The sequence below is a fragment of the Quercus lobata genome, chromosome 7 (assembly GCF_001633185.2).
Source record: "Quercus lobata isolate SW786 chromosome 7, ValleyOak3.0 Primary Assembly, whole genome shotgun sequence".
NCBI lineage: Eukaryota > Viridiplantae > Streptophyta > Magnoliopsida > Fagales > Fagaceae > Quercus > Quercus lobata.
The window spans coordinates 42,271,497-42,343,585 of record NC_044910.1 but is presented as its reverse complement, the minus strand read 5'-3'; the positions used below and the strand labels follow the sequence as shown (position 1 = coordinate 42,343,585).

At 35.5% G+C, this 72,089-nt stretch overlaps 4 protein-coding genes across 4 annotated transcripts; all 4 read left to right on the top strand.

Annotated features, from left to right (window-relative positions):
• The first annotated feature begins 39,149 nt into the window (after positions 1–39,149).
• LOC115953454 (zinc finger protein ZAT5-like) lies at positions 39,150–40,599 on the top strand. Its single transcript, XM_031071099.1, has one exon. It carries the CDS (start codon positions 39,550–39,552, stop codon positions 40,429–40,431), a length of 882 nt encoding a protein of 293 aa, XP_030926959.1. The 5' UTR covers positions 39,150–39,549; the 3' UTR covers positions 40,432–40,599.
• Positions 40,600–40,687: 88 nt separating this feature from the next.
• Positions 40,688–56,099, top strand: LOC115953293 (ras-related protein RABE1c-like). The gene is made up of 9 exons (XM_031070895.1): positions 40,688–40,706; positions 53,488–53,606; positions 53,707–53,779; positions 53,894–53,994; positions 54,860–54,925; positions 55,094–55,191; positions 55,269–55,331; positions 55,541–55,633; positions 55,717–56,099. The coding sequence occupies exons 2-9, from the start codon at positions 53,543–53,545 to the stop codon at positions 55,798–55,800; spliced, it is 642 nt and encodes a 213-aa protein (XP_030926755.1). The 5' UTR covers positions 40,688–40,706; positions 53,488–53,542; the 3' UTR covers positions 55,801–56,099.
• LOC115953294 (poly [ADP-ribose] polymerase tankyrase) lies at positions 48,639–52,059 on the top strand. The gene is made up of 6 exons (XM_031070896.1): positions 48,639–48,939; positions 50,698–50,789; positions 50,887–50,965; positions 51,084–51,178; positions 51,405–51,500; positions 51,576–52,059. Exons 1-6 carry the CDS (start codon positions 48,765–48,767, stop codon positions 51,654–51,656), a joined length of 618 nt encoding a protein of 205 aa, XP_030926756.1. The 5' UTR covers positions 48,639–48,764; the 3' UTR covers positions 51,657–52,059.
• A 6,291-nt stretch (positions 56,100–62,390) lies between the features above and the next one.
• Positions 62,391–68,533, top strand: LOC115951196 (ras-related protein RABC2a). The gene is made up of 6 exons (XM_031068385.1): positions 62,391–62,816; positions 63,483–63,551; positions 64,300–64,365; positions 66,245–66,366; positions 67,525–67,653; positions 68,257–68,533. The coding sequence occupies exons 1-6, from the start codon at positions 62,678–62,680 to the stop codon at positions 68,365–68,367; spliced, it is 636 nt and encodes a 211-aa protein (XP_030924245.1). The 5' UTR covers positions 62,391–62,677; the 3' UTR covers positions 68,368–68,533.
• Positions 68,534–72,089: the final 3,556 nt, after the last annotated feature.

Sequence of the window (72,089 nt, the reverse complement as noted above, 5' to 3'; positions counted from 1 at the left end):
TGATTGAGATTTAGGCAGTGAAACGGTCATGGTTAGGGTGAGGGTAAAGGAACCAAACTCTCTTCAGAAGCCTTGCGTATCTCCGAGATTCAGAATGACCCAGTCAGGGCAAGGGAGACAAAAGCTAAAGATATTTCTCCCCCTCAATTGGACAAGAAAGAGGTCTCTCTTCCTTCAGCCAAAATCCGAAGCAGGCGTAGGTCGCATCAGATTTTTGGTGCGACAGAATTTGGGCTTTCATCTGGCGCCGTGTGTCACGCATGTGAGGGTTTGGGTTTCCCATCTCCGGTACCATTCATACTTGCTCGATTGCTACTAAAGCAAGTATGGAGATTTTGGCGTCCATACTTGCTTGATTGCTGCTGGAGCAAGATCGTGGATCGGGCGCCTCTGCTTCTTCTTCTCTTCCACAGCCGGTGCCATCCGTACTTGCTCGATTGCTACTAGATCAAGATTGGGGATTTATCGTTCCCGTGTACCCCCCCCTTTTTCTTTTTATAGTTAGCTTCTAATACAGGCTTGTCTAAGCCTTTTTATGTACATTGTACTCTTTGTTTATCTAATAAAAAGACAATTTCATTTCATTTTGCGTATCCTTTCTTTTTTGCAATAACTGTTTTATGAATGGATGTGCTGGTGTCTTTTCTTTCGAATAGTACTTAGAACTGATGCTAGCGATGGTAAAGAGTTGTCACTCTAAACTTATCAAAACTGACACGCACAACAACACCGACTTTAAGTAAGTTAGCTATATTAGACTAGTCGGGAGAAACGACCACATGTCCGGTACTGTGAATAGGGTGACCGCCCGAGGACGCGTAACCTAAAGTAAGCTGTCCGAGGAGATCACCAGGTACTGGGGTTCTTTTCCACGTTTTCGGTATTTATTAGCTTTAACTTGCTTTAGGCGTCTAGTCTGAGGACCGAGGTATGATCGAACTTAGCTTGAACGCTTAGAAAGGTACCTTCGCGTGTCCATTTCCACAAAGCCTGAAATCTGAGGATCACGCGAGACCTTCGTTCCGTCTAGGACTTAGGTTTTTCCTGGGGTAGCTAGTTTCCCCATAGGTTTGAGTCCGAGGATCATGCAAGACCTTGGTTCTGTCCAGCACTTAGGCTTTTGGAGTGACTAGTTTCGCCATAGGTTTAAGTCCAAGGACCATGCAAGACCTTAGTTCTGTCTAGCACTTAGGCTTTGGAGTGACTAGTTTCCCCATAGGTTTGAGTCCGACTAGCACTTAGGCATTGGAGTGACTAGTTTCCCCATAGGTTTGAGTCCGAGGACCATGCAAGAGCTTAGTTCTGTCTAACACTTAGGCTTTTGGAGTGACTAGTTTCCCTATATGTTTGAGTCCGAAGACCATGCAAGACCTTGGTTCTGTCTAGCACTTAGTCTTTTGGAGTGACTAGTTTTCCCATAGGTTTGAGTCCGAGGACCATACAAGACCTTGGTTTTGTCTAGCACCTATACTTTTGGAGTGACTAGTTTCCTTATAGGTTTGAGTCCAAGGACCATGCAAGATCTTGGTTCTGTCTAGCACTTAGGCTTTGGAGTGACTAGTTTCCCCACAGGTTTGAGTCCAAGGACCATGCAAGACCTTGGTTCTGTCTAGCACTTAGGCTTTTGGAGTGACTAGTTTCCCCATAGGTTTGAGTCCGAGGACCATGCAAGACCTTGGTTCTGTCTAGCACTTAGGCTTTTGGAGTGACTAGTTTCCCCATAGGTTTGAGTCCGAGGACCATGCAAGATCTTGGTTCGGTCTAGTACTTAGGTTTTTGGTTTGACCCTTAGCTTCTTTCTCCGAAGGGGATTCAGCGGACTGGACTACTAGGCCTGCGAGAATTAGCCCCTTGTCAAGTGCACGGGGCACACATCTGACGTCAGAAGCCCCTAGGACCACGTTTCGCTTAGCAACCCTTCCCGCGTAATCAACGCTTCGGAGTGTGGACCTGAGTAGAAGCTGAGTTACGACAATGACGGTGTGTTTTAGAAAATAATGGGGAGGCTTTTGTGTAGCTTGTACCACTACTACAATGGTCTTTTTGAGGGACTCTTACTGGTAGGAGCTTGATCCCACCGTGATTAGCCGTTGCACTTGCTAACGCACAAGCTCTCCCCATAAACAGCGCCAATTGTAGGGTCACGTTTTTCAAGCCAGGCCCAAGATGCTTGGGACCTTAGACCAGTGAGCCCGGTACAATGAATTTGTAGAGAGTGGGCCAAAGAGCTAGGCTTTAGTGTATGGACAATGGTAATCACGGTGTTCTTCATGGATTGAGTTTACCAGAGGGGATTGCTCCTTAGCCCGATCCGAGGAGCTTTTTTTGGTACCTCTGGTGTGATGGGGGGTCTCAACTCCACCCTTTTTGTCTCTCTTTACTCTCTTTTTATAGTAGTTTTCTTCCTCCTGAATGGGGTCTGTAGGGTAGGTACTTATCCCATCAGCCATTCCCTCCAGTTGTTGGAAGTGGTTGTAAGGACAGAGAAGTATGGTCGTGTCAGGCACAAGGCAATGAATGCAATAATGGCAGTTTTTCCCTTAGACACTTCCGTTTTCTCCGTTGATTCTCCCCATGGCCGAGGAGAGGCTTTTCCTTGAACTGGGCCCTTGGCCCAATGTAGACATCGACATGGACCTACTGGTCTTTTACCCCCCACAATAATTGAAACGGTTTTTTTTTTTTAGAAACACACACACACATATATAGGGGAAGGGGGATCAGATAAAAGAATACACTCATACGCCAACACCAAAATTACATGCGGCAGTTAGTGTCGCAGAGCAAGTGATAAACCCTTTCTCAATATCACACCTTACCGATGTAGGATAATTCGACAACACTGAGTATCTTTTTTTATTTGAGAAACACACACACACATATATATAGGGGAAGAGAGATGAGATAAGGGAATACACTTACACGCCAATACCAAAACTGCATGCGGCAGTTAGTGTCGCGGAACAAGTAATAAACTCTTTCTCAATATTACACCTTACCAATGTGGAAAGAGATACCAATGTGGGAAGAGATGAAACATATCATCGTTTAACCCAAACCCAGATTTTAATATTTTGAGAAGAGGCACGTAAGTGTGTGGAAGTGGACCACATGACATGAAGCTACCAGACTGGCGTCGTGATTGGTCGGAAAGACATAATAATGATTAATGAGTACCAAGAAAAAGAGAAATGGTAAGTGCATAAATTTTGACATAACTTTATTCCATAGATCGCCGTATGATAAGGTGTAATCGGTAAATATGTGTCCTGGCCCGCTATCACAGCCTTATCAATTATAATTTGTCATGTGGTGGTAAGTTATGGCACAAAACTATGTCAAAATTGATGTTCCAACACTTCTCCAAGAAAAAACAACCAGGGAGTAGTTGACAGCTATACCCAAACCCATTATAGCCCATTACTGTTTGCCCAATCTTTGTCCAGTTTTAGTAGTGGTAAGTGGTAAGTGGGCCATCAGGTTACGGGTGGGACCGAATTCGACTTTTTCACCGGATCATTCATTTATTTATCATCAAGATTTGGACTCATCCAGATTCCAGACCATGCAGATAAGGAAGAAGGAAGTCGGGATCCGGCTTCTCAAAAAAACGAAGTCGGGATCCATAGTTCTATTTTGGATAAGTATTAATTAAGTAAACACAACATTTTCGCAGACTGAGCAGTTGTTGATTTGATAGATTGTGTATAATTAAGGGGAGTATATTAACGAATGTGAAAAAAAAGATACAACTGCGAAGAAGGAATCGACTCGATCTTTTTTTTGGGAATCGACTCGATCTCAATGAATTAGAAGTAGAAAAAAAAAAAAAAAGCAAAAATTAATAAATAAATATCCCTATAATTTATACTGTTATGTGACTTCCAAAACAAAAATTAATTGATTGTAATAAAAGCCCAACAAAAATAGTTTTTTTTTTTAATGTTTAAAAAGTATTTTTTGTGAGTGAATATATTAATATAATAATAAACATTGTTAATGATGAATCATGATTGTGAAAATAATATTATCAGTTATCACTTCAAAATAATATTAAAAAATTGCGATTTTTTTATCATATCTCTAACATTATTTTTATTTTTAGTACTATAATTTGAGTTAAATAATAATAACAATTTGAAAGTAAAAAATATAATAAATTTGAAAGCAAATTAATATAAAAATAAAGCTAACATCTATTATGTTTTAACATAATATAAATAAAGAAATACAAAACAATTATTTCTTAATAATACATTTCAACTATTTTTTTTTTGTGAAAATGGAATTTAATTTATTAAAAAAAGAAAAAGAAAAAGGAATTTAATTAACAAAAGAGTTATGGACAACAAAGCGTAGGAACATAGGTTCAAATTACAATACAAATATTCTAGGTACGAATGTTGGAGATGGATCTCATCAAAAGTCTTTAGCAGCAATCAGCAATCATAAAACAAAGCACTTTTCATAAGTTTGAGTTTGCTGCGAATTTGCCATCATGGTCATGAATCTAACATTGTGCTTGGCCCGAATTTTCCAACATTGAACCGTCTCTGTTTTGTTTGCATGTTTGAGTCTATATATTCTCCTTCGGAGTAAAGAGACCAATATATATATTGTAAGGACGCGATTCGGGGCGGACCGTAACAGTGTCGGGTTCGCACGTGAAAAGGCCCCTAACAATATCATTTGTAGAGCGTGGGTTTGGAAGGCTAGGCCTTGGTTGATAGGCGGTGGGTTTTTCACGGTGTTCGTATGAACTTAAGCTTTCCTACACCCCTGGAGTCTTTCTCCTGGAGGTGGGCTGGGAGGCTCTGGTTTCTGGCCATTTTTCCCAACCCCCTTTTAGGTTACTTCTTTTTCCTTTTATATTCGCCTGCGTTCATTGTCCTTCGTCCACGTATAGGGTCAATCTTTCCAAAATTGATACTTGTCCCATCAGCCTATCCCCCAAAGTCGTTGGGGATGGTTGTAAAAGCCAAAGAATGCGGCTCTGTCAGGTTCAGAGCATTAAATGGCAATAACAGCAGCTTTCCCTGGATATTTTAGATCTTTGTCCTGGTTTCGGTCCTATACCGTTTCTGCCCTCCTTTCAGGGGGGGAACTTTGGGTCTGCCGAGGACTGAGCCGTCCTCGGCGATGTCCATAGGCTATTTGGTCGAGTTTGTGCCATAGCCCTCCTCGGCTTGGGCCTTCGGATTTTCCCCAGGTAGATGGGCCCGGCCCGTAAATCGTTTGGGCCCCACAATAGCCCCTCAAAACCCGGCTGTCCAACCTCTTGGTTGGAAAGGGGGGTTTTGGTGATGCCAAACCTCTCCTGTGGCCCAATCTATTCGGCCTATTAAACATGCTGGCGGTTCCTCATATGCCCAAGAGATTCACCGGTCTACGAGATAGTTTTTAATTTCGCGCTTGAGGCGTTCTTATCGCTTGGGGTATCCAAAACGCGCTTTGAATAATCACTATTTACGAGACTACTTTAATTCGACGGTTTATTTTGATGGGATGGAGAAGCGGAACCGGCGTGTTTGGGTTTGCTGATTCCTTTGGAGATCTGAACCTATTAAATGCCCCCCGCTCCGCCCTCTATATAAGTAGGACAGGAGGAGGTGATTGTTTTTACCGAAAATCCCTTTTCATCCTCCTGCGACTCTGGAATACTTAGCCTCCCTTAAGATTCGGTTTACTCGCCGGTTTATACACTTAATCGTAAAATACTTTACCATAACAACAAGGGATGCAAAAGTCCCACCCCTCCCAAAAACGCCACGTTCCGATAAAGCTTATCATGGCTCGATCGGGACAAGGATGGCGAAGACTCAAAATCAACCTCATCCTTCTTTCAGTCAAAATCCGAAGCAGGGACTCGTCACGTCAAACTTTCGACGTGACTGAGTCGAGAACACCCAAGATCGTTACCATCCGGCTCCTCACGAGCGTACCTAATATGGCACCGGCGTGTTAGGAGTCAGGGCGGAGGCAGGGGCTAAGTGCTTCTGCTTCTCCCTCTTTTGCTCCTTGGTGCCCTTCCCCTCCCTCTTCTTATTGTCTTCCCAGCACCAGTTCCGCCCTGGTGCTGTTTCTTTTCTATCTTTTGTTCCTCTCTTTGTCTCTTCATCTCTCTCTCTTCTTCTCCTCCTTCTTTACTCATGTCCTCCATCTTCTTTATTCATCCCCCTCATCTTCGTCATTGATTTCTTCCTTACTATTTCCTTCTTCTTCATTCATTTTCTTTTTTAAAGTGAGTCCCTCTCTCAGTATGAGCAGCAATGAGGCAGAGATTGGAGAAACTTTGAAGACGAGTTTAAAAGACGCTTGACAGTTTACTTTTCTGTACTACAGATGTAATGGTTGCTTAGGCAGTTTACATTTTGTATAGGCTCGTTTGAGCCCCTTTTTGTATGTTGTAATGATTTTTTTATATTAATAAAAATTGTTGTCTACCTTATTTCGCATGTTATGTCTCTATGTTTTCATAAATTTGCAAGCGCTGCTCGGCACAATAATATAGCATCTAAATCAATGACGACTAAGACCAAAATATTTGATAATAAAATGATGTCGCCATAGATTTAATAGAAGTGCTTGGCACAATAAGGTCGACCCGTAAAAAATAGTACTCACCCGGAACTAGCCGAGGAGAGAACCGAAGGCTTGATGCCGTGTGAGAAATAGCCGTCCGAGGACATATCCCCTACCAAATGAATAGCCCTCTTATACGACTAAATGCTGGGGCGTTCCACCCCTTTCCTTACACCTTTATTGGCCTTAACATTTTATGGTGTTTAAGCCGTGGATGAAGTGACCTGACATTTTTACCAAGTAACCTTTCTTATGAGAGTCAAACCTTTTCTTATCCAAGTATTTGGTTTTCCCATAGGCTTGAGTCCGAGGACCATGCAAGGCCTTGGTTCTGTCCAATAACTTGTAATTTTTATAATTTTTCGTGCTTGGCCTCCCCATAGGCTTGAGTCCGAGGACCATACAAGGCCTTGGTTCTACCCAAAAACTTGTAATTTTTATAATTTTTCGTGCTTGGCTTCCCCATAGGCTTGAGTCCGAGGACCATACAAGGCCTTGGTTCTGCCCAAAAACTTGTAATTTTTATAATTTTTCGTACTTGGTTTCCCCATAGGCTTGAGTCCGAGGACCATACAAGGCCTCGGTTCTGTCCCTGGGCCCATATGCCGAACTGGCCTGGGCCGCGAATTTACTGGGCCCACAAATTAAGAGGGGTTTCCATAACTTTTGATCACGCGGTACCTTTTGGCGTCCCAGTGTTCGAGGTGCACCTTCTCAAGACTCCTTTAACCTCAGGGTTGCAGACGACGTTGGAAGTCGAGCCAGAGACGTTTTGTCTGTAGCGTTCCTTGGGACGCTGCGCGAATTAAATGCCACCACCTTATCTTTTAACATAAACAGGAGAGAAAGTTGCTCCTTTTCACACACAAATCCTTCAGATTCCTCCCTTAGTTCATCATGCTTGAGGCAGAGATTGGGAAAAAGGAGCTCCCTCCGCCACAAAGGCGTCATGTCCCCCCGAGACTCAGAGTAGGGAGGTACGGGCCAAGGAGGTGCAAGTTCAAGGGAGCATTCCATTTCGTCATAGGGGAGGGGGTCATCTTCCCTCTTGTAGTCAAAATCCGAAGCAGGTTCTGGTCATGCCAGTTTTTCGGTATGTCCAAAGAAGGAATTTCCACCATCAGCACTGTCTACCTTGTGGCAGGCAAATTTTTGTGGGGGCTTCCCAACTTCCGGCTCCCTGCGCCTTTTCTGTAGACGGTGTTAGCCTGAGGTCAGGTTCTTTTGCTGCCTGAGTTATGGGTATGCAGAAGTGTCGAGGAATAGTTTCCTTAGACAATAACTTGGCGCAGTAGCCAACCTCTCCTCTGAGCTGTCCCCACGGCCTTCTCTCCACTCGCTTGTATTTTCCTTTACTTATGTAGTCAGCTTTAGTGTAAGCTTGTTTCAGCTTTTCATTGTACACTGTACTGTTCCTTTGTCTTAATAAAATATGTGTCTGTTTCTCCCTACATATCTTTCTTCTCCGTAACAACTACTTTATGCATGAATATTAAATGCAAGCTTGCCCTTAAGGATATTCCAGGCAGAAAAAATGCTTTAACACGGGTTCCTACTAATTTAAACTCATAAATATTATCAAGTATAACAATGGTAACTTTCAATAAATTAAATTCATGGAACTAACCGGGATAAGCGTTGAGTACTACGCGATGCATGCTAGACCAATGTCCGAGAACGATAATCTCTAAATAATTCGTCTGAAAGGGTAGCTAAGTAGCGAGGGACTTTGGTTGTGCTTTTGGGGTAATATGTTGCGCCGTATCGCATCAACCCCTTTGATACTGGGGATCCGAGGGTAGACCGAGGAATCCGCGCAATCAAGGTATTAACCCGTCTGCTAACGCGGAGTTCTCTTTGGAGGGATTTCGAGGTTTACGGGCCATAGTTTTTTCTTTAAATAGTTGGTTCCTCATCCAAGTAGTTGGTTTCCCCACAGGCTTGAGTCCGAGGACTTTGCAATGCCTTGGTTCTGTCCAAAACCTAGTTTTCATTACATCCAGGTAGTTGGTTTCCCCTGAGGCTTGGGTCCGAGGACCATGCAATGCCTTGGTTCTGTCCAAAACCTAGTTTCCCCATCCAGGTAGTTGGTTTCCCCTGAGGCTTGGTCCGAGACCATTGCATGCCTTGCTGTCCAACAAACCCTTTTCCACATCTAGGAGTTGTTTCCCCAGATGGCTTGGGTCCGAGGACCATGCAATGCCTTGGTTCTGTCCAAAAACCCAGTTTTCCACATCCAGGTAGTTGGTTTCCCAGAGGCTTGGGTCCGAGGACCATGCAATGCCTTGGTTCTGTCCAAACCCGCTTTGTTTCCACATCTAGGGTAGTTGGTTCCCCAGAAGGCTTGGGTCCGAGGCCATGCAATGCCTTGGTTCTGTCCAAAACCTAGTTTTCCTCATCCAGGTAGTTGGTTTCCCCAGAGGCTCTGAGTCCGAGGACTATGCAATGCTTGGTTCTGTCCAAAACCTAGTTTTCCACATCCAGGTAGTTGGTTTCCCCAAAGGCTTGAGTCCGAGGACATGCAATGCCTTGGTTCTGTCCAAAACCTAGTTTTCCACATCCAGGTAGTTGGTTTCCCCAGAGGCTTGAGTCCGAGGACTATGCAATGCCTTGGTTCTGTCCAAAACCTAGTTTTCCACATCCAGGTAGTTGGTTTCCCCAGAGGCTTGAGTCCGAGGACTATGCAATGCCTTGGTTCTGTCCAAAACCTAGTTTTCCACATCCAGATAGTTGGTTTCCCCAGAGGCTTGAGTCCGAGGCCCTGATGGTAGTTGGTTTCCCCTGAGGCTTGGGTCCGAGGACCATGCAATGCCTTGGTTCTGTCCAAAACCTAGTTTTCATTACATCCAGGTAGTTGGTTTCCCTTGAGGCTTGGGTCCGAGGACCATGCAATGCCTTGGTTCTGTCCAAAACCTAGTTTTCTCCTTGTGTGGGATCTTGGCTTCAGGGGAGTTAGCTCCTCGGCCAAGCCCCTAGAGTTTATCCATACGGTTAACGTTACAAGGTACCTAGTTTACTCTTTACAGGGGACCTTGGCTTTAAGGGAGTTGGCTCCCCAACCAAGCCCCTAATCAAGAAACATAGTTCCTAACAGAACTTTATGCTAGAACTCTATAACCGACGGTTAGATATAACGAAGAAACTCTATCGATCCACTTCCCATACCAACACACAAGCCTTTCCCACAGACGGCGCCAATTGTAAGGACGCGATTCGGGGCGGACCGTAACAGTGTCGGGTTCGCACGTGAAAAGGCCCCTAACAATATCATTTGTAGAGCGTGGGTTTGGAAGGCTAGGCCTTGGTTGATAGGCGGTGGGTTTTTCACGGTGTTCGTATGAACTTAAGCTTTCCTACACCCCTGGAGTCTTTCTCCTGGAGGTGGGCTGGGAGGCTCTGGTTTCTGGCCATTTTTCCCAACCCCCTTTTAGGTTACTTCTTTTTCCTTTTATATTCGCCTGCGTTCATTGTCCTTCGTCCACGTATAGGGTCAATCTTTCCAAAATTGATACTTGTCCCATCAGCCTATCCCCCAAAGTCGTTGGGGATGGTTGTAAAAGCCAAAGAATGCGGCTCTGCCAGGTTCAGAGCATTAAATGGCAATAACAGCAGCTTTCCCTGGATATTTTAGATCTTTTGTCCTGGTTTCGGTCCTATACCGTTTCTGCCCTCCTTTCAGAGGGGGAACTTTGGGTTTGCCGAGGACTGAGCCGTCCTCGGCGATGTCCATAGGCTATTTGGTCGAGTTTGGGCCATAGCCCTCCTCGGCTTGGGCCTTCGAATTTTCCCCAGGTAGATGGGCCCGGCCCGTAAATCGTTTGGGCCCCACATATATAAATGATTAATTGATTATGGGCTAAAAGCTCATAGCAAATTCCCTTTTGATCTACAAATCAAAGAGTCTATCAGATATCATATTATATTTTGTTGTGAAATCGATAATGTTTATAACTTGAAATACTCAATTTATAGCTGTGATAGAAAGTGGAAGAGAGAGTATAAGTACAAGAACTCTATAAATTAATAAATTGTTGGACTCTTGATTTTATCATTAACGGCCAGCGTTCAATTTGGCGGGCTTAGTTTCGATTTTTTGGAGGTCATGTATAAATTTTTGGGCAAACTTCTAAATCTTAAACATTATTATATATAGTATTTAAAAAAATCAGGGAGGCCTTACATTAGTCCCATCTTTACTCCATGCAAATAACTCACATGAGCAAAATGTTAGTCTGTACCACTATAGATTGTTTATTAAGTATAGCACCAAACTTCAATTAATGAGTTTTTCTTTTAATTAAAAATATTTATCTCCAATTAATTTGTTAATAAGGAAAAACACCTTTTCCATATGAGAGAGAGAGATGAAAATAAAAGTAGAAATTATTAGAAATGAAAAAAAAAAAGTTAAAAAAGGTTGAGATTTGAGAACACATTGATCAAACTACGCATGTCGGGTTGAATGGTGAAAATACACTAGATGACTGGAATATATTGAAATTTGAGTTGAAATATAATATTTGGGATTAATTGTACTGGTTTAGTGATTGGAACAAAATGTTTTGGTTGTTTTGATCGGAAAGGAATGCAATTGACCGCTATAGTTCAAAGGTAGATAACAAAATTTGTTAAGTTCAGGCAAAACAAAAAACAAAAACAAACAAACAAACAAAAAAATTATCCTACTGTCTTAAAGAAAATTTTTTGAAATTCAAATTTTTATTTGCATCCAAGTATACATTTTTATTATTATTATTAAAAAAAAAAGAACCAAACATGCCCTATTTTCTAAGTCACGTTCTCCTTAAATTGGACCAAATATGCATGTTGTAGATAAACAATTCATCTTAACGCTTGTATGTATATATATATATATATATATATATCTTTGCTAAAAAACCGGTTACTATTCCATGAAAAGTACCCGCACCAGCAAAAGAGACAGACAATGTACTATTCACTGCACAGTCCGAAACACTATGCAGAGTTACTATTCCAGAAAAGCAAGGGGACAAAACACTGTTCATAAACAGTGACCAGTTACTGTTCACTCTACAGTGCCCAGACAAAATCATTGGAATTACTATTACTTTCGGCTGAAAAGATATTCACCTGAAGGTAAAAGCATTTCACCTCCCGTGATTCCAGCGGTCTCCTGTCCTGATCTGAAGCTCCCTCCAGCTATAAAAGGGACCCTTCCCCTCAGTCTTCAGAGGGCTAAATTTTAAGACCTATCCACAGGCTTAATTCGCCAGACATAATTCTCTAGGCTTAGAATTACCTCAGAGGTCTTTCACTTGTAATCAGAATGACTCTCTTCTACCTTCCCTTAGCTTACACTTGTAATAGCACTGCATTTGTAACCTATACCCTCTTCCGCTCCCAGTGCCCATTTGGTAAGTTACTGTATTTATTTTCAATCAAGTTGGCCGGTTATACCGCCATAGTTATCCATTATTTTGTTGTGTTCATTACTTTGAAAGTATGTTATCTCTAACAAACATTATTTTGTTTTACATCTATTTTCTGATAGCACTTCCACTCCCATTTGTTGCATTTTTCATCTACTATTTCATCTTAGCCAGTTTTACTGTTTCTTTCTTTTGGTGGTAGGCTGAGCCTCCCGTTCATTCAAACTGTTTATAATCTTGTGATTATCTGTTTAAGCTAATCCTTTGTTTCCCAGATCATCTTTTTCTCTTGTCTTTGTTTCTAGCCTAAAAATTTGTTGCAGATGTGTCCTGTTGAGAAGCGTCAGTCCAGTTCTATGACTGTTTGTAATCCAGTGAGACCAGAGTCCTAGTTCAGTGTCTGTACTCGCGCCAAGCAGTAAAGCCCGTCTAGCCAGGAGAGCGTTAGGGTGTGCGTACGGTGGGGTAATACATTTGAATAGAATTCAACGGCAGTAGGAGGTTACATTTGTCATAGTAGGCAGCAAGCTCTATGAACATATTCTGTCTCAGATCTAAGGATAGATCCAGAAATTGGAAGATAAAGAAGGTCTAGGTTGCAATTGATTTCTTAGGCTTTTAATCCAAAATGATAAATAGGATGTTTAGAAGGAGTGACTCTTCCACTTCCAATAGATCTAGCAGTACAAACCCCCCTGAGATTCCACAAGAAGATGGAACAATCAACTCAGAGTCGTACCAGCTTACAGATCTAGATCAGAAGTTAGGAGATTGGAACATACCCAAAGTTCCCACAACCCAGGTCGATAAGTCTTCGTCATGGTCCTTGAAAAAGTCTTTCAGAACGGACTACCATGTTAGGACTATAGAACAAGTTTACAGCATCAACAAGGAGTATGAAACATGCTACTTGTTATCCCCTGCAGCCATAAAAGCTCACAGGGAAAGTGGTCATAAATACCTCCACATAGGACTTGTCCAAGTTGGAGTTAAACCATTGATCAGAGAAGGTTTAGATAACTCGGTCCTCATGGCCCTCAGAGACACCCGCCTCATCAGGTTTAGAGATAGTCTCCTAGGAACCATAGAATCCAGTTTGAGTAACGGTCCAATTCATTTCGACTGTTTTCCAAACCTCACAGTTGCACTTGACGACCCTCATATCTTAAAGGTCCTCACCCTCAACATCAGAACCCATGGAATCTTTGTATTACATGGCACCAAGCAGCTTGCTCTTATATACAGAGTGTATTATAAGTGCATGAGGACAAACATGTCCGTCCAAGCTTTCGATAAGAGAAAACCAGGTGAAACCACTTTTATCCAAACCTCAGATGTTAGATCCACCGTTCAGGTACCAAGAACCCTGAAATGGTCTGAAATAACATTCCCAGCCCAATGGTCTTTAGAGAATGAAAACTATCCTCTACAGATCCAGAATCCTGTTAGGAATCCAGATCTAGATTATGTCCAGCAACTAGCCGACGGTTCGGTTAGACTTAGCTTTGACCAGTCTAGGTTTAGATCACCCTTAGAGTATGATGAACCCTTGCCCAGATCCTCGTTAGATCTGCACCAGGAAACATACCAGGAACCAAGGTCCAGATCTTCTTTAGATCTACGACAACCCTTTTGGCAGCCAACTATCCTCTTAAAAGATAGACCTGCATCCCAGAGTAGTTCGTCTAGAACACGAGCTCCTTATCCCAGATCTAGAAGAGACTTAGGTCCACAGTTTCAAGGTGTTAAAGACCACTCCCAGGTTAGTACCCCTTGTTACACAGCCAAGCAAGACTCAGTTGTTGATCAAGAAGAAGACAACAACAGTCAGGACAGTCTTAAACCCCCCTCACCTTCAGGATCTGACTTTAGAAATCCTATTCAGCAAGAAACTGAATACGACCATCAGCTCCTAGTGATAACCAAAGAGTTCGTTCCAGATATGGACATGCTCGAAAAGGAATTTAATTCTGAAAAGAACAGAGTTAAAAGAGAAGCCTATAGAGCCAACCATACCAAGGAACAAAAGGTTAAAGTTTTGGAGAAATGGAAGTTATTCATGAAAGAGGTAAAAGCAGATTATCCTTTCTTTGAATACTTTGAGAAACATTTCCAATGGCATAAAAAGAACTGTGTCATTACCAAAACTAACAAAAAACTACTTCCTAAAAAGGATACACCAAGAACTAACAAACCAAAAATTAGGTCTTGCCCTCCTCCTCAGGAAGCCCACACATCTTCTAGCAGTACCAAGAAACTTTCCCTAGAAGATCATACTCCCTCACTTCCTCCTAAAAAATGGATGTCCAAGTTTAGAAGGAACCCTACCCCTAAAGATTTCCATAGGAAGAAAACAATTTCCAAAACATATAGGAAACAGAAGTTCAAAAATAATGATTCCTATAAGAAAAACCTCAAAACCAAACCAAATAGAAAATGCTTCAAATGCATGCAGAAAGGCCATTCCAGGAATGAATGTCCAAAATCAGCTTGCTATAGGAACAAAACTGTCCATGTTCTTTCCAAGCAAGAAGAACTTCTCCTAGATCTCATAGATCAGATCAAGGACCCAGAAGAGAAATCTCAAAGACTTAGTGATTTCCACAAAACCCTAGTCAAGGAGCCCAGTGCATCTTTACCATAAGTTCATAATCCAGAGTTTTGTCAGTTGCAAAGATTGGGGACATCCCTCCACTCTCAGAAAACTTACAGTACTCAAGGGCTCAGAACCCCTGTACAACTATTATGACTATATGGATGCATTTGAAAAGGTATTGTTCTTTCAGAATATGACCTATGATCATTCATGGTTCATCCAATTTGATAAGAATTTCAAAGGTCAAATCCCTTCGTGGTTCCTCAAGTGGTGGGAAATGTTTGGATCAACTCCTCAAAACTTCCCAGAACCCCTACAGGATGCACTAAGATATTTCAGTACCAGTTTCCAGACTGATAAGCATTCTTCCCAGTTCCCAGCCATCTTGCACATGACAGTTATGTACAAGATCCACTGGATAAGCATGTGGAATTATGCAATTAACCAGAATATACTCGACCGGGAATTCTTTACAAAATGGTGGGATAGGTTTAGACCTACTGATGCTATCAACAAAATGTATAATGACTTTCCCCTTCCAGTTCAGAAGACTATAGCCCATCGCACAAGATCACAGTCTAGCCTAGATTCCGCCCAATTCTCCGGAAAGTCTAGCAAGGAACTTAAAGATCTTGCCCAACAGCTACTTCTCCAGTCAGCTCAGCTTGAGTCAGTAGAAAAGAACTCTCCTGCCTCCTCAGAAGCTTCTTGCAATCGCATCCAGTTTGATCCATTCCAGGATTCTCAAGATCCTTATGATGCCTAGTTACTGAAAATAAATACAGTAACTTACAAACACTTACGATCGAGCTCAAATGGCTCTGATACCAAATGGGGGTAAGCTACAACAAAGAGGTGCCGTCGTTAAGAGGGCACTGGGAGCGGAAGAGGGTATAGGTTACAAATGCAGTGCTATTACAAGTGTAAGCTAAGGGAAGGTAGAAGAGAGTCATTCTGATTACAAGTGAAAGACCTCTGAGGTAATTCTAAGCCTAGAGAATTATGTCTGGCGAATTAAGCCTGTGGATAGGTCTTAAAATTTAGCCTACTGAAGACTGAGGGGAAGGGTCCCTTTTATAGCTGGAGGGAGCTTCGGATCATCCTAAGAACCTCTGAAGCTGGGTTTTTTCTAGGATTTCATCTGGAAACTTTTCTGCAAACAGAATGGCTCTATCAATGGGTTTGATGACACCATGTCTTATATCAAATCCTAAGAATCTGATACTGGTTTGGAAAAGCTTAATCTTTGGAGCCGAGACAACAAGACCATTTCTTTTGATGGTTTGGAAGAATGTTTTGAGATGCTTCCAATGTTTGTCTAGGGACTCAGAGAAGATTAGGACATCATCAATGTATACAATGGTATGACTGGAGAATGGATTAAAAATCTCATTCATGATATTCTGGAATTCAAAAGGTGCATTTTTAAGACCAAAGGGCATCACATTCCATTCGTAATGGCCAAAGGGTGTGGTGAAGGCTGTTTTGTACCTATCAGACTCACTGATTTGTATTTGCCAAAAACCACTCTTCATGTCAAACTTACTGAAAACCACTGCTTTACTAAGTCTGTTAACTAAGTCTTTTTTATTGGGAATAGGATACCTAATCCATTCTAAGACTTTGTTAAGGGGCTTATAATTGATGACAAGTCTAGGGACACCTCTCTCAATCTCAGCATTTTTCTGCACATAGAAGGCTGGACAAGACCATGGTGACCTAGAGTTCCTGATGATTCCCTTTTTAAGAAGATCCTCTATTTCTGCCTTACAAGTATCCATAAGTTCTTGACTCATTTGGATAGGTCTGGCTTTGGTAGGGATGTTCTTTTCATGGAAATCCTTGACATAAGGTAGTGCAATTTCGTGCCTTTTCCTATGCCAAAAGGCTGTGGGAAGATCGGAGCAGACATCTTGCTTAAGTTTATCTTCAAACTTCCTAATGTCTGATTGGTAACTTTTGCAAGCTAATTGCTCATCAGTCCTTTTGTAACTTAGTTCATTTCCAAGGTACTTAAGGTGTTAGGTTTTGGCATTAATCAGATTAAGGGTCTTGGAGATGGAAACCTCTTGGAGACTATTGATGTCTTTAGGTTTAGGACTCCTAAGAAACTTAAATTTGACTGGCTGGCCAAAAGGGTGGGTAGTGATTCCTTCACTATCCGTGGTGAAAGGATATAACAGACACATGAATGGGTTTCCTAAGATGACCCTATTTGTCATATTTTTGACAAGAACAAAGGTGGTTTTGAAACACGCATTGTCTTGGCAGACATGTGCTTTTGGTATTTTGAATTCAATCTGCATTTTTCCTCCACTAGCGGAAGTTAACCATCCTTAGGGTTGATCATGGCCTCATAGACTTAAGAGTCAAAAATCTAGAGTTCACTTCACAGCAAGGCAATGAGGAAGGAACCTCATTACAAAACCCTTCTGATGAAGAAACAGATGATATGGTTAACCCTACTGCAGATATGGAACCAGAACCATCCAATGGATCGTTCTTGCACACCATCAGTAGGATTAATTTCCAGAAATGGCACTCCAAAGTCAGGATTGTCATAAGCAGAGATTTTGAATTTGAGGTTATAGCCCTAATAGATTCGGGTGCTGATCTCAACTGCATTCAAGAAGGAATCATCCCCTCTAATTAGAACTCACATCTTGACCCATATAATTAGTTCATTTTAATGGAATGGATAATACGTTCTTATAATCTTATTAGCTTCAAGAAATAAAAATGCCTTCATGAGTCACATCCCGCTACTATTAACCATAGACAGAAGAAAACAGGCATGGAAATTCTTTTGTTTTCAAATAGTGCAATAGGAGCCCATTTAATGTCCTGATTGTCCTCTAGCATGATTGAAAAGATCAACTTTCTAGAATCACAATGACTTTGCACGCAAACAATACACGTTGATCCTTGCAATTAAAATTTTATTTTTGAATATCCAAACAAGTTCTTAAGTATTCAGGACAGATTGTGATATCCCATTAATTCTCAAGCAAAGGATATTCGTATTCCTATCAGCATCTATGCATGCTATCCAAAGTTAATTGATGGGTAAAATTCCAAAAGACGTCCTTTCAACTTTCAAGTGGTTAATATCATACCAACTGGATATCACTACGAAAACGAAAAAGATATTATAAATAAAATCAAAGTTTAGATTAGTCACTATTTATGTCCCCATTATTTACACTGAACCAAAAAACATCCTTAGCCATACAGGTTCCAATTCCATCAGTACTACTAGGTTTATTGTCAGCTTCATCAGGAACCCTCGTAATGTTATTTTCTCGGAGTGTATAAAATTTATGGTAGTTGCATAATTCTCACCAAGTATGCTTGGCCCAACCTTCAATGCACTAAACTCAAGCCAAGTCAAGCCCAAGTTATCAGAATGTGTAGCTGTGTAAGCACTTGAGAGAATGGCTACATAAGTGCATGTGCCAATATTCAGCCCAAAAAATAAAAAATAAAAAAAAAGCATGTGCCAATAGGTGTCTCATCCCAGTCACACCCATATATATATTGAAAAGAGACACCCATGTTTTAGTTAATCACATATATACGCATGTTTAAAAAAATAATAATAATATTTTCTCAATTTATTTACTACACGAGTCAACTTTTCAATGCCACTCAAATCCCTTTAACTAATTATTACAACTTACTAGAATTATTCATACATGCTGCCCCTTTATTCCACCTTGTAGTTACTAGTTAGCACCCATCAGGAACGGAGCCAGGACTTGGAGTTAGGAGAGGCGGTTTTATTGTTAGCTGTATGCCGTGGTTTCAGCTTTCAGCTCTATTGCTTAGTTGATAAAGGTTTTCTTTTATTTATTTATTTTATTGTGTGTGTATAGCGTGCCTTTTGTTAGTAAGGACAAAATTATTTTGTTTAAATTTTTTAAAGGGCTAAATTGTTTGTTTTTGTTAAAATTGATTGATTAGTCTCAATTTTTTTTTTTTAAGCTTTGCTATTGCCTATTGGTAATTTTTGTTGTTGGGCTAATATTTTGGGCTTGTATATTTTTTTTTTAGATTTTAAATCTATAAATTTTTTAATGAACTTTAAAAGGAGGAAAATACTAAATCTATGAATTTTTTTACAAATTTTTGTTGTGATTAGTGGTTAGTAGTAAGTAAAAAAGTGATGTACGTGGTGGACCCAGATGCAAACTAGTAAGAATTTACTAACTCAATAGTCTGTAAAAATGTTGTAAAAAAGTTTGTACCTGTAGCATTTCTTTTATAATGATCAATAAGGGAGACAAAATGTAATTTTATTGAATGAAATTGCTAAAATTAGAACCTAAATATATAGTTATATAATTATATTATTAAAAAAAAATTTAGGGGGGCTAGTCCATGAATGGTTCTGTCCATGGCACCCATAGTGGGAAATCAAAAAAAAAAAAAATAATAATAATAATAATAATAAAATTCCATGCAGCTTAAAGACACAAGAATTATTCAAACAACAATTTAAGACAAAACCAACAATAAAATGACTTAGGAGACTACAACCTATCAGCGACTACAATTTAAAAAAAAAAAAAAAGAAAAAAGAAAAAAAAGAAAAAAAGGGACTAATCATCCTTTCAATGAAAAATCTTTACTATTCCTAAATACAGCTTCCATGCTTCTAAAATATGCAGCAATTAGATTGTTTATATATTCAATCTATCTATAATAGTTAGATTCTTGACCGGAGTTTGCACACAATGAGGATATGTGTTGTTTTCTTTTTTAATATTATAATTCAAAATAAATTTATGATTTTTGTTTCCTTTAAAAAAATTTTATATAATTTATAAATTATAAAGTTTTTCAATGACTTCTCCATGAGGCAAGGTGTAAGTTTTTTTGGAAAAAATTTATGACCACACGTCTTTTTTGATTCGCAACTTTATCACAACTTTGACTTCTCAAAACATGCTATTTCAAACCATAAGCTACTTTCTACTTACTCTCAAACTTCCTATAAACTACTTACTCTAGAAATAGTGCGTTGAGAGTAAGTATAGGAAGTTTGAGATTAAGTATAGGAAAATTTTTTCCTCAAAAAAAAGTATAGGAAACTTTGTGAAGGTAACGTTACCAAACTTCCTATATTTACTATCAACTGTATAGATTCATTTCGAAATCATGACTGCCTTGTCTTTATAAGCATAAACTGTTTCCTTGTCTAGAAGATGCGTGCCACCTTATCAATGGATCATGATTCCACCAACTTAAGTGAGTATAACCTTTTAGTGGATGCATACTCAAATTGATTCTAAATTATTCCTTAAAGGGATTATGATACTCAAAATTGATTTCTCAGCAAAGTTTACTAGTTTTAGTTTTGAGTATCATATTACTTTGTAAAACTATTTGATTTAAAATCTGTACTCAAAAAACACTTTTGGCTTGGTTGAATACTTGTCAACATAGCCTAGGGTTGCATTTATTGGTGACATAACAAGGTATCTAGCCATGATGTTGATATTCAATTTGCTTTCACCATTCTATTTTTTGTGTAAGTTTTCTTTTGTAGTTGAAGTACCGGAATTCTTATAAGATTTTTATTTCTATGCAGGAGGAACAACGGCCAGAAGATAATGACTGAAATTGAATGCATTTTGACTTCTACGTGGGTCGTTCAATTTGAATGGAATGTGGATTGTCTGTGTCCGTACTCTTACAAGTGGTGCTTTTTGAAATAGCAAAAACATTTGGCTTTGTTGGTGCTATGATATCTTATTACTTTCTTAATTAAGTTAAGACTTCAGTAGAAGCTTCATGTTTAGTTATGGTATTTTTAGCTATGTTGGTGTGCATGTTATGGGTTGTGATGAGTGAATGGGGAAGTTGGGTTATGAGTAATGTAATCTGAAGGAAGAGAGCAAAAAATGAGGGAAAACGTAGTGTAAAAATCATTGCTTAAGCCAAGGAGAAGCCAAAAAAAGAGAGAGTTCCAACGGTTTGAAGGTGATGTGACTCACACTGCATCGGGTCCCACATAGTTGAAACTAATAACGAAAATGCCATCAAACTCAGTTTTTAAAAACTAAAAACACCAATAAACCTATTCTCATTTTTCATTCTTATATCTCAAAATTTTGAGTTATCGGTTTTGGAAACAAAGAATGAAAACAAAGCCAAACAAAATTTCACTCAATGGGGCCCACGAAATTTGAGTTTTGAGTTATCAGTTTTGAGTTATATAACTCAAAACAACCCAATCCAAACACCCTCTTAATCTCCCACTACAACACATGGTATATGGAGTGAAGAAATTAAAAAAAAAAAAAAAAAAGTTTGTCCTCCTAAGTTATCAATTCTTTCCCATTTTAGACTTGACAAATCCAATCAATAAATTAGAACTTCCATAATGATCTTATTTTTGTAATCTACAGTCTCCTTCTGAATAATTATCTACTCACTCTAAGAAGCAAAAAGATAACTATCTATATAGATCTCATAATCAAGAAATCCACTATTGCATATTTTTCAAAACGAAACAGCGGCCCCACAAATTCAGCAATGTATAAGGCATAAAAACGCTCAAAATTAGAAATTGTCAAAAAGTGAAGTTTTCCCTTAAACATTGTTGCAACCATGGTTATCAGTATCTTAATCCAAATCTTAGGATAGATCTGACATCCTTAAAATATTAAGATATTTTGATGATTATCTAATGGATGATGCAGGTCATGTTGTTTCTAACAATGACGATAATGTTTTTTATAGCAACAATATTTTTTTGTTGCAATAAAGTATTTTTAATAATAATAAAATTATTTTATTGCAACGAAATGTTTGTTGCAATAGTCTATTGTCACAGACTTTATCGCAATAATGGGTTGTAATAGAGGTTTATTGCAACAATTTGAAGTTTATTGCAACAAACCCCCAAAATGCAATATTAAGAGATTTTAATGATTATCAAATGGATGATGCAGGTCATGTAGCTGTTAACAATGATGATAATGTTGTTTATAATGATCAATCATACTGTTATGGTAACCTATCGCAACTAAAATGTTGTTGCAACAAATTATAGCAACAATATATATATATATATATATATATATATATTTTTTTTTTGCAATAAAGTATTTTTAATAATAATAAAAATATTTTATTGCAATGAAATTATGGTTGCAATAGTGTATTGCCACAAACTTTATCGCAATAGTGGGCAACAGAATTTTTTTCGTTGCAATAGAGTTTTATTGCAACAATTTGAAACTAATTGCAACAAAAAATTTCGTTGCAATAAGGTTTTTTTCTTGTAATGATTTTTAATTTGGTACTTTATTAGTAATTTCACTAATATGTATCATTTTTTTTAATGTTTCTTTAATATATATTATGAATTATAATTATGGGTATTTTTACTATTTTTTTTAATCGAAAAATAGGGTCTTACAATCCTCGTATCGATCCTACGATCCAATCCTTGAACCCTCTCACTAATCCAATGTAGGATCTTGATTAATATCACTAAATGAATGATTCCTAAAATTCTCATCACTAGGTTGCCAACGACAGAAGGAGGGTGGTGACTGACTAATGATAATTACATCATTGCCTGAAGATAGAACGTAAATATCTTTAAAATAATGTATCTCTCATGGGAGTTGCACCAATTCCTTAGTAACCAAATTTATAAGAGAATAATATTGTAAATTCTTGTCCACAAAAGTAGCTGTCCATTTCTATTAGCACATATCAATTTGTTGTCCAGCTCTGGCATTTGAGTACTATAAAATTCATTGTTTGATATGTCCATGAAATATTGTCCTACCCTTACACTTGCACCAACCCCATGACTAACTACAATCCATATATATCAAACAATATTTCATGGAATAATTGTTTATAGCATTAATGGCACCAAGTTTCTACAGCTGGGTTTCGAGTTCCCAACTGTTTGGATGCCTGAGAAAGAAATATACCCAACATCTCCAATTTGCTCCATGAGAAAACCTCATAGCGTACTTGTGTTGGAGATGTTGCAGAGCCTCCATGACTCCGATAGCAATGGTGTGGATGCTAAAAACGTTGCCAACATCTCACTCGTCTCAAACCTGCAATCATATATGGTTCATTAATTGCTAATTGGAGCTTGGTCAAAAATTCATAGTATTTGGAAAGGAAAAAAAATAATAAGGTACTAAGGTGGAGTAATTTACGATGAAGTTTCGGTTTCCATGGACTAGTTGTTGTTGTTCTCTCTTTGTGTCACAAAGTTTGAAGTCTTTGGTGAGAAAATAAAGTTGATGAAAAGAGTAGTGTGAACTTGAAATGGTTAGAGAGGTTGAATTAGATATAAAGTGGGGTTGATTTTGTGGTGTTATTTTTCTAATGTTCGTACCAATATAATAATTCTATTTTTTTTTTCTTTTTTTGGCAAGCAAAGATAATCATTTTGAGTAATTCTAGTACCACAAAAAAGTCTCAATTTTTGTTACAATTATTCTATGCGACAAACTATGATTAGCAGAACGGTTGGTTTTTTTTTTTTTTTTTTTATAGCATTTTTTGACAATTTCTAATTTTGAGCGTTTTTATGCCTTCTATACTGCTGAATTCGTGGGGCCCTTGTTTCGTTTTGAAAAATATGCAATAGAGGATTTGCCTGATTATGCGATCTATATAGATAGTTATCATTTTGCTTCTTGGAGTGAGCTGCTAATTATTCAAAAGGAGACTGTAGATTACAAAAATAAGATCATTAAGGAAATTCTAATCTATTGATTGGATTTGTCAAGTCTAAAATGGGAAAGAGTTGATAACTTAGGAGGGCGGACTTTTTTTAAAAAAAAATTTCTTCACTCCATATACCATGTGTTGTAGTGGGAGATTAATGAATTGGGAGAGGGAATTCATCAAAAATCTATCCATTTCTTCAAGGAAATTGATAGGTGTGTATGTAAATTATGATGACATAATTATTTTGAAATCATAACTGCCTTGTCCCTATAAGCATAAACTGTTTCCTTGTTTAGAAGATTATGGGCCACCTTATTAATGGATCCTAATTCTCCCAACTTGAGTGAGTATAACCTTATCAATTTTGAGTATCATAATCCATTTAAGGAATAATTTAGAATCAATTTAAGTATGCATCCACTAAAAGGTTATACTCACTCAAGTTGGTGGAATCAAGATCCATTGATAAGGTGGCACATAATCTTCTAGACAAGGAAATAGTTTATGCTTATAAGGACATGGCAGTCATGATTTCGAAATGGTTTTATACTGTTGAGAGTAAATATAGGAAGTTTAGCAACGTTACCTTTAGAGAATTTCCTATACTTTTTTTTTTAGAGAAAAAAAATTCCTATACTTACTCTCAACGCGCTATTTATAGAGTAAGTAGTTTATAGGAAGTTTGAGAGTAAGTAGCAAGTATTTTATGGTTGGAAATAGCGTGTTTTGAGAGGTCAAAGTTGTGATAAAGTTGCGACCCAAAAAAGACGCGTGGTCATAAATGTTTTCTAAAAAAAACTTACACCTTGACTCAAAGAAAAGTCATTGAAAAACTTTATAGTTTATGCATTATACAAAAACTTTTTAAATGAAAAAAAAAAATCGTAAATTTATTTTATTAAATGGTGGGCCCTCACACAAGAAATAGGCTCCATAGGTGGGACATATTATGAGATCATGTGAGAGGAGGGAGCAATATTTTCGGAACCACTCAAAAAATATTCATTAAAATCACATACTCTATTTTTATTACTATATTATTATTTATTATATATAAGTAAAATAACAAATTGCTCAACAATAGAGCACGTGCTCGATAAAACTTCTCAATAAAACATTTCCCTCTCTCTTTTCAATATATGTTGAGGGAGGTAGAGACACTGTGTGGGAGAGAGAAAAAAAAGACAATTTAAAAAAAAAAAAAAAAAAAAAAACCAACTTATTACATATGTAGCTTAATTGTAAAATTTTTTACAACATGCAATACTAATTCTTAGGAAGTTACTTATATGTGAATTTACATGTGTAATTGGATGTCTGAAATAGACATTGCCTAAAGGAACATAATTATTTATAAGGATAATTACACTTTACTTACCTATGGTTTGCCTCTAATTCTATGTGCCTACCCGTGGTTTCAATTTTGACACTTTACCCACCTGTGATTTCCTCCGTTAGTAATCCGTAACCCACCTCTGTTAAAAAAGTGGGGTAAACAAGTCTTTTTACACCCATTTTATGTCTCTCTCCTCTCAAAAAAAAAAAAAAAAAAAAAAAAAAAAAAAAAAAAAAGAGAAAAACAAGATTAAAATATGGTATTGGTTTCTCATCATTCACAAATATGAAGAACATACACAAACATGAAGAACATAAACCCAGAAAACTAATACAAATCAAATGAAGCAAAACCATGAGAGAAGAACAAACTAATACAAATCAAATTAAGCAAAACCATGAGAGAAAGAGAGTTCTTCGTCTTCTTCCTCATACTTATTTTTTGTGCCTGTACTAAGAAATTTATTAAAATCAAAGCATAACACAATTTACAACATGAAGAACATAGACCCAGAAAAATCAAACTCAAATCAACCTCCACGAATATATATTTTCCTTGTTGTCTCTCTTTCACCACAATTATTACTAATTTGTTCAAAGAAAAAAAAATCAAATGGCCGATCACTCACACTTGTTCTTCTTCAACACTCTCTCTCCAAACCCCAAACCCAGCCATGGCCGACCACTGTTCTTCTTCAACAATCTCTCTCCAAACCCCAAACGCAGCCATGGCCGACCACTCCAAACCCCAAACCCAGCCATGGCCTACCACTCACAACTCATCTCCGCCACTCCAACACCACCTTAGATGGTGGTTCTCAAACTTGAACCTCCCTCTCACTGGAATCTCTATCTTAACCCGATCTCAGCCTAAACACCTCCCTCTCTCTTCGATCTTTTGGAATCTAAAAGAATTGAAGCTTCCAAGCTCCTTCACGGCAAACCCCAGCCACCACCATCTCTCCACTTCTCTACCCGATCTTTTCGAACCTAACTCTCAAACTCACTCTTCGATCTACCACAGTGGTGTGGAGGCCCTGCACAATCAGACCCAGGCTCGATGTAGGAAATCGTTGACCGATCTGGTGGCGGATCAGGTGATTCCATGGGTTCTAGGTTGTTGTTTGGCTTTGAAATTTTCACTTTACTTCTATTATACCCAGCAAATCAAGTAATTTTTATTCTACTATTCACGATGTTGTGATTTTTTCTGGTGGGTTTGTTGTTTGGCTTTGAAACCTTCCTCTCTCATATCTCTATTCCCTTGGTCAAGCTTTGCCGATCCTCCCCTTGGGTGCTGCTAATGTATATACAGTGGTTTTATGTGAGTGAGATCTTGGATGTTGAAAATCAAAACTTTAGAAATTAATTGCTGGAAATTGTTGATCCTATTTCTCTTGTGTTTTTAGTTGTATTTTGATAGATCTGTGTTTGTACTTTGATGGTATTGCTTGATTTAATTTGTATTAGTTTTCTAGGTGTATGTTTTTCATGTTAGTTAGTGAGTTTTGGGAATGAGAGTGTTTTGATCCGTTTGGGGTTTTGTTTTTTATATATTTTGTGTTAGAGTAACGGCTAAGGGATAGGTGGGTTACGGATTACTAACGGAGGAAATCACAGGTGAATAAAGTGTCAAAATTGAAACCACGGGTAGGCACATAGAATTAGAGACAAACCACAGGTGGGTAAAGTGTAATTATCCCTTATTTGTATATATAAGCACTTTAGAGCATGACATGCAATTTTAACAAGAACTTTAAAAATTAAGGGTTTTTTTCTTTTTGTTGCTAAAAGAGGATAGTAAATGGGAATATATATATATATATATATATATATTATGAATAACACTAGAAAATATAACAAAGGTCAAAAGTTGGACCCCATGACAACTAGGTGGCCAACACATCTAAAAATATTATTTAATAAAACATTAAATGCATTTTAACTACCACTCTTAGAGAATTTATTAAAAAAAGAAAGTGCAAAGAAACAAACTTGGGGCTAATTTGGGTGGACAAGGTTTTCATCTTCTATGATAGGGCTGGGCCTTACGACTAGTCATTTGGTTCGGTAGAATTTCAGGCTCTATGCACAGCCCACTCTTTAATAAGTTCTTGATACGTGAGTCGGTGACTAAGAATTTCCATCGTTATTTTAGGCACACAGCACACATGTGCTTAGAGGACATTAGAGAATTTGTAAAAAAAAAAAAAAAAAAAAAAAATGGAGGACATTAGAGAAAAGATTAATCTGAAGGGATTTTTTTTTTTTTTTATAGTTGATAAAATCTGAGATTTTAATTGTTCCAGTTGAAATTTCAGGGTTGATGTCTAGTCATTGATAAATTGTGAGGTTTAAAATATAATTTACTCCAAAATGTTATTAAAATTTGATGGTAACCATTACAATCCATTTTTATATAAGATATTTATTTTTATTTTTTTATTTTGAGAACCAATTTTTATATGAGATTAATCGTTTATATATTCCAACTTAGCACCCATCATAACCATTTTTATATAATATTTTATTTTATATGACACCTGCACATTTCAAAAAAAAAAACTCGAAATAGGAAATGATCCATATCATTTAATCGTATGAGAAAGATATGTTTGTAAGACAATCAAATATTAGAGTATTCACTTTATTTCTTAAAAAGAAAGAAAGCATTCACTTCGAAATAAAAGTAAAAATTAAGAATATCTTTTTAAAAAAAATATTAAAGACTTTATGAAAAAGTTAAAAGATGCCCCAAAAATATTGATTGAAGAAATATTTTTATAAACTTTTTACGAGTAAAGAAAAAAAAAACTGATATTTTTTTAATAACTTTTTATATTTTTCTTAAAAGTGGTATAAAATTTTTTTAAAAATTGCCCATTAGCAACTATTCTTAAGGCACCCGTCAATAAGACCATTATTACAATAATATATAAATTTTTTGGGGGAGGGGGATATTTAGTAGTTTAATGTGTGATAGCATCAATTGCATATTATTAATTATTAAAAATTAACATGTGTGGCATGTGATATGACAATTTAGCAATTTTAATTTAGAAATAATAATAGTAATATGATAGTAATTAACAAAACAACAATATTACATACTGTGCACCCTTAATGTGATTCTCACTTTACATGTATAGGTGTTTGTGGGGTGTGAGATATTAAGGAGGCAGGTGTCATGATTCAAGTTTTCAACATGGAGTTTCACATGCATATACTTTAAATAATTCTAGAATAGATAACTCTACTCTACTTTCCTCCCTCTCTCTCAAACCAAATGAGCCATAAATTCAAAGATGGAAAAGTGAAATGACTAAACTTTAGGGTTCGTTTAGATTGAGGGGGAGTGAAGAAGAGTAAAATAGAATTGGTCAAAAATTAGCCTAATTTATTGCCAACTCTATTCCTCTTCCCTAGATATCAATCCAAACAGGCTCTTAATGATCGGTAGAGTTGGCATCAAGTGCTTATCTTTGGAGTGGGATGTTGACGTTAATTCGTCTTTCACCCAGGGACGGAACCAGGATTCAAACCTGAGGGGGGCAAAGCTTAAAACAATTTTTTTTTTTTTTATGAAAATAAAAACTAACATCTATTTTATATTCAACAAAATTCTACATATAAAATAAGTGTTTCTTAAACATTTCAACACATTTATCAAAATGGAACTCGGCACTATTTCAGAGGAAATCCAAAAATATATATATTTAAGGCAAATCTTAATTTTTCAAATTATCTATGTATACCAGTTTTTTTTTTTTTTTAACTGGGGGGTCTATTAGGACCAAAATTTAAAATTTCAACATATATATATATATACACACTAGCTTTTTTTTTTTTTGGGGGTTTTGGGGTTTTTTTTGGGGGGGGGGGGGGAATGGCCCCCCCTGCCCCACTGTAGTTCCGCCCCCGCTTTCACCCATCTACGTGTTTTAGTCGTACCTTCCAAATCTATTACTGAAAAAATCTCACTACTACCACCTGTGTAACCAAACCTTCATCACTCCAAGTAGTCTTCCCCCCCTCCCCCTTAATTCTTTCATTCAAATGAAAAGAACTAAGTTTTTTTTTTTTTTTTTTTTTTTTTTTAAATTTAATTCTTATATATATATATAAAAAAAAAAATGAATCCTACCAGTCTTTTTTAAAAACACAAAAATGTGTCAAAATGAGTTACAAATTAAGCTAAAAGTTCATTGCAAAATGAAAACAGCTCATTGCAAAAGGAGCTTAAAATAAATGGTGACAAAATAAAGTAGGGGTGTGCATGGGTCGGGTTGGGTCGGGTTGAGGGAATTTTTTGACCCGACCCACCATGGTGGGTCAAAAAAAATTCGACCCAACCCAACCCATCACATAAGTCCAACCCAACCCAACCCAACCCGCGTGGGTCGGGTTGGGTCGGGTTGAACCCATGGGTTTGACAATTTTTTATTATTATTAAATTGAGTAGAAAAAAAATATAAATATTAATATATTAAAAAAACCTAAAGATTAGTATCAATGTAACTCCTCAAAGACTCAACACTAATGACTAAACAACCATAGTAATTTATTAGAATTTGTGTGAATTAATTGGCTTTTATATAGGATAGGAAGAATTGGTTATTTAAAAAAATTTATTAATTATATAATATATTATATATATATATATATAATTAGTATTAGTAGAAGGAATTGAGGAAATGCAAATTATTAAATATAATATATATATATATATATATATATATAAGTGTCCTACAATTGATTTTTTTTTAAAAAAATTATTAAATATAAAATATATTTTAAATATATATTAAATATGGGTGGGTCGGGTCGGGTTTGGCGGGTTTGTAATTTTATGACCCAAACCCAACCCGACCCGCCATAATAATTTTTTTGATAACCCAACCCAACCCACCAAGCCTTAAAAACCGACCCAACCCGGTGGGTCGGGTCGGATTGGGTCGGGTTTGGCGGGTCGGTGGGTTTTCTGCACACCCCTAAAATAAAGGATGCTGAGCGCTTGTACTATTTTAAAGCACACTTCCACACGAATAGCGCATGCAACAACACTAGACGCGAAGTGTATCAGTTTTCAAAGGGTGGGCTAGGACCATTTTGGTTATAGAGACAGAATTACCTACTGGGCTACTACAGACTCAATTTTAGGCCCAAAATATGCACTGGTCCTTTTAGGGGCCCTAAACCCCGCATTCACAGAATCACATTGGTCATTTAGAGAAGCCCAAGCCCGAACATGCATGTACACAAACAGCTCATCTTGTTGCTTATTCTTATATATTATAGCTTCAAGAAACAAAAATGCCTTCATGATCACATCCCGTCACTATTAAGTATTAACCATATACAGAAGAAAACAGACATGGAAATTCTTTTGTTTTCAAATAGTGCAGTAGGAGCCCATTTATTGTCCTCTAGTGTGACTGAAAGGATCAACTTTCTAGAATCACAATGACTCTGCATGCACATCCTTGCAATTAAAATTGGGTTTTACTCAGGGCCGGCTTGAGATATTTTGTGGCCTAAGGCGACCATGTTCAATGGGGCCTCTTTTTTTATATTTTAATAATTCAATGGAAGTAATTTTCATTTATTGGTAAAAAAAAAAAAAAATTTAATCAAAAAATCTAAATCATTTATCAGAGTGTCAAAATATTTTATATATTTATATATATGATTGTATTTTAACCACTATCAACAGCTAAACAAATAAGCAAATTTACATCCAAAATCACCATTTAATGATAAAAATGAAAAGAAAAAATTTAGCTCTATCTAGTCTCCATTGTTCACAACACCCTAAAATTGTAGCAGTATTCACCAAGCTAATGTGAAATAAAAGAGGAAAAGTAAAAAAATAAAGCTTTTTTTTTTTTTTTTTGTACATCACGTGGGTCACTCTATGGCTGTGTGATAAGTTTAGAAAGAGAAATATTAAAAATACTAAACACTTGACTGAATAATGACTAGAAATAAAAGGGTGAGGAGGTAACACCTTGATAGTAAGTGAAGCTACTTTTTCAATATGTGGCTTTTGTTTTGTCTTTTACCACTGCCACAAGAAAACGAAATTTTAGGAAGAAAAAGAAATAGAGTGAGAGCTTGACACAAATCTGAAAGGTTTTTAAGAGCCAAACCTGAAGGGAGAAAGATCAGAACTATAACAAATTTCAAGCTGCTACAGAAAATTTTAATGGGGAGAATGGCAAAGTTTCTAGCAATGAGTATAAAATCTAAGGTTTGAGATTGGTTTTTTTGGGTCTTGTTTTTAGTTTTTCTTTATTGAGTTGTTGAGAGAGAAAGAAAGATTTTTCTGTTTGTGTTTTGGGAGACTGAGTTGTACGCTGAAATCAAAACTCCCACACAGAGATCGAACTGTCAAGAGCACAACTCACGAAGAGGATTTTTTTTTTCTTTCTTTTTTCTTTGATATAGATGAGAGATTATCAATTCTCCTGCATAGCTCACAATTTTTTTTTATGCTTTTTCTTTGATAAAAAAATTATTTATATGCATTAATTAATATTTGAAACTTAATTAATATTTTTACATATAAAGAGATAATTTTATTAGTTTAAATTTAGGGGCCTTGTTTCACTTGGGAGCCTTAGGCAATTACATCCATTGCATCTAGGGTAGAGCCGGCCCTGGTTTTACTCACGTATAGTCGTCTTATGGTATATATTAGTAAAACCATTTTAGAAAATTTTTATGAAAAAAAGAAAAAGTTATTAGCTTTTTTGATAATTTTTTCAATTCTCTATAAAATGATTCTAAAAATAGTTAATTAATGTATGTCCTAAACCCATTAAAATTTTCTTTTCGGATACCCAAATTCTTCAGATTTCAGGACAGATTGTGATATCCCATTAATTCTCAAGTAAAGGATGTTCCTACTTCCTATCAGCATCTATGCATGCCATCCAAAGTTAATTGATGGGCAAAATTCCAAAAGAGATCCTTTCAAGTGGTTATATCATACGACCTTTATATCACTACGAAAACGAAAACGATATTATAAATAAAATCAAAGTTTAGGTTAGTCAATATGTATGTATATATATATATATATTGACTAATAACTATTTATGTCCCATTATTTGCACTGAACCAAAAAACATCCTTAGCCATACTGGCCCATACAGGTTCCATCAACACTCCCAGATTTATTGTCAGCGAATTCCGTCTAGGAATTTTGCCTTGTACTATAATTCTCACCAATTAAGTAATGCTCGGCCATTTTCTCAAAAAAAAAAGTAATGCTCGGCCCAAGGGGAAAGACATTGAAGGTACTGAACCCAAGCCAAGTCCGGCCCAAGTTACCAAATTTGTAACTGTGTAAGCACTTTTTTTTTTTTTGAAGTGGGTAACTGTGTAAGCACTTGAGAGCATGGCAATATAATAGTGCATGTCGCAGTAACGCCCATGTTTTAGCTTTTATATATATATATATATATGTGTGTGTGTGTGTGTGTGTGTGTGTGTGTGTGTTTGTTTTAACTCATTACATATATACGTATGTTCTACTTGACAATTAAATCTTTTCTCAATTTGTTTCTAAAATAATAATAATAATCTTTTCTCAATTTAATTACTACATGTGTCAATTTTTTTAATGCCACTCAAATCCCTTTAACAAATTATTACAACTTACAAGAATTTTCATTCATATATGTTGGCTGTTGCCCTTTTATTCCACCTAATACTTATAGTTAGCACGCATCGATCGTGGCAACTTATTCCATGCAGCTTAAAGAAAGACACACGAATTATTCAAACAACAATTTAATTAAGACAAAACCACAAGTTGCAAAAGCTACAAAAGAGATAAAATCAACAATAAAACAATTTAAGAGACTACAGCCTATCAGCAGTTACATTTAAAAAAAAAAATTAAAAAAAAACCCGAATAGTCATCAATTCAATGAAAATTTTTCAATATTCCTAAATAATAAATACAACTTCAATGCCTCTAATGTACGCAACAATTAGCTTGCATGATAGTTGTATTATCATTATATCCAAATAAAATATAGTTGTGACAACCAATTCAATCTATCTATTCTATATAGTTTTATTATATATGTATTATGCATCCTCTAGTTTAATTCTTAAACTAAAGGATGCATACAATGATGCTATGTGTCACTTTCTCTAAATATAAAATCATGACACATATGCTTTCTTAATATCATAATTACAACAATTAATATATATATATATATATGTATATATATATATATATATATATATATAAACTGACCATCTATGTTTTTTTCTTCTCATTATTTCTCTTTTCTTATTAATTTGCATATGACTTGTAGGTTCCAGTTATCTCAATTGGTAAAGCCTCTAATGATTATATAAGAGATTTGAGATTCAATCATCGTTTACACTAAAAACTGATTTGTGTCTTGGTTTGATGATAAAGAACTATCACCAGAAGTAGACGCCTTAAGTTGAAACTTTCTCTCTTAAAAAAAAAAACAATTGCATATGACTTTAATTGCTAGAAAAATTATTTTTAAAAATGACCATTTATGGGTTTTATTTAACTTTTATTTTTGAGAAATAGTTTTAACATATAACGTCCACTTTTAACGATTGTTCTTTAATTCAGGCCAAGACACTAATTAATTTTAGTGTAGGCTGGAATCAAACCTTAGATTTTTTATTCAACAACATAAAATTTTACCTGTTAGGCTAACTAAAACCCACTGTTTTACTTTGTTTAAAAGTGATCTCCCTATATTTTACAATGGAAGGGGAGTTGCATGAAACAACACAAGAGAAGCCAATAATAAGGTTACTAGGAACAATGCTAGAAGAGTACATGCTGGTCGTGGGAACAGAGAAGTTCCTAAAATATCTATCTATTATCTATTATAAAAATTAAATCCTCAAACTAGAGGATGCACAAAATGATGCCATGCATCACTTTCTCAGAAGTATAAAATGATAACATATATGTTTTTTTAATACCATAATTACAACAATTAATAATTTTTTTAAAAGAAATTACCATTTATGTCGTTTCTTTTCCTTAACTCTCTTCCTTTATTAACCCGATCAATCTAACAAATTACTTAGGATGACTCGCTTTTGACCAAAACTTGATTAACTTGATCCCAATATCGAGGTAAGCTTACCTTTTTAAATTCTGTCTTCCTTCGAATGTGTATCAAGTACACCCCTTTCTTCTGTGGTGCCCTCAGATGATCCTAGCTTTTCTTTGTTTCTCCTTTTTCTAGGTCACTAAATACAGAGATGGAAAGTGAAATGACTAAGCATTAATGTTTGGTGGAGTCAGCATAAAGTCCTTATCCTCCTTGTTGTCGGTAATTTGTCTCCATCTATGTGTGTTTTAGTTGTACCTTCCAAAGCTGCTATTGAAAAAATATCACTACTACCACTTGCATGGGTATCCAAACCTCCGTCACTCCAAGTAGTTCAACAAAAACAAAAGAAGAAATTAAGGGGATGTTTGTTAAAAATTGAAAATTATTGTTTGAAAATATGTGTAGAAATATGTGTGAATAAAAAAATGTGAAAATATGTGTAATATTGTTTAAAAACTGAAAATTATTATTTGAAAACATGTACCAAACACCCCATAATGTTCTTTAACCCAATAGTTTAGGGCCTGTTTGGTACATGTGTTTAAAAATTGAAAATTGTTGTTTGAAAATATTTATGAAAATACGTGTGGGTGAAAAAGTGCGTTGAAATGCGTGAAATGTTGTTTAAAAACTGAAAATGGTTGTTTAAAAACACAAACCAAACACCCCCTTAGTCTTTTTTCCCTCCTTTCTTCTTTGCATTCAAATGAAAGGAAAGCATATTTTTATTTTTAAAATTCAATAGTTATAATGGAGAAATTTAAATCTTGAAAACATTAATTAAAAACATAAAAAAGTGTTTGTTAGAAATGCTGAAATCTGTAGTATTGTATTTCATAATAAAAAAATATACATAAGTGTCTTTATATAGGAGGTATATGTGTGTGGTACAAGTATATATGTGTGCAGTATAAATAAAAGTATAGTACAAATATGTGTGCTATACAAGTAATTTAACTAGGCCTAAAACCCACAACATTATACACGTTAATAGTGTTAGTTGAGCTACAAAATACACAATTGAAAGCTCATAAAACAAAACAGAGTCAATGCAAAATGGTATAAAATATATAACAACAGCTATTACACAGTACATATAACTTCATGTTATAGTTTCAGTTGTTATTTAATGTGTGTATAAAACGTCAGTGTGTGTAATAAACACAATTCTAAAATATATTATGTCATGGAGGAATATAAAGGAAGCTGAGTGCTTGTCCTATCTTAAACCACACGAGTAGCATGCAACAACACTAGACATGAAGTGTATCAATTTTCAAAGGGTGAGAGCAGCAGGACCATTTTAGTTATAGAGTCGCCAGGTTGGCATTTTCGTGGGGATGGTCAGTAGAGCAATGGCATTATTTAGGTACTTTGTATCATTCATTGGATGGCAAATTAGGGCTTTTTTTTTAAAAAAAAAAAAAAGGTTCTCTCATGCTGCATGTGAGTCGTGACCACCTAAACCTAGCTTATTATAGAGACAGAAGGGATGCGTTTTCTTTACTTCTGGAAGCAAAAGGACTAAAAATATAGGATTTTACGGTATCATAATCTAGAAGACAATCTGCTTATTGTCAAAAAACTTCGTTGTCAAAGTGTAAACTACTGAATAAAATAATACTATAGGCTATTGCAACGAGCAAAGAAGTTCAGAGCACTGATTCCCACTCCAAGCCAACCATTGTTCCTTTTGGAAATATAATAATAAGTAGCTAGAATTAAAGCTCAATACATTGTCGTTTGAACTTTGAATGTTGGAATTATTACTCGTATTCTCTTACACGATCTTAGTCCTGCACCACTACCATCGATTTACGTTCCACCAAATCCACAATTGTTTGGAAATAATTAAATCCTATGTATAGATTGCAAAATACGGGAGGTGAAGAAAATAAAGTTGTAATACACTATTATCACTTATAAGGATACAATTTACAAATGGAAAATGTTTTAAAAAGATAGATAGTATTAGAGATCTATAAGCCCAAGTTATTAACTCTCAAACCCAATTCTACTGTGTACGAATACCAGCCAAGTTATAACTTATCCTATAAGTTAGTATATAGCTAGTCTCAAATTTAGCCTATTATAAATATTCATATCTTTTTTTAGGATATAAATACCTATGTTGGATTTATTTGTAACACATGATCTATACTTCGCTTTTATTATAAGATATAGCGTTTAAGAGTTTCATTCGTGTATATAAGTCACTAGGCTAAATTATGTAATTCGTTTTGTTACTATATTTTTATTGTATACTTCTGTTTTTGCATCTATTTTAGTATATTTATCACAAAGCATTCTTAAGCAATTTCACTCTTATAAAATAAGGAGAGTACTTTTGGTAGGGCATTGATTAATTTGATTATCTCACTCACTAATATACACTTTTTACACATAATAAGTGTTGTGTTAAACGTGGGCATTCTTAAAAAATATGGATACTGAAATACGGATATTGTATGTATACAAATTACGAGGTATATATCAATGAGTGTGAAATAATATTTTTCTTTTTTAGTGAGTGCAAATTATATATCTCAATCTACCCCAATATTGCTATATAAATAATTTATAGAAAATAAGTTTATATTATATATAGCATGGACATGTTTGAAGATACGAAAAGTGCGCAAGTAGTAGCAGAAGAGTTAAGGAGAGTACAACAAGAAGCAAGAGGATAGACGTGTTATTACACCAACCAAATCCACCATAAAAAAAAAGGTATAAAAATTGAATTTGATGCTTTACTTTGTGTCACTAGCTAGCTACTGCTGATGCTGGCTTTGGCTGTTACGTGCCCCTCACAACCCCTTCACTGTTAATTCCTTACGCCAAGAATCTTCACCTTGCATAACCCACTCGATCTCTCTTACTTTTGCTTCACACACATACTCTACCTTATACCAAGAGGAAACCCTTCTAATATGATCACCGTCCAGGAATTTTTTATTTATGTATGAATTAGTTTATATTCTCCTATAGTGAATCATCTCGTATAGAAAGATGACACGGCTACTATTATTGCCCTAGCTTGGTTTTGGATAACCCTGAATGAACCTGCTATCAGAAATCCCATCTCTTTAAAAAAAAAAAAATGAATTCTTATTTATTTCTTAATATTTTATCCTTTTGCTTAAATAAAGTAATTAATTCACGTATTTAATTAAAATTTAAATGAGATCGTACGTTCCTGCAAGCTCACACTATCATCATCAATATAGAAATATAGAATGCTAGTTGAGCTAGTAAACTTACCAACTAAAAGGCAATTCTTATGTTATTTCTAATATGGTGTCATTTATGCTAAATATATATGCTGGACCGTTTGGTAAACAAAACAGGGCATCAACACCTACATGTCAATTTCTCGATCTATATTAGGTTGTTTATGGCCACCTTTAGATAAGAATAGTTAAAAATAAAAAATAAAATCCCCAAAAACAGCATCATTAAAATTTTAATTAAGCTTCTATAAGTTGTTGCTATAGTTAGGTTTCTAAGTGTTGAATGTGATAAATTTCTTAATTAAGTAGAATATTAATATATACACACACTATATGATTTCAACTTATAATGTTTGCTATATGATGATTTCTGTTTAGTATCAGCCTATTAGGCTAAGAAAGATACCAATTATTTTTGGTGTTGGTAGAGTTTAAACTTGATCTAGATATTATATTTGACGATAAGAAACTTCATTAGCCTTTAAAAAAAAAAAAATTGAGCTAATTAGAATTCACATTTCTTAATTCGAATTTTTTTTTTTAACAAGAGATGAAAGATTATATTTGGGCTGCCAATTTAAAATAATAAAATCCATAAACCCATTGAAGGTTCAATCTATCCAAAGAAAAGAAGAAGAGAGAGATGGAAACTTTCCACCCTAATTTGGAAATGGATAATCTCCAATTATATAATAGTTTATATTTAATATTTTGGCATCTTTTACTATTTTCAACAGAGACATCCAATGTTTAAATTCCTCTACCCTCAACTATCTTTAAAAACTAATGATGTGTATGTAGCCTTATACTCTGCTAGATACAAGGAAAAAAACAAAAACTTAATTAACTGTGAAGTATACTTGCTCCAATTCACTTGAAAAATGTAAGAATCCTATTCCACCAAATTAATGGGTTAGAATTTCGTGATATTTTATATCAATAAAAGCGTGAGAAACAATAGTCTTTTTTAAATTTCTTATATGACTTTTTAAGTATGTCATCTTATTTTATTAGATGACTTGTTTTTGTTGCTATTATCACGTTAGCATTCGGAGAATACTTGCCAATTATTGAGATACAGGGAACTTCATTACAACCATAAAAGTCATTGGTTACGGACCTTACGGTACTTAATTATACGACATGCATGTTTTGTGAAGATTTTAAAATAATTTATGTTGAAGTAAAGTCAATTGAATTGATACAAATTAATGAACAATGAGTCACATACACTAATCTAAGCAATATTAAATTGTTACCTTCTCCCCGATCTATCCAGTCCAAGATATCAATTTAAGTGCTATATAGCCACGGTTAGTTTCTTTCAATATTAATGATTAAAAAATATCTTGGAAAATTAACCATTTTTGTATTTTTTTTTTAAAAGTGTTACGTTCTCATCATTTTTATAATACTTTACAACAAATTTATTTTGGTAAATTATTATTGGTTTTAATTTAAATTCACTACTAAAATTATTTTTCTACCTACTAGTAGCGATCAATAATAATATGCCACTTAAAATTTATTGTAAAAGTGTTATAAAAATATGGTAAATATAGAATTTTTTATTTATTAAAGCTATATCTATTCTTTTTCTTGTAATTTGAGAATCAAACCTTTATGCATTCATGTAAATAATTCAGCTGCTCTGGGTTGTCCTAAGAAAAGTGTTATAATTTTGTGCCAACCCCAAATGATTGATTAGTAATAAAGAGCATAAAGATATGATCAAATGATTGGATGATATAGCCGGCGCGATTTTTGGGTTATTATTGTCCATCTAGTACGTAAGAACTGATATCAGTGCATAATATGAAGTGAGTGGGTCAACTGCACATGAGCTCTTTGATTAAGTGGCTAACACACCTCCATTAATTACTTCAATCCTTTAATACACAATATTATATATATATATATATATATATATATAAATGAAATGAAATCCCTTCCTACAAATCACAAAGATCTTCACCAACAATTTGCAACTCTTGGGGGTGTGATTATTAAATTGGTTAATCAGTTATAAAAAAAAAAAGGGTACAGCAAACTATAGTTCAAACAAAATTAACACACAAAAAAACCCAAACAATAAAAGCCAAAAAAAAAAGAAAGGGTAGGAGAAGCGCAAATTCTGTGGTTCCAGGCTTGCAAACCAATCCTCCAGAAAGGAATCGTTGGGTAAAAGTAATGGGTTTGCTTCAAAGCCAACCGAATCTTACTCGTTTCCTCGCCTCCTCATACTCACATTGCATCTCTCTCTCTCTCTCTCTCTCTCTCTCTCTCTCCTATGCACACCTGTATTTTATATTTTTATGCCTATATATAACTTCCCAAGGTTGGAAACGCAAGACTGGCAAAGCAAATTCATGGTTACTGTTCACGGGGTCTGCCTTTTGCTCTACTTGAAACCCTCTCTCTCTCTCTCTCTCTCTCACCATTCACTATATTAACTCCCACTCTCTAGCTTTTGCTTCCTACATCACCCTCTTTCTCTTATCTTTTTCTCTCTCTCTATTAGAAAATTAAGGTGTTGATAGATAGAGATGATGATGGAAGCTCAAGAAGAAGTGATGGGGTATAAGGATCACACACAAATAATCAAAGGCAAACGTACTAAGCGCCAAAGGCTACCATCCCCACTTAGGCTAACTATGGCTACGACCTCATCTAGTGGTGGTGGTGGTGAGGGTAGTAGTACTGGTGGTGTAAGAATTTATGATTATTCTGGTGGACTTGAACGTGCTGTGGCTTCTCCTACCACCTCAGTTGAATTCGCAGAAAGTACAGAAGAAGAGGAGGACATGGCCAATTGTTTGATTCTTTTGGCTCAAGGACATAGCCGAAAAGTTTCATCATCAGAGCCAGTGGCTACAACAAATAATAGCGATAAAGCAGCAGCAGCAGCCGGGTCACATGCGTTCCAGTGCAAGACTTGTGATCGGTGCTTCCCTTCGTTCCAAGCGCTCGGTGGACACAGAGCCAGTCACAAGAAACTTAAGGCTAATACAGAAGAGAAGAAATTGGTTTTGGTTGTGGATGAAGAAGATGATCATCGATTTAACAGTACTAGCACAACCCTTTCATTGCAAACAGCTAATAGGGTTCAGTGTAATAGTAATAATAACAAAGCTAAGGTTCATGAGTGTTCGATATGTGGCACTGAGTTCTCATCTGGCCAAGCCTTAGGGGGACATATGAGGCGGCATAGAACGTTTATTAGTCCAACTGCAACAACCATGAGTGTGGGAGCAAGTAGTCCTGATCAGTCTCTTGAAGCCAAGAAACAAAGAAACAATATTGTACAATTGGATCTTAATCTTCCAGCCCCAGAAGATGATCAAAGAGCCGATTCCAAGTTTTCATTCATGTCGAAAGATCGAGTCCTCGTCTTCTCGGCCTCTTCTTTGGTGGATTGCCATTACTAAAGTGCAACTAGTGAATTATTGACATTATTTTTACTCATGTTGTTCATAATTAATTGTTCATTCTTCTAAATTCTTTTGATGTCTATGTTCGTGAAATATAGTTGAAATTCAATTCTTTGGGCAAGTGGCTTGTGTGTTCATGTGGAACTTCGTGGTTCACACAAAGTCTATTACTTTTATTTATTTATTTTTAAGTTAACTATTACTTGTTGTGTTAACTATGGCACTTGTTCCTTTTCTAGTGTGAGAAGCAAGTGAGAGAGAGAGAGAGAGAGAGAGAGAGAGAGTATAAGGAGAGCAAAGAAGGGAAGATGTTTATTGCCACCACCGAAAGTGGTAGATTAGGTTCCATTGTTTCGTTTGCAAGAAAGCTTAAAGAGTTGTCTATATCTGTCTGTTTCATTAAACTGACGAAAAAAAAAAAACTGAAGGCAAGCAATGCCAGTAGCGAACTAGTAGTTGCCCTTCTTTTATGGATTCACCTATATATTTAATTGGAAAGTGATATATATACCACAAGGTACAGACAACCTTAAATCGTATATTAAAACCTCTAATTAAATGAGCATTACTGCCTGTATGTACTAAATTCACATGAGATTTATTTTCTTGTGATTATACTTTTCAATTTATCACATGTGATGTGATTATAATCATTGCAAGCATTAATATATAGGCTATAAATATCTGGCACTCCATACTTTGCCAAGTTTTCCTCTTTATGGTTGGTATGGTGCACCGATCACTTTCAGTTCTTAGCCTTATCATAACAGCTATGTTTATCTTCTAAAGAGAATGGTTCTTTGTATGTGTCCTGCATTAGCAATTATAGCCATACAAACTTTTTTTAGTTTGCATATTTGAGATAAGATTTCCATGTTATAATCGGATCTAAGCCAAATTTTTAATAGATTACCCATTGGACTAGTGTTTAATATTTATCCAAAAAAATATCCAAGAACATGTACTTATCATAAAGTTGGAAATAACGGCAGAATTCATGGTAAGAGATCAGAGAGGACAAAATTAAGAACCTTATACGGTTATACCTAGTTGTTTTGTCTTGTTCTTTCACTTTCTAAGCAATTACTTGCCCCCACACACACACATAGAGAGAGAGAGAGAGCTAACAATGATGATTGATGAGGAGTTGATTCAAATAATTTAAGTGTTTGTTATGTGCACATTTGGTGGGGGTGTTGAAAGCAGACACATGTGAGGGACTTTGCGTGAGACATCCAAATTCATGGGAGAGAGAAGAAGGTGTCATTGACATTATTAGCACATGTGTGGTGGTTACACTGCCTTAAACAAGCACAAAAAAATAAGAAAAACTCTCTAATCAAAGCTAGAGAAACGGTTTCATTTAATGTTGTCGTTAGTTAGTTTGAGCAAGGCTTTTTTTCTCGCTGAGCCAGTGGGCAGTGCGGCCACTCAACTAACTAAAGCATATACCAGGATAGTTTATGCTAACGAGGTTGTAGTCTTGTAAAGCGTTGCACACTATACATTTTACCCTTTTTTTAATCCTCCGGTTTGGATGAGAAATTTGATATTTACATATATAGATAATTCAAAATGATGAGATTGTGAAACCATCGTTTTAAATTTCATCGATTAAAATTTTTTGTAAGTTGGAATTTGAATACATAATACATGAATAAGAAAATTGACGATCTTACCACTGACATTAATATCACACTCAAAATTATACAAATCAAAATTTTTACCATATAATGTCACGTTGGCTAAGCTTTTTTAATTTCAATTTCGTCACCGCCATCAACAACTTTGTCAATGAAATTATTGGTCCCTCAATCTTTGTTCTCATCTTTCCTTTCGAATCGGACCAAGCTTGGGCTCCACTCCTCTTATTGTTGTTTGTCATCACTCACCACCACCACCGTCAGCTGTGGCTTTCGTGATTCTATATGTTTTAAACAAAAGTCCGTGAGGTCCCTCTCTTTTCTTCAGGCGGTGATGATTTTGTTGTGGTAAGATGGTGAATTTGTGATTTAGGGATCTATGTGTTTCACAATGAATAGGCTATGGTGTTTACTTTGAGTTTGCTTTTGTGCCTTAATGTTTATGGGTGTGGTAGAGGGGTGTAAGAAATGTTGTTGATCCTATTTTGATTTGTCTATTGGAACAAAATATTTATGTATCTATATATTTCGGTATACCATTTTAGGATTATTGCTACATATACAACAATATATTTATATTAGTAATATAAAATATGTATATCCAATTATTTATTAAATTTATAATACATTAATTCAAAATTAAATAATAAAATTTATTAACACCGTCATTTTATGATAAAGATATTGTTTTAAAAAAAATTCATAGATAAAGTCGGTAGATCCAATTGCTAGTTCAGCGTCACATATACCATATTTTTCACACCTCAATTTCAATGGAGAGAGAAAATGAAGGGGGGATTGGGGAAAATAAGAAGAATAATTGAAGAATAAGTTGGTGTTGAGAGAGAGAGAGAGAGGATTTCAGAATGACCTAAATGAATGGGATAACAGTTAGAATGGATTTTAAAAGATAATTAAACAGAAATGGACTGGAGTAATCTAAGGGCATGTTTGGTAGACTGTAATAGGTGTTGTAATGTAATAGTTATTCCTATGGTTTAGTTATTCTTTAGTTTGGTTATATTTTTATTACAAGGAATAGTCATTCCTTATGAATAGCTATTCTTCAAAATGAGGAATAACTATTCCTCTTTAAAAAGTTGTATTAGCTGTTCCTTAGTAAGTGCAATAATTTTAGAACTTAATATATTTCTGTGGGGCCAGAGAATTTGTGACCCTGACCCATTTTACATTAGGGCCCAAGGCCTGAGCCAAGGAGAGCTATTGCCGAGGACGCATAATGAAAGTCCAAAAAAGGCCTAAGGATATGGCCGAGGAGGATCTTATGCTCGGCACCCCATAGAGCCCCTAAAGGAAAAGACGAGCTCAGTGCAGGAGCAGGCCAAGTGAAAAAGCTGCCAATACTGCAATAAAGAACTCTGCGTCTGATAGGTCCATACTCTTCACCATGCTATTCAGCTTTTACAACCACCCCCAACCACTCTAGGTATGGTCTGATAGGACAAGTCTCAACCCCAAAAAGTGGAGCTTACACGTGGACACTAGAAGGAGGGTAAATGTTAGTATAAAAGGGAAAAAAAACCAATTGAAGGAGGGGTCGTCTCCCAGACCATGAAGTCTTAAAAAAGGAGAATAATAAGAACACTAAGCTCCTCGGACGAGGTCTAAAGACCGGAACCACTCATGTCGCATCAGAAGAAAGTCTTGTTAGACATGTCAGGTTCACCTTCATGTAAATTTCCATAGAAATCATGACTAACCGCTGTTCGGTGATCCAGGCCTAGCCTTTTAAGCCCACGCTCTACAAATTATATTGTTTGGGCCCTTAAACGTAAGAACCCAATATCATTTTGGGGTCGTTACAAATTGTGTCTTTACAATTGGCGCCGTCTGTGGGAAAGGCTTGTGCGTTGGCACAGACGGTGGGTTGAACTCCTGTCAACCCAGGGCATGCGAAAGCCCCTCCATTACTTCCAGCGGCCTGGTGTTGTTTCCCTAATATAAAGTCCTACTAGGGGCTATGCTTCGACGCACCAGCGACAAGGGCACTTCTAGGGGATTCCACCATCAGTTCGACGACCCATGCCTTGGCTGAGGGGCTAATCCTCGGTACTTAAAAGAAAGATTATGAGTTTTGGACAGAACCAAGACATTGTATGGTCCTCGGATTCAAGCCTATGAGGAAACCAACTACTTAAAAGAAAGATTATGAGTTTTGGACAGAACCAAGGCATTGTATGGTCCTCGGACTCAAGCCTATGGGGAAACCAACTACTTAAAAGAAAGATTATGAGTTTTGGACAGAATCAAGGCATTTATGGTCCTCGGACTTAAGCCTATGGGGAAACCAACTACTTAAAAGAAAGATTATGAGTTTTGGACAGAACCAAGACATTGTATGGTCCTTGGACTCAAGCCTATGGGGAAACCAACTACTTAAAAGAAAGATTATGAGTTTTGGACAAAACCAAGGCATTCTATGGTCCTCGGATTCAAGCCTATGGGGAAACCAACTACTTAAAAGAAAGATTATGAGTTTTGGACAGAACCAAGGCATTGCATGGTCCTCGAACTCAAGTCCATGGAGAGATTACCCATTAAAAATTGGGTTAAGTCCTGGACCGAATGGAAGTCCCGGTCTATCCTCGGATCCTCAATTTTAAGGGAACTAACGCAAACGAGTGTTTAGGCCCGGTATAGCCATACCTCGGTCCTCGGACCAGATGCCAAAAACGATTAAGGCCATGTGTTACCAAGAACACGGCCAAGCCCCTTAGTACTTGGCAACCCTCTCGGATGGTTTCTTTTGGGGTTACTCATTCTCGAATGACTGCCTCACGCGCAATACAGGGCATTCAACTGTTATCACGGTTAGTCTCGTATATTTAACCTACTGTAGGTTGGTATTATTATGCTTGACAGTCTCAATAAGTTCAAAATAATAGCTTTTTGTTACAAGGGTTTCTGCCCTAAGTATCGTTCAAAAAAATACACATATGAAATACATCCATTTACAAAGTAATTACTGCAGAAAAGAAAGAATATGTAGAATAAAACAGAATCATCTTTTATTAAGACAAAGAAATAGTACAGCGTACAATGAGGGGCTTAAGTAAGCCTATACCAAAAGCTAACTACAGAAGCAAAAAGAAAAAGATACAAGGAAGAGATAAATCCTTCAAAACTCTGCTCTAGTAGAGATTATGCATGACAGGATGGCCCCGCTGATGGAAGAGAAGAAGAAGCAGAAGAAGAAGTAGAAACACTAGGGTGGCCCCGGTGATGGGAAAGAAGAAGAAGCGGAGGCGGAAATAGGCACCAATGAAGGAAGAGAGGAGGAAGCAGGGATGCTTAATCCCAGCATCAGCTCTGACTTCTAACACGCAGGTGTCATATTAGCAGCGCTCGAGAAAGAGCGGATGGTACTGACGACGAGAAACCCCACTGCTGTCGCACCAAAAATCTGACGCGACCAACACCTGCTTCGGATTTTGACTGAAAGAGGTGGAGGCATCGCTCCCACCTTGTGAAAGCGGAGAACTATCTTGAGTCTCTGTCTCCCCTGTCCTAACCGCGCCATCTTGAATCTCGGAAGGACCCAGTGCCTCTGGAGCGGGTGTGGTTCATTCACCCGTACTCGTACCTTAAACATATCACTCTCTAAGGTTTAATTGCACTGGCAATGAAAACTTTGAGCACAGTTGAAGGATTAGGAATTTGAAAGGACTGAAGGATCTGTACGTAAAGGGAGTGATCACCTACCCTGTTTCTTATATGGAGGGCAAGTTGGTGGCATTTAATCTACGTAGATTTTCAAGAAGTGCTACAGACGAGACAGTTTCTACTCAACTCCCAACACCGTCTACAACCATAGGATTTGGGTGGCCTCGTAAAGGGGACATATTAAAGACGCGCCTCGAGCACTGAAACGGCGAGGACGCGGCGTGAGTAAATTTAAAGGAATGTCTCATAATCCGGCGCACCTCCCAGGCAAATGAAGAGACACCGACATTAATGAAGGGCAAAGCTGGGCAAGCCATGATATAGGCCCGACATCACCAAAACCCTCCTCCCCAACTAAGAGGTCGGGCAGCAGTATTTTAAGGGGTTATTGTGGGGCCAAAGAATTTGTGACCCTGGCCCACTTTACATTAGGGCCCAAGGCCTGAGCCAAGGAGAGCTATTGTCGAGGACGCATAATGAAAGTCCAAAAAAGGCCTAAGGATATGGCCGAGGACGATCTTATGCTCGGCACCCCATAGAGCCCTTAAAGGAAAAGACGAGCTCAGTGCAGGAGCAAGCCAAGTGAAAAAGTTGCCAATACTGCAATAAAGAACTCTGCGTCTGACAGGTCCATGCTCTTCACCATCCTATTCAGCTTTTACAACCACCCCCAACCACTCTAGGTATGGGCTGATAGGACAAGTCACAACCCCAGAAAGTGGAGCTTACACGTGGACACTGGAAGGAGGGTAAATGTTAGTATAAAAGGGAAAAAGAACCAATTGAAGGGGGGGGTCGTCTCCCAGACCATGAAGTCTTAAAAAATGAGAATAATAAGAACACTAAACTCCTCGGACGAGGTCTAAAGACCGGAACCACTCATGTTGCATCAGAAGAAGGTCTTGTTAGACACGTCAGGTTCACCTTCATGTAAATTTCCATAGAAACCACGACTAACCGTTGTTCGGTGACCTAGGCCTAGCCTTTCAAGCCCACGCTTTACAAATTATATTGTTTGGGCCTTTAAACGTACGAATCCAATGTCATTTTGGGGTCGTTACAAATTGTGTCCTTACAATTTCCAAATAAACAAACTTTCTATATAAATCTAACAATTATAAAAATAAAAAATCATAAAAAATAACACATATCTCTCTTAAATTTAAAAATAACAATTTTTAAGGAGATATAATTGTATGAATAAGATATTTCCTAAAATAAATGTTAAGTTTCAGTCTAATGTTATAACTCACAACCAAACTAATGAATAGGTTTAGTTATTACATTACAATACACTTTATTACTAGTAATAAAGATTACAATTCATGTCGTAATCCTCATTCAGTGTACCAAATGTACTCTAAGTAAATTTGTTCTCGGCACAATTCGAGGAGGTCTGTTCTAGTATATATTGATTGAAAATGGTTATAGATATGGTTCAAACTGTTACTGTGCTTTCTCTTACAATTTTCTGATCCTCTTCTCTCATTGATTCCTCCTTCTTTTATACTCTTTTCTATTTTCATCTCCACCCTCCATGTGCAGGCCAGATGATTGGTCTTGATACTTGTTCCATTAGCCTATTCCTAAAGTCTTTAGGTAGTAGCTGTAAGGCTGAAAGTCACTGTTCAGGTAACATCTCCACATTAATGCGACTATAGAATTAGTTAAAGAGCAATTAATGCGCTGGTAGCAGCTTTCTCCTTAGATATTTTAGGAATCCCCTCTATCCTTTGTTTTTGCAATACTTATCTTTGCCAATAGAACCTCCTGGAACATCCCCTTGGACGGCAGACCACCTCTACGGACCCCGGCTTGGGGTAGCCGAGGAGGCACTTATCCTCGGCCTATCCTCCAGGGCCATTGTGATCAAATCTAACTTCTTCATTCACTAGTACGAGCTCCCTTGACAATGTTTACCCTTCCTCGGACGTCTCTTTATCCTCAGCTTGGGCCTGAAGGCCCAATATATACATAAATAATGAACTCCTGGGCCCAACACCCCTACATTTAGCATACGAGTTTTAAACGCTAGTATGAAAGTTATGCCGGTTTTAGTCAGAATTGAATGAAATTGACATCATTAGGTACAAGATGATTTGCTACTTAATTTGAGTGAGAGAAAAAATTTTATATTAAGGTAAAGTGAAATTTGAAGAACCTAAATAATTTTTTTGCGAATGAGTTTCTCTAGATTTTGAATTAATTTCTTGAGAAAAATCATAGACAAAGTTTGTGTTCCAATTGGAATTGTTGATGTTCCTTTCCAGCATTTGTTTTGGTTGCCAAGAAATTGGGATTTGAATGCTTTTTTTACCTCTCTATATATTAGTTCATGTAATCTATTGAATTTTGAAGATTTTTTTATTTATTTTATTTTATTCTTAGGGCTATTTAATTGACATGACGTCATGTCATTAAAATGATGTGAATTTCATTGGACCAACTAATACACACAACAAGCTTAGATGACATCTTACCTTTCTCTCAAAGAACCCGCTATATAGAGTTTGGTTTGCATCCCTATTGTGTTTTAAAACTTCAAAAGTCAGTAGTTATTAACTTCTTAATGTTGTTTCTAAAAATAAAATAAAAAACTTCTTAATTTTTTCTGATTAAAAATAACTATAATGTTTTATTGCCCTTTATTTTATTCAAGTCTATTTTTTTTTACAAAAAAAATAGACTTTTTATTTATTTTTTTTCCCCTAAAAAAAAAAAGTCTATTTTTTTTTTTTTTTGTAAAAAAAAAAAAACTATTTGTTTTTGTTTTTTGTGTGTGTTTTTTTATTTTTATTTTTCTTATAAACTAATTTCTTGAAAGTTTATTAAGGATAGTTTTGAAAAACTAGTATAATTTTTCCATAATTAAAAGAAAATAAAAACCAACAAATACAAATTGTAAAACCTGAACACACGCAGGGTCCGCTAAACCCTTTTTGAAACACGGACACACAGAAACCCCCAAGTGAACTCAGGAAAGAGAGGAGTCAAAAAGAAAAAATGGCGGTTCCAGGAAGGCGCAACGGTATGATAGAAGACGACGAAGACATAGAAGAAAACGGTTTGTTCGAAGAAGAGGGTCTGGTTGAGCTCGACGACGAAACCCCTCCCCACCTCCGCGACCTCGCCGCCGCTACTCAGCTCGGTGACCTCGAAGCCCTCCGCCTCGCTCTAGGTCCTCTTATCACTCCTCTCTCTCTATCTCTTTCATATTGCTTTTATTGCCTCGCCTATTTTATTTTGTTAATCTTAACTCTTAAGCTTGTTTTCAAATTAAAGCCTAGGGTTTCATCATATGTTCTTTTTTTTATGAGTTATAAAAAAAAAAGTGACATGGTTTTACTCTTTTTGTATATTCGAATTTCGAACTGAATATTTGGGGAAAAGGAATAGAATAGAATTAAGGAGTAGTGACACACCCAATTTGACGACATGCTGAAGTGGTCAATTGTAAAATGTAGCGGAGTGAACTAGGATGTGAAATTGGGTGTCCCTAGGTTTATTGTATTATTTAGTGTGCTTTAATGTTTACATGGTTTGCAAAACGCATTAGTTAGTTCATTTTGTTTAATGTGTAGGACTGCTTTACCAGACATAAGTGGATAGACTGATAGCATTAGAAAATGTCTTGTTTCAATTCCATAGTGTGCTGTGTCCCGCCCGCGGGAGGGGGGGGGGGTGTGGGGGATTGTTAATTGTGATGCTGAATCTATCGAGCTTGGAGGTATTTGGATGCGTTTGGTTTGGAGTGGTTGGCATTCGAATTTGGCATGTAGAAGATTTCTTGATGAGCTGAATGGTAATGATTAGTGTTTGGTATTTGAGATTTTACCAAGTATAGTGTTATACTGGGTCTGTTTCTATGACAAGTTTTAATTTTTTTGGCCTTTGAGTTCTGGATATGCAGTATGGGGTGAAGTGTGGGGTGCTGGTTAGGACATGCTGAAGACTGGTTTTGTGTGTGTGTGTGTGTGTGAGAGAGAGAGAGAGAGAGAGAGAGGGTTGATCAGCGAAGCTAGTTTGATATATTATTTGTCATGATAGTCATTCCTCCCCAGTTTCTTCAATTGTCAAATGAAGGATATAATAACTTAAAATGTAGTGATCATGGGTTAAATAGGATTTTGAAATTTTTTATTGTCATGGAGAATCTGCATTCAGTAGATTGTGAACTTTGAGTGTGGAAGTCACTCCTCTGAGCTGCATTCCCAAGATTCAGAATTGAAGTTCAAGAGTCTTATAATAATATATTTTTCTTTAGAACATTTTTAGAGGGTGGGGGAGGGTGTTACTGAAATATACAAGAAAGTGGACCTGTGGAAGGAGTTCTAATAAAAAAGAATTTCAAAGAAGTAAGAAAAATATTTGTAAGTATTTTTTAAACTGATAGACTCTTGCCTGCAAATCAGGAAGAAAATATAAACTCACTAGAAATAAATATCTTATGACAGACTGCTGGTTGGCTGGTTCCTCTATCAGACTTTGTAGTTCAACAGAGAGGTTAAATTGGTTGCTTATGTTTTTAGTCTTTCTGGTCAGAGAGCTCTAACTCAACTGACACCTCCTCCCCTTATAAGAGCAAGGTGGAGGATGAAGTCTTGGGTTCAAGACCTACTGGTGAGTGTGTAACTAATAATAAAATATAATGTTTTAAGTCTTTCTGCATGTTATTTGTATTAATGTTAAAAAATAAAAGGTGTTTAAATGTCCTTTAGAACTTGAATTTTGATGTGTTAGAAATGAGTTGTTGCATGAGTCTACGTAGGATTATATAGGAAATTTATTTCGATTTCTAGGAATGACACTTTTGCATAGAATTATGTTTTTAAATGCTATGGAAACAGCATCAGGGTATCTCTTTTGTGTAGCATCCATATGCTCCATTATAGTCACCTTTCTGCTAATGCTTTGTTTTATCTGTGAATGGGTACAGATAACTTGACTGGAAGCATTGATGAACCTGTGGAAGATGGGGACACAGCTCTCCATCTGGCCTGTCTCTATGGCCATTTGCCCTGTGTCCAGGTCAGTCACCTCTTATTTCTGTCTGCTACTTCTTATTATTAGTGTTTCTTTCATGATAAAATGTCTTTTAACTTATGGATACTATTTTCCCAAACAGCTACTTTTGGAAAGAGGAGCAAGCTTGGAGGCTAAGGATGAAGATGGTGCAATTCCTCTTCATGATGCTTGTGCAGGGGGTAGGCGCCACTTCAAAAACAGTCATATCTGAACTATATTTTTCCTCCATATTCTGTGATTCTATGTTGCTGGCTAATCTTTTTTCTTTGACTCTTCTTTCTGCATCGACTACTACAGGATTTATCGAGATAGCCCAACTTCTATTAAACTTTTCTAATGACTCAGAAATTGTAAAGAGGATGCTAGAATCAGTTGATGTTGAAGGTGATACTGTGAGTATTAATCAAACTGGACACTCTTCTGTAGTTTTATTGGGAGGTCCCACTGTTAAACTAGCTGCTGAAACCTGAGTCCAAAATAATGTTAGTTATGTGGTTGACAAGAAGAATGCACACTGGCACAGTGATCAAATGATTCCACATATATTTTTATTTTCTTTCTTTTCAAACAAACATTATTTTTAATAGTCTTGATAGTCATTTTGACATTACTTTGCAGCCTCTCCATCATGCGGGAAGAGGTGAGCATGTTGATGTTATAAGGTTCTTACTGGCTTCTGGGGCTTCTCCTACAAACACAAACTCATATGGAAAGGTTAGTAGTTGAAGGGATTTCAGAATTAGGTTTCTTCTTCATTGTTGTTTTTCTAATTGGTAATAATTTTAGCAGACCCCAAGTGAGCTAGCTGATCAGAACACAGAAGCTAGGAGAATTTTGGAAGCTGCTGCTGCTGCTGTGGCAAGCGAGTAGGCTTTACCAAATACTAATTGAAAATGTCCATTTTTTAGGCTGTAGCCACCGCTTTTTGGTCTTTTGCTATAAGTAGGTAACTCCAGAAGTTTGCTGATCTTTGATGACATCATTGTTTTATCTATCATATAGACTTTCAGTGAAATATCTGCAATGTTTTAAAAGTACAAATTTTATACCAGGGTGTATGGTACATTAGGTTCTCCATTTAAATTCAAACACTTGTCTTCAATGATCAATATGCAGAAACGATATTATCTTTCTTAAGTAGATTAAGTGTAATCCAGTTGTGTTTGAATTTAATTGGAGAGCCCAATGTAGTGCACATAAAATACTGTACCTAAGTTTTGTTCTTTATACCATATGCCCCATGTATCTAACTACTGTAGGGGGTTTTAGTTAACTTTCTCAGTTCTCACCTTTGGTTTGATGGTTGGGCTCATCTTCAATTGCCAAATAGACAAATAGGGATGAGAAGCCATTATGGTTTGAGTATTGAGAGTAATGAAAATTATGTTGTAAGTTCTTGTTAAATGTCAACAAACTTTACTGATTGAATAAAAAACTTTGTTCCGGGAGACCTTGAGCCCATTTGCTTGGTTTGAAAAGCCTACTCTTGGTGATAGTTGAGAAGAGAAACAAAGTGAAAAGAAGTCTCATCAGTTAAATTTCTGAAGAAGTTTTAGATTAGCTAACTAAAATCAGAAGTAAAAGCCGCTTTTCCATAACTATAAGTGATTTGCTCAAAACAGTGCATTAAGTCTCTATTTTGAGCTTCAACAACCTAATAATGGGCACAAGTTTATTCAGGAGTTTGGGTTTGTTGCAAACTTTGCAAGATGATCATAGGCTCAACTTTGAACAGATTTGTATACTCTCAATGATCAGCTTCTATTATGTTGAGGACTTTGCTGGATGATCAAGGCTGTAAATGGGCTAGACCTTTGTCTTATGCTATACAAGACACTTCAAAAGGATCTATTAAAAGATTAATTTAATATGCTATATTGTAACAATTCAATTCTGGACTAGGTGATGGTTGCCAGGCTGCTCTGATGTTGGCTAGTCTGTCTTGCACCAACTAATAATACCCCTAAATAATGTTGCTGGCAACATCATAGATTATGAAGAATAACAGAATATCCTATAATGTACTAGGCGGGCTTCTTGTTTTAAGGTTAAATTTAAATTTTAATCATTAATCAAGTAACCACTAAAGTTATTGGAGTCTAATGAAAATATTGTTTTCATTTATTTCACACAAAAAAAATATTATTGGAGTTTTTATTTAAAACTAGAGAAAATCTAGAAAGTAGAACTAATACATGTTTTAAAATCGAGTAATGCAGGTTAATAAATTTTGCCACAACTTGCTCACATTGCAAGTCATGAGTGGTGGAGTTCTGGACTCACTACTTTTACTTCCACTATTCATAATTTATCAGGTAAGTAAGCTAATGTTTTCCTTTATTAAAATTCTCAGTGTTCCTATGTAACAAATTATATGATTAACTAAACAGACAACGATATGATTAACTGAACAAACAACGGTTGCGGAAACAGCTACTAACTCTCAACAACAAAGAAAGATCAATTCCCAAAGTTCTCTCATTAGCTACAAAATGTTAATCCAATGCATTCGTAGCCATGAAAGACCAACACAACAAGCAAGCTGAAACCAATCACCGCCCAAATAAATGCCACGTCATCAAACATGCATTTCTCCTCGCTTCACCCGAGACACAGCAGATCCCTCCCCCGCCAAAGATACAGATATTAAACTTTAAAACTTCATTGAAAAAATGAAAACAGAGAGACTTTCGTAGAAGAAAGAGAGAGAGAGATAATAAAGTCCAATTCAGCCCAACTTCACTTGGAGCTCGGACATGGCGACCAGAGCTCGAGCCGACTACGATCACCTAATCAAGCTCCTTCTCATCGGCGATAGTGGCAAGTGACTCTCTTTTCTCACCACTTTTTTTTTTTTTTTTTTTTTTTTGGGAATAAAAATTAGATATATTTCTCACATATTATAATTATGTATATGCAGGAGTAGGAAAGAGTTGCTTGCTATTACGTTTCTCAGATGATTCTTTTACAACAAGTTTCATTACAACGATTGGGTGTGTTTTTCAGACCCTTTGATTTGTTTTTATATTAGTATTAGTATTAGCTAGTTTCATCGTTTTCAATACTTTCCTGAACTTTTTTTTTTCTTATTATAATTCCATAATCAGGATTGACTTTAAGATTAGGACCGTAGAGCTTGATGGTAAGCGTATCAAATTACAAATATGGGATACTGCTGGCCAAGAACGTTTTCGTACAATTACAACAGGTACCTAAAATTTTCCGATCAACTATTTATTGTTTTCTTTCAAAATGACCTGCAATATTATATTGCTCAAAGTAGCACCTACTAATATGCTATGCTAAGGTGTGCCCATTTGGTACATGGGCTTGAAACCGCACTTTTTCAAAATATGTTTTATTTAAGGTGCACTTGGTTTTAGACTATTTGCCTTTGGCTATGATTTATAGGAGATTTCTTGTATCAACAAGTTAGAGTTGGGGATGCAACACTGTGTCAACTTGTAGTTGATACTTATTTGGACCCATATGAAGAATTCTTTACTTAAACCCTTTTTTTAGAGCACAGTTAGAATGTCCTACTTAACCCGAACCCCCCTCCCCTTCAATCTGGAGGTGCCATTAGAGTCATTAGACCAACCGGGTGGTTGGCGACTTTTTATTTACCTAGAACAAGTTTAGAAATTATAAGTGTATTAAGAAATTTGATTAAGAAACTTAACTGCAGGTCATGGATCTTTGCATGCAAATGGATAGGCAAACATATGTTTATAGTGTTCAATATTATTGATTCACAATAAGACACGTATCTGTGTCATGTTTTTATAATTTTCTTGATGTTGTGATCAACTCTTGTGTCCGTTTCTAAGAATGACATTCATCTGCAAGTCCAAAAATCATACCCTTTTAATGACATAAACTGGACTCCTGCCCCTGCATTTAGTTTCGTAAAATCATGCCTAGAATTTTAAGAAACTAAGTGCTGGTTTAGGTGTTGATATTTGATACCATGGGTAAGGTCTAGTTGTTTTCTTTTCTTTCTTTTTTCTCTTAATGTGACAAATTTCTTTGTTTTATTCAATTTTGTGATGTTTGTCAATTGTTTCTTGTAGCTTATTACAGGGGAGCCATGGGTATATTGCTGGTCTACGATGTAACAGATGAATCATCTTTTAATAGTATATCTCCTTTTCTTTTCTTCGTCTTGCATTTTGCTTCTTCATTATCAGGCTTATATAGCTCACATGGTATTAGTGAGCTGGATTAACATTTATAAAAAATAAAAAATAAAAAAGCTAAATTGAAGCTTTACATATGTATGATCCCCTGGTCTAATATTTGTGTAGACATCAGGAACTGGATCGGGAACATTGAGCAGCATGCTTCTGACAATGTGAACAAAATATTGGTGGGTAACAAAGCTGACATGGATGAGAGCAAAAGGGTAATGATCGAAATCTGTCTAGAGACATATCTTGAGTGGCTGTATTTTTTCCTGACATTATAGGAATCCTCTTGTAGGCTGTCCCAACATCAAGGGGCCAAGCATTGGCTGATGAATATGGTATCAAATTTTTCGAAACGGTAAGCGTGAATGGGTGGAATGACTCAGTTGGGAACTACATACCTCATATATGCAACTTGTTTAGACCACATTGGCACATAGTTTATCTATCATTATCTTTGAGTCTCATAAAACCAAAATTCAATAGCATGAAAAGCATCTAGCTCCCTGAGGATGACATGGTTATAATCCCTCTAGTTCGCTAATATTCTTGAAACCCTTTGAGCAGAGTGCAAAAACAAATTTGAATGTGGAGCAGGTCTTCTTTTCTATTGCTAGAGACATAAAGCAAAGACTCACAGAGACCGACTCCAAAGCCGAGGTGACATATGTCTTCCTGCACCTACAATGGTGATGTGGAGTAATATCTTAGATTGTCTCTGATATATGATTCTGTTAATGCAGCCCCAGACTATCAACATCAGTAAACCTGATCCAGCCAAGGGCTCAACTGCTACAACGGAGTGGTCAACATGCTGCAGCTCATGAGGTTATCCAAATGAGCTGGGTTGAGCCATTGTCGCATGCATGTGTTATATGGTTCCTCAATTATGTAAGGCTGGTTCTGGTATGTTAAGGAAAGCTGGAAGCACCTTCTGCTCACATTTTTAATCTATGGTTGTTGTATATGCTCCCAAAATCTATGGGGGAGGAAATCCGCCAAACGCTTTATAAAAACTAATATAATGACCTACTTTCTTTAAAGGTGCATAGCAGGGTTTTTGCTTGTCCTTGTATCTTCCTGTTCCTCGTTGATCCATCAATTAATGGGCTCTGTTTCTTTGCAAGGTTGGTTAGTTTGTATGTTGTAATAATCAATAACTAATCGTCGGGAAAGTATTATGAAAATTTATTTATATGCAAAAATCAACTGTGCCTTTATTGGTCTAGGAAATGAACATAATGGTTCATTTCAAATTCCAGGAAATGAACCAGAGGCAGATGACCTTATGGAAAGTGATACTTGATCTTGCTGACCGAGGTTTTAATCACAAGTATACAGAGTCTCAAGTCCTATTAAAAAGCATCAACACTAATACTCTAATTTCAATCTCCATTACTAGCATTAAGACAGCTGTGCTGGTGTTGTATCCACGCTTTTTTTGGATTTGGATCCTCTCCATTTCCCTTTGAAATGGAGAGTGTCCATTTCACGGCCAGGATTGATTTGAAATAAATGAAAGGCTAGGATGTGCCACATCATTTAAAAAGATACTGACTAATTCTCAAAAAAAAAAAAAAAAAAAAAAATTACTGACTAATACTACTATGAAGTTAACGGAGGATTCTGTCTAAACTATGGTTAAGTTTAGATGAGAGTGTGTTAAACTTATCTTTTAAGCTTCGTGAATTGCGATTTCGTCACCAAGACATTTCAATAAGAACAGATCTAGAAGTAACAAAATGACAAGAGCAGAGTCTAGAAAAAGAAGACGAAGCAGTACAAGCGTTGACGTCGACGAAGAACAGGAAGAGGAAGACGAAAATACTTTTTTTTTTCCCCTCAATTTGATTGTTCTGCTTGTAATGCATTAATTTCGTTAATTGACAATTGATTCGGGTCATCTTTTCTTTTTGTCTTTTTTCATTTTCTATTTTTTGTTCCTTTTTTTCTTTTTTCTTTTTTTTTTCTTTTTTTTCTCTTTTGGTTGCTGAAAATGAAGGAAAGTTTGTATTTTTGATGGGTTTGGATGCCACAAAAACTGATGCAAAAAAGGGAAAAATGAAGGAGGTACCCAGTACCCACACATGATGCTCCCTAAATCTTTTTGCAGGCATTGCACAGATTTGATATGTCGACCTTTTACAGACAATCAACCACAAACCTATACAATCTTGATTTATCCAAATAGCTAAAGGCTATAAATTGCAAAGGCAAGCAATACTGATTTTCTCATATTATGTTTAACATTCACAAATTTTCCACAAATTTAAGTTGCATAAAAAGGAAACATATCCACAAGTGGAAAATTAAAGACACTTGGTAAATTTATGTTTTCACAAGACACAATTTTCATAATCTTTTACACTTCAAAGCTTGACTTTTTAAATCAAGTAGTTGAACCACAAAAAACAAAAGCATCCTCCTTCAAAGGTGTATGAATGTATGTTAAAAGAATTAGAAAAATTAAAAATTATAAGGAATGAGTAGTAATATTAAGAATTGTGAAGGACATGGATACGTTTTTATCCCCTCCACAACGAGGAACACTACTGAATATCTTCGTCGACTGCCCTAGATGACTGATGAGGCACCCATATCAAAAAAGACTCTCATTCTCTTTTTTGTTTTTTCCCCTTTTTTTTTCTCCAACGTTGACGCTTACTTTAGCAAACATTAAGACTTAGTTTGTTTAACCACAGTTAACTTTGCTATTAGAGTTAAGTTATTCATTTTTAATTGATGTGGCACATCTTAGCCATAGATTTATTTTCAAAGTAATCCTGGCCATGAAATGGAGGGGATCCGCTTTTTTTGGTGTCTATTTTCAATTAAGAAAGTCTATATTTAGACCAAATAGAATATCTCGAAACTCAATCAATTAAATCCCGAATAAAAGCAAAAGAGTAATTCATCTAATCACCAATGCAATCAAATGATTTAAACTCCACAAGATTCAAACTAAACAAAAGTCTCAAATAACTCCTCACAAAAACTATCTTTTGGAATTAAAAATAAAATCCTAACACATAATAAACTTATTCAAAACAACCAAGTGCAAAAGTAGTCCACCTAAAACACATCGATCACGTTCTAGAACCCACTTGTAACTACAAACCAAAGCAGCTAATCTAGAAGAAAATATATGAACAGTGGGAATGAACTAAAATCTCAATAAGTAGAAATTCATGCAACACCATTTTGTGGAAACAAAAGGTACTACTAGGTTCACATAAAACATGTAGCAAGTGTAATATTAACATGGGTGGCTAACAATAAGTTGATAAGTTAAAGAGTGTACCAACATAAAAATTAATTTGATGGGTCTAGTTAGTAGTTAGATTGAATTATTTGTACATATTTACTATCCTAGATAGTTAAGGGTCAGGGTATAGGGAGGTTGTTGGGTGGCTATTGTTTTTATTTATGAAGCTAAGACTAGTTTCTTGGAATGTTAGGGGTTTGAATAACCTGCAAATGTGCTTAGTGGTGAAGAACTTGTTGAGAAAGTGGAGGTAAGGCAACGATGTGGTACTCCTTGGTGTGTGGTTTGGGATTTTTATGACATTGTCATCCCAGTGAGAGGTTGGGTTATGGAGTCATGACAAGCTGAATTTTTATTTATTTATTATTTTATGAGATGACAAGCTGAATTTATTGTGAATAAATTTAGTCATGATTCCTTGGATGCATACTTAAACACAAAGACGTGACTCTAATTGAACAAAGGAGGAGACAAAGTGTGAGGAAAGAAAATGAGTTTGAATTTCATTTTCTAACAAGCTTTTATTTACTATGTTAAAGGTAATAAAGATGTAATCTAAATATAATACTCATAGTATTTTATGTGGAGAGTGATCTTAAAATATTTGAAGAAGTTATGGTTTCTAAAAATAGTTTTTTTTTTTTAATTTTTTTATTATATAATTTTAACTTATAATGTCTGTTCTTGATAATTATGCTCTTTATTTTCAAACCAAAACACCAATCGGTTTTTTATTTAAGTGAAAATTAAATTTTAAATCTCTTGTTCAACCATCAAGGTTGAGCTAACTGAAACTCACTAAATATAATTTTTTAAGTTATGAATAGTAAGATGGACTCAATCTTATCTGGTAAAGGGTAATTTTTTACAACTTATAATTTTTTCCCAATTGTAACTAGTGTAAATGTGCAATATCATTTTCTTATGAAATCATTATTAACCTTACTTTTATTTAACATCAATAATTACCTATAACCTCAATAATTATGAAAATTTGGTGAACTTTTTTGTATTTATTACTTATCCTGTTATTCATGAATAACTTGGTAAATGAGAGAGAGAGAGAGAGAGAGAGAGAGTTCCTTTGGAGGCTAAAATAATCCAATAAAATAATGGGTTTACGCAGAAAACAATGATGATTTGAGAACAAATAGACCTTTCACCAATGTTAAATGGCTCTACTTTGCTGGCTAGCTCTTTAATAGTGCCGTCACATTTTGGTTAACAAACAATGATAGTGCCCCTTCACCTGATAGTGGTTTCCCACGCGCTATTCACTTGGGTCCTTCCTGGGACACTACTAGACATTCAATTTAATCATATTCAAATGTAAATTGTATTATATATCTGTGCTTAAAAGAACTCATTTGGTCACCATGTGGGCGTTCAGCGTGAGCGTGACAGTAGTCCACTCCATCCTTCACTTTTTTTAATTTTAAACACACATTAATTGCCAAAATATTTTGAATTGATGAAAACAACAGATCATTGCTTCTGTTTTCACATACAAAATTAAGAACAATCACTGTAAAGCGTAGCAGACAAATCAACACCCATCCCACTCATCCCTTTGAAATTAATATCCCAAGTTAAATTTCATTTATATGAGGTGAAGATTAAGTTGCATATTATATATTTAAATTTTGTCCCCTTGTATTTAAATTTTTTTATATCTAACACTTTTTTAATTGTTTTTTTTTTTTCTGCATTTTTTCTTCTCTTTTTCTCCTGTTACAAGGTAGCCCTTTTCTCGTTTTTTTCAAAAAATTAAAAATTTCTTGTATAAATAAATACACAAGCAAAACTTAGAGCAAACTCAAGCAAAAATCGGCCTCAATATAACCCAACCAAACAAAACCTAATCATCATAACCAGGAAAAAAAAAACCAAACCTACCAAATCACGGTTATTCACAAGCATCACAACCATCCATTCCACCGTCACACAAGCCTACCCCGTTCAACTCAACGTAATTTTAAAGCATTAAATTGGTCACCTGGAAATTCAAAATTTGAAACACAAAAAGGATAATATAAAAATAAGGATTCAATTTACAATTTAGTAATCAAGTGAAACACTCCCACTTAGCACCATAATACAAGCCACGTTGTATGCTCTTTAGTAAAGTATAAAATAAACCTATGCACCATGATCATGATGCAATCCAATCTATGCAAGCTATCAACTAGCTCAAGCTAAGTTGTTAAAATATGCAGTACGTTAATATATGTTCGAATACGTCATTTTATTTAGAGAGATGTTACGTTCACAATATTTTTACAATATTTTCACAACAAATCATAAGTGGGGAGTTGTTAGTTCAAATTTAAACCTAACACTGAAATTACTTTTTTGCACTAACAATAACAACCAGTAACAACTTGCTACTTAGGACTTATTGTGAAAATATTATGAAAATATTGTGAACATATTAAATTTTTTTTTTTTTTAATATATATATACAAAGAGTAGAAATGAGGTTATCCTTTCTCCGATCCTCCGGTAATTAATGTTTTAGTGTATACAGCAATCTTATTCTTTTAGGTGGGTCACGAAAACGAAAGTTTGGACTTCAAGAAACAAAGAAAGATGTTCTTTCGTTTTCTTTTTCTTAGCTATGTTTAAAAATTTAATTAGTAAATTATCTATATTTTTATTAAAAGAATAATTTTTTTGGTATCCGCTTGTCAAATACTTTAAAAATGGCTATAATAAATTACAAAGCCTTCAAATAACAGGATCAAATAATGTCCATGAAATAATATATTTCAAAACACCTATACTTTTATGATAAAAAAGAGAGAGTTAATTAATTATACCTTTTAAGCTTGAACTTGCGCACCATTTACAATAACCCTCAAACTATCAATATGCTTTATTAACACCTCAATTTATGAAAATTGCAGCAATATAATTCTTATGGTTTAAATTGAGAATTAAATTAGCAGGAAGTTGTGATTTTTTTCCTTACAACCAAGGAGAATAATTTTATGCAACTACACTCAATTTTCATCTCATTTGATATCCAATATAGATGACATGGGACACATTTGTTGGGTCTCAATTAAGTCTGGTGCAAATTAAGAAAATCAACTAACAATTTTAATCAATTACTATAAATTATAATCATCAAAATCACTAAGCCAAAACCACCAAGTGTGGCCTAATGGCTTGTCCACCACTGGGTAAGGCTCTAGGGTCCAACTGGGTTTGCTCCCCAGTTTGAGTCTCAGCAGTTGCAACACCTTGTGGCCAGCGACAGACTCTCGCCGTGAGTAAGGATTAGTTGAGGTGTGTGTAAACTATCCCGGATACCCCGTGGACAACCCAAAAAAAAAAAAAAATCACTAAGCCAAGATATCAACCAAGTCATATACATATATTGCACATGAGTGGTGAGACACATCATCACTGTGGATCAAAAGAAAATCATTTTAAACAGGATTGATACAAAATTTGACATACATGTTAATAACATAAAGAGCATACAATCTAATAGTTAGATTTTTAAAATATGTAACCAATTAAATGGTTTAATGGAAGTTGTAATCATTAATTACAATCGAATTTGTAATCAAATTTTGTTTTTAAAAAAATTATGACTCTTTTTAAGAGAGTTTTAGTCTATGCCATTTACTCTTGATAATTATTATTTATTATTAGACCAAGACACCAATTGATTTTTGGTGTAGGCAGAAATCAAATTCAGATTTGTTAAAATTTGGCTTAGCTCCAATACTTTTTTTAACTAGAAGTCTGGAATATCCTTTTGTTTTAATGAGAAATAACCACATTATCTATTAACTAAATACGAGTAAAAGGTAAAAACTAAAACCTACTATCACTTATTATTGTATATTTGTTTAAAAAAAAAAAACATGCCCAGTTAAAAGAGTTTTGATGGTAAACTAAACCCCATTTTTTATAATAAAAAAAAATTACGACTAAAGCTACACATTTATTGACTTGTTAATTGTCACTTTCATCGGATTTAGAGCTAAACTTTTTAAAAAAGGAAATATAACGTTGTTTTGAAAGAGAACAAGGCAGTGATGTTGAGCGAAAACGGAAGCGGAACAGCATCTGAGAGTAAAAAAAACGTAGTAGAGAAGAGAGGAATATATATAGAGAGAAAAAGAAAAGAAAGAATAAAAACGTTGGATTGGTTGGTTGTCAGATATTGCCCAAGCCCTGCTCTCCTGCTAGCCGTTTTCTTTAACTTCTCTCCCAAAGATGCCCCATCCATCATCATACTCATACATTGCATTATCACTTACACACACCTTTCCTCTCTCTCTCTCTCTCTCTCTCTCTCTCTCCCCCACCTTATATATACATTTCTTTCCCTGTACTTTTTTAGAGAGAGAGAGAGAGAGAAAGAAATACACACAGAAAAGCACTAATCATCAGACAGATAGAGAAAGAGAGCGAGAGAATCAATGGGATCGTCTTCAGGTCAGAGCAGTAACTACGATCTCTCTTTCAAGATCTTATTGATCGGAGATTCTGCCGTTGGCAAAAGTAGTCTTCTTGTCAGCTTCATCTCCAACTCTGTCGAAGATCTTTCTCCCACCATTGGTACTTTCTTCTTCTTCTTTCTTTTTCAGCCAACTTTAATTCAGTTTCTAAATAAAAGTAAAAGTTCATCTTCATGTTCAACTTTAAGTTTTTGCCCAGTATAGTTCTCCACTTTTGTCCGGTCTTCAATGATTGGAAATGTCAAATTTTTCGTAAAGCTGACGTCTTTTTTTTTTTTTTTTTTTACTTACGGTTTCTGAGGAACCAAACAGAGTCCAACACTGTTGGATCTATGACTAGATTCTTATGTTTGAGTAATGGAAAAAATATCATTGGGAGTTCCGGTGTATGTATATGCAATATGGGTCACTAGAGTGTCTACCTTAGTCGCCCCACATTTGAATATTTTGAGACTCAACTGGCACCGAGTTCATAAAATTTCTTGAATTTGTGGATTTCAATTTTGGAATCCTTTAAAAAAAGGTTTTTATGTGTTTCTATAACACGATTATGGGGGTGGGGGATTTGAATCCTGGATATCTTGTGCCAATCAGTTGAGATACAAATAAGTTATAACAAGATACTGTCTACGTAATAAATACTATAAATCACTTATCATTCACGGTTCTTACCTTTAATTTTGATCAATCAATGCAAGTATTTCAATCACTTTGATGTGTTAAGTAGCTCATGTTATACATATATAAAACTTCTAATCATGTGTAGGTGTGGATTTTAAAATCAAGCTGCTCACAGTCGGTGGGAAGAAATTGAAGCTCACAATTTGGGACACTGGTAAGCTGTGGCCATGGTCCATTCTTTCACTTTTCAATGCTTCCAACATGAAATATAGATCCTATCTGTCTATATGTAAAGAACCCTGAAAGCTTAACTACACTATCAAAAGATTTTCAACTTTCCTTAGTTTTTTTCCCTTACTGTTTTGTACATTAGCATGTTTTTGGGGATGTTAAGTTGCAAGAGAAGAATTCATCAAATAAGAAACCAAAATCAAGAAAATTTCTTCGTTGAACTAAGTTCACCAAGGACTGGTTCTCTCCATTTGATATGACTCCTTTATTGGAGAAGTGTATTATTCATTCTAAATCTGGAGTGTTATTATCTGTCCTTTTAATACAAAAGTCTTCTATTCCCCTTTTTCCATGTTAAAATTTAAAACATGTCGTTGATGCATTTAGTGGAACTGGTAACCTTGTAATGTTTCATTAAATATTTTTCTAGCAGCAGTTTTTTGAGTTCTGAAGCTCATTAACAAAGATCAATATACAGTAACAAGTTGAGTAACCTTTATTTTCAGTTTGCTCTTCACGCTTCTCTGTGCAATTTTCATTTGTATTATATCATTAAAAGGCGAATGTGTGAATTGTGCACCGATTCTAGGTTTCTTGGATAAAATATATCATATGCTCTTTTATCATTTCATCTTGTGTCTGTAACTTATATCACAAACTATCTGCTGAGAAATTGTTTCACTATGTAAATGAATTATGATTGACTTTGCAAAATGTAATGTCTTTTGCAGCTGGACAGGAGAGGTTCAGAACATTAACTAGCTCTTATTACAGAGGTGCCCAAGGGATTATTCTAGGTACATGCTACCAACAATATATATTTATGTCATTCTTCAAAGCATGTATAGAAATATCTAGTTTCTTAATTATGGAAGATGCTGTTTTGGTTTCAACTTGTAATTACTCAGTGTTTTGGTACCCTTGCTACGTTTTCCTCTCTTCTTCTTCTTCTTATATTTTTTAATGATGGAGAAATCTCTTCAAGGTAAGTCCCTTTGGACCTACCCCTGTTGAGTAAACCTTGGATGCACGGTCCTGGCCACAAGAACCGTGCATTGGCTAATCCTGGACTTGATCCTAGGACTTTGATGGAGCACACCCCAAGCCCTACCAATCAAGCTAACTCCGTGCAAGCACTTACTACCTATTCCTCTTATTTGTGCTGTTATGGTTTATATTAAAATAAAAATAAAAGGGATCGTGTCAGGTTGACTATGAAGATGAAGGATGCCTGCTAGTATGGTATACATTAATCTTGTCTGTAAGTACACAGTACACCTCACTTATCATTGCACTATCTAGGGTTAACTTGCTAGTGGAGTTTTTTTTTCCCTGGGAAAAGCAGGGCATACATTTTATAGAAAAGTGATTAACATTTCTTTAATAATATTGGTTTTCAAATCTATATTTTATAGCTGCCATTCTCCAATCTGTTTGATTCATTAAACTACTGCCTTACAACTCCACAGATATCATTGATCTTTTTCACATCTATTATCTAAGTTTGACTGATGCCAAAGATCCATATAACAACTAAAAGAATCACCAAAACAACATAATTTGCAACTTTTTTTCAAAATCCTATTTTCATTGCACCAGTCAGGGAACAAAAGCTTTGTTTGTCTTTTCATAGTTGTAAAAAGAATCTTTAGGTAGGTGACTGGAAGAATTGGAAGATGGGATTTTTAAGAGTGATGCTAGATACTACAAATTTTGCTTCATAACCCTTACAAAATGACATGTCATTAATCACAGAAAAGTGATGCAAATGTTCATTTACTAAATTGTTTAAGTGGCACCAATCATATTATTGCTACATCATTTTGTGAGCTTTTTGTAGTAGCTATAGCATTTTCCAATTTTTAAGGATTGGCAGGAAATTTAGTACACAATATGTTGTAAGAAAAAGGAGTTTCTAATGAAATGATCTGGCCATGCTCAAACAAAGACAAATGCTGTAGCTTTCAGAATATCAGATCATAAGTATAAAGGGAAGCAGAATTCTGAAAAGGATAATGTCAGAATCTGTTGGAAGATAAACAATTTTCATATTATACTAGAGTTGTGGCTTTTATAAAGTTAATATAGCTGGCAAGAATTTGGTTAGTTCTGTTGGTGACCATTGATGATATTATGCCTGTAAATAGAGAGACGGGAGGCAGGTATATAACATGACATTGTTATAAGCGCTTGTTTATTCATAATGGATTTTTGCTTCTATATGTGCTGGTGAACAACATTAAACAATGCATTGGCTTTATTATTGGATAAACTATTTTTTTAGTCTTAATCTAAGTGGTGTAGGCAAGCTTTGAAAAGATCCCCCTCCTCCTTTCTTGTCTTTTGCACAACTGCCTTGTTTGTGACCTTATCATACTTTAAATATTCTTATTTAAGACAAACTTTTCTAGCATATGCATCATGGAGGCCTTGAGAAACATTTTCTTTAATTTTCTACTCAAATTTCATCTATGGCACAAATACATAGGCCTTTGCGCATAGGTCACTTGCTTGAAACCAACATGGCTAATTGGTAATATAAATAGTGGATTCAATTATAACTTTAATAGGCTATATTTGCTGTTGAATTGTTGACTTTGTTTGTCACCTTTTTTAATGCTATGTTCCCATGGTTTTGGTTAACAGTTATTACTAATTTCTTTTCTTCTGTTTTAGTTTATGATGTTACTCGGAGGGAGACCTTTACAAACTTATCTGATGTATGGGCTAAAGAAGTAGAACTCTACTCGAATAATCAGCACTGTGTCAAGATGCTTGTTGGAAATAAAGTTGATATTGTAAGTTTTATATTCTCCATGTCTTTTACATTTTGCTATAAGTTGACAAAAACTTAGCTTCATGCTCTTTCTAAATTTCTATAAGCAAATCTGTGAGAAAATAAACGGAACAAAAAGTCTGACGCATTTGACTAGCATGATCTGCTTTTTTGAGACAGCCTATCAAAGAAGATTAAACTTTTGGGACAGTCTGTACTTTAATATGGTATCAGAGTAGGTGGTTTTGAGTTCGATCCTTGTCTCCTCCACTCTACTTTCCATTTAAAATCCCACTTGTTGGGCCTCACCTATTAAAATAGAGTTTGAGCCCACACGTGAGAGGGGGGGGGGGGGGGCGTTACAAGCATGTGGTTAAATTATTAATTTGCCATATCCCAATATTTTAAACTTTTGGGACAATTTGTAATTTAACAGTCATATTCTTTCCAAGTTTTCTCCAAATGCTTGGTACTTGTAGGAAAACAAAATTTTGCTAGCAAAGTGTAGAGCTGATTAGTTGCTACATTGTATTGAAAATCTAAGTTTATAGCTGTAATGCTTTCATTTAATACATTCAATATAGCTAAGTCACTGACTGGTATATATTTGTTCTCAACCTCTATCGTTGAGATAACATTGTCTATAATGCACCGAGTTATTGCTAATGAGTTGAGACTGCCTTGTAATTCCTAGTTATTCCATGTACAATTAGCATGCTAGAGAGCAAAGCCAATATGATGGTTCACATTGCATTGTGTGTACACTTTAATTGCCTAAAAATGAATTGTCATATTAACATTCTATGATTATCATGTCTAAATTGAAGGCTAGAGTGAGCTTCAATTCTTAGCGTACTGTAAAAGTATGCGGTAAGTTGCAGGTTTTATCTATGAGAGAGTGAGTATGCATATCGATTTAGTGCTATTTTTCCTTTCACTCATTTTTCCTTCTGGCTCCTTTTTCCTTTTGGTAGAAGTCGTAGCTTCATCATTTACCTATATGACTTGTTTCTTAACAGTCTAATTTTTTTTTTCCAAAATAAAATTCCTAATGATTACCAAATATGTTGTTATTCTTATTGAAAAGAACAATTGATGATATGTCATAAACTAAATTTTCTGGTAGAAAGCTCTCAATCTATTACTTCAGTTATAACATTTAATTTATGTGTGATTCCAGGATTCTGAAAGGGTTGTAAGTAGAGAGGAGGGAATTGCACTAGCTAAAGAGCTTGGATGTTTGTTTCTTGAATGTAGTGCTAAAACTAGGGAAAATGTGGAGCAATGCTTTGAAGAACTTGCATTAAAGGTAATACTCATGCCATTAAAGGCAGTCAGTTTATCAATATAATCACTATATTTATTTTATTGTGAAGTGTATGGTGGGTTTTATGTTAGATCTATTTCAAGCTATGATGAGAGAGAGAGAGAGAGAGAGAGAGAGAGAGAGAGAGAGAGAGAGAACGATGGTTGTAATGCTACCAGCCAACAAACAATAGCCCCAACCCTCTTTATATATTTTTAAAAGAAAAGCTATAGTAGTTTGACTTGGTAGCCTTTAGTTGGAATGGCATATTCCCCCTTACTATGAGGGGAAGGGTCAGGCGGAGAAAGGGGGTTTATCTGATGATAGGAACAAAGAAAGGTTTATCCAAGAAAAACTATGTTTGTTTGTGAAACAGAAAACAAAATATGATTCTCATTATTGCGTAGCATCGATGTTTTGGATTTGAATTATTTAGTTGACTGGTTAGCAAACATACATTGACCAAAGTATGATTTTCATGCAACTAGAATGAGTGAAAAGCTGTAAATATTTACCTTCGTAGTTCATTTAGTGTTCTCACTTTTAATGAGTTTGAGATTATATTACCTTATTTTTTTTGACTAAACGTTTGAGATTATATTACAGATAATGGAGGTTCCTAGTCTCTTGGAAGAAGGATCTAGTCTAGTGAAGAGAAACATTTTAAAACAGAAACCGGAATACCAAGCACCTCCAAATGGTGGTTGTTGCTCTTAAAAAAAAAAGATTCAGATATCAAGAACAGATCATCATGTACATGTTAATTTCTGTTCTAGTGTCTTACACTTGTTCTTGTCATTGAATTGAGTAATTACATGTACCTTTGAGAATGGAATATTGGCACTCAGATAACATATATTACCTTGTGTAAATTGTTTGCCTTTGTTTTTTTCCCCCTTTTTTTAATTAAAAAAAATCCCAATGTTATGAAAACAAAATTGCTTGTATTTTGTTGGTTTTAACACAATTTTTCATGCTAGGCAAGCGAATGAGTAGATAATAGAATTTTCTACTTGGAGCTTTCTTTTTTCTTTTGCTGAATTCTACTTGGTGGTTAAATTATAGTGAGTTTTACTCTCCAATGTAGCTAACAATGTTTTTATTAGTATTTATTTTCCTTGTTCCTTAGTCGAATAAGTCACTAGCTAGACGCGCCATACACTTGTGTTGCCCAAGAATCATTAATCAATACTAACCTTGACCATCCAACATGCCTGGGAACTAGTGAATAATTGTGATGTTATATGCATATGGAAAACGCAACTCGAATGCTTTAGTAAACACTTGATGTTAAAAAGGATCAAAGACTAGAGAAGGGTTGGGATCCTGGGTTAAAAGGAGTATGGAATTCATGGTAGGTATGAAGCAGGAGAATCAAGGTGTGCTTGTAAGAAAAAGGCAATTTAAGACAATGAACAAGAAGAAACTTTTTGGATTTCTACCATACGATTGTTCTTACGTTCAATTGAATTCAACAATTCATTATGGATTTTTATTACAAAGATTTGGTTTTGTTTCTTGACGATGATATTATTCAAAAGTAGCCATTCTAATAATTATATGGAAAAAAAAGGAATGAAAAAGATTATTATTAGTTTATTACTTTTGTTTTTGTACAGGATAGAAATTCTACTCAGCTTTTATCCCCTACACTCACAAACACTTATACTTATGGAGTGACTATCGTACCAAAAATGGTATTAGTTTATTACTATATATTAGCAGAAACCTAATCCTCATCTATCAATTTCCTCCTCTTAAGTAGCCGTAAAATCCCAAACCAATGTAATTATTCAATCCCAATTCTCAAATACAACGTCTATGACTCTATAACAACTGCTCTAAGACACTGCTTAAAACTCCCACTATTCCAACATTCCTATCACTAAAACACTTACCACAACAACCATATAATGCAATAGATTACTGTCTTTAAAAAAAATAAAATAATCCATCAAAAAATACCCTTTATGACTTTCGGTCCAACACTCCTATTACCATTTACCAATACACTTCTTGTCAAAGTTTACTTATAACCCAACAAATTTCGATCTAAGAAACCAAAATTTACGTATTCGTTGTCAGCGATCTGATCCTTCACAGAGAATTTTTTTTTTGAAACTCTTCACAGAGAATCAGAAGGTACACATAATTAAAATTTCTGATTCGTATGTTATATTATTTTCCAAAGACAGTTTAATCTTCATTGTTTATTTATGCATCCAAAAATTGGTTAAGACTTAAGAATAATGATTATCTATTGTAAATTTCGTGTTTATTTTTCTTTTTATAATTTTGACTATCGATCTGTTGTTTGCATAATTAGTTTCGCTTGTTTATGAGCTTCCTCCTAGATTTTTAATTTTACAATACTTTTTTTTAGAAGGATGCAATACTTATTAAGATTCTAATAAAAAATAATCATTGAATTAAACCGTTGGTAATGTTGTTTTAGAGGCAAAAGCCTTTAGGCAAATCAAATTAAAATAAAATTGATGTTATTGCTATTGCTACCTCGATGTTATAATGGATTCTGTTATATCATCCCTTGGATTATGTCTTTCTGTTTCACCATTTTTTTACGAATTTGTACTTAAAATCAATGTTTTATGAATTGATTGCCTGAAATATTGTTCCTTCCGAAGGCAGTAAAGTAACTTTGCTTGATTGAAAGTTTTTTAAACTGGGAATGCAGCATATAATAAGACTCAAAAATTTGCTTATGTTCGCCTCATTAGGTTTCCTAGAAGCCAAACTCTAAATTAGGTATATATATATATATATATATATATATATATATATATATAACACTGGATTAGGTATAAAAAGATTACCGTATTAGCATGTTAAATATCATTAGTTAAAAGATTGTTTTACAATAGTATTGGCATCTTCACAAATAATTCTCTCTCTTTTTTTTTTTTTTTTTTTCAATTAAGCCATTAAAGTTGAAAAGTTGGTGTTTCTCACTTTTTTTTTTTTTTTTTTTGGAAAAGTTGGAATAAGAAAAAGTTAAAAAAAATTAGTGCGGCATGACTTGTTATTATAAGAAATAAAGCTTGCAATAAATATATTGTGGGACCAGAGAATTTGTGACCCCGGCCCATTTTACATTAGGGCCCAAAGCTTGAGTCGAGGAGAACTATTGCCGAGGACGCATAATGAAAGTCCAAAAAAGGGCTAAGGATATGGCCGAGGACGATCTTATGCTCGACACCCCATAGAGCCCCTAAAGAAAAGGACGAGCCCAGTGCAGGAATAGGCCAAGTGAAAAAGCTGCCAATACTACAATAAAGAACTTTGCATCTGACAGGTCCATGCTCTTCACCATACTATTCAACTTTTACAACCACCCCCGACCACTCTAGGTATGAGCTGATAGAACAAGTCTCAACCCCAGAAAGTGGAGCTTACACGTGGACACTGGAGGAAGGGTAAATGTTAGTATAAAAGGGAAAAAGAACCAATGGAAAGGGGGTTCCCCAGACCATGAAGTCTTAAAAAAAGAGAAGAAGAAGAACACTAAGCTCCTCAGACGAGGTCTAAAGACCGGAACCACTCATTGCCGCATTAGAAGAAGGTTTTGTTAGACACGTTAGGTTTACCTTCATGTAAATTTCCATAGAAACCATGGCTAATCATTGTTCGGTGACCCAGGCTTAGCCTTTCAAGCCCACGCTCTACGAATGATATTGTTTGGGCCTTTAAACGTACGGACCCAATATCATTTTGGGGTCGTTACAAATTGTGTCCTTACATATATCAATCATCAATGTTTGCGAGAATATATCCAGTGAATTTTGAGTTGATTATATAGTTTGCCATGTAATGAGATGATTGGTATAATAACAACACATTGATTGGCAAAACTTAGGTATAGTACTTAGGTACTATTCTTTAAGTTCATTTTTTTTTTAAATTCTACCATGTGACTTTTTTCTTATGGAATGAAAGTATATTTTTTAGTTAAGTAGCCACATGACAAAATTTTAAGAAGGAAATCTAAAAAATACTACCTAAGATACTGTATATAAGTTTTGTCCCACGTTAATTGTATCTATGTGTTAAACTCACCCATATACCTCTTTTTTCTCAAGCAAACACTCAAAATGACCTAACTCATGAATGTCTAACATGGATAGAGAAAATGTGATTTTTTAAAGGCTTAAAAATACCATACATACTCAAAAGAGTCTGACTCTTAAATGTGTTGCTCAAGACTTTATACTCACACACGTCATTTTTTTTCTCAACGAGTGAACTTTACCCGCTAGCATATAGAGAAATCATATTATATTATATATATAATAAAAGTTAGGCTTAGACGTCGTGGTTACGCCAAGTGGCTTCACCAAATTGCATAAATTTTAATAAATTTTTAGATTTTAAGAATAGATGTGTATATATATATATATATATATATATTGGATAAATATAAC

Excerpts from the sequence above, each read along its gene's own strand:
- LOC115951196 (XM_031068385.1), top strand. The coding sequence starts at position 62,678 with ATGGGATCGTCTTCAGGTCAGAGCAGTAACTACGATCTCTCTTTCAAG. Across the intron at positions 62,817-63,482 it reads AGATCTTTCTCCCACCATTG|GTGTGGATTTTAAAATCAAG; the intron begins GTACTTTCTTCT and ends AATCATGTGTAG. Across the intron at positions 66,367-67,524 it reads TTGGAAATAAAGTTGATATT|GATTCTGAAAGGGTTGTAAG; the intron begins GTAAGTTTTATA and ends GTGTGATTCCAG.
- LOC115953293 (XM_031070895.1), top strand. The coding sequence starts at position 53,543 with ATGGCGACCAGAGCTCGAGCCGACTACGATCACCTAATCAAGCTCCTT. Across the intron at positions 55,192-55,268 it reads ACATGGATGAGAGCAAAAGG|GCTGTCCCAACATCAAGGGG; the intron begins GTAATGATCGAA and ends ATCCTCTTGTAG. Across the intron at positions 55,634-55,716 it reads AGACCGACTCCAAAGCCGAG|CCCCAGACTATCAACATCAG; the intron begins GTGACATATGTC and ends CTGTTAATGCAG.
- LOC115953454 (XM_031071099.1), top strand. The coding sequence starts at position 39,550 with ATGATGATGGAAGCTCAAGAAGAAGTGATGGGGTATAAGGATCACACA.
- LOC115953294 (XM_031070896.1), top strand. The coding sequence starts at position 48,765 with ATGGCGGTTCCAGGAAGGCGCAACGGTATGATAGAAGACGACGAAGAC. Across the intron at positions 48,940-50,697 it reads AGCCCTCCGCCTCGCTCTAG|ATAACTTGACTGGAAGCATT; the intron begins GTCCTCTTATCA and ends GAATGGGTACAG. Across the intron at positions 50,966-51,083 it reads TCATGATGCTTGTGCAGGGG|GATTTATCGAGATAGCCCAA; the intron begins GTAGGCGCCACT and ends CGACTACTACAG.